The sequence below is a fragment of the Artemia sp. Qi Xiang Cuo genome, chromosome 20 (assembly GCF_049724085.1).
Source record: "Artemia sp. Qi Xiang Cuo chromosome 20, ASM4972408v1, whole genome shotgun sequence".
Classification (NCBI taxonomy): domain Eukaryota; kingdom Metazoa; phylum Arthropoda; class Branchiopoda; order Anostraca; family Artemiidae; genus Artemia; species Artemia sp. Qi Xiang Cuo.
This window is the reverse complement of record NC_142813.1, coordinates 49,474,721-49,546,809: the sequence shown is the minus strand read 5'-3', so window position 1 is coordinate 49,546,809 and position 72,089 is coordinate 49,474,721. Positions and strand designations below refer to the sequence as shown.

Below are 72,089 nucleotides of genomic sequence, written 5' to 3'. Positions count from 1 at the left end.
ACTTTAATTTAGCTCTAACAAAACTCAACACAACAAAACTTGAACAAAGTAAAATTCAATCCAGTAAAATTCAGTTCCAGCTAAATTAACTAAAATTCAACAAAGTGAAATTCAACCCAGTAAAATTCAGTTTCAGCTAAATTACGTAGAATTCAACAAAGTAAAATTCAACCAAGTAAAATTCAGTTCCAGCTAAATTAAGCAAAATTCAACAGAATGAAATTCAACCAAACAAAATTCAGTTCCAGCTAAATTAGGTAAAATTCAACGCAGTAAAATCCAGTTCCAGCTAAATTAAGCAAAATTCAACAAATTAAAATTCAACCCAGTAAAATTCAGTTCCGGCTAAATTATGCAAAATTCAACAAAGTAAAATTCAACCAAGTAAAATTCAGTTCCAGCTAAATTAAGTAAAATTCAACAAAATGAAATTCAACCCATTAAAATTCAGTTCCAGCTAAATTAGGTAAAATTCAACCCAGTAAAATTCAGTTCCAGCTAAATTAAGTAAAATTCAATAAAGTAAAATTCAACCCTGTAAAATTCAGTTCCAACTAAATTAAGCAAAATTCAACAAAGTAAAATTCAGTTCCAGCTAAATTAAGTAAAATTCAATTACTAAAACTAAATTCAATTGCTAGACATCCTACCATGGGGATGACACACTATGTGACAACTTACTATGGGAACAACTCATCATGACAGATAGAAGAAGTGACAAAACAGGAGTAAAATTATCAAAGCTTTCAATGTGATATAGAATGATGACAAATCTTGGGTCAAGGGACACCCTAATTCAGAAACTTATCCTTGGTTGGGGATATAGGTTCCCAAAAAATTGGCTCAAAAACGATTTTCCAATCAGCTCAAAACTTTTCGGGATTATTTTTTGTCAAGAGGACCTAGAGGACGGATAGAAAAGGTATCAAAGGGCCCATAATACAGGCTGAATAGATTTGCAATGTCTAATGGTTTGAAACTTGCACCTGTTAGCCCATGGGACAAGAAAACCTTAATGTAGAACACACATTTATAGCCCCCCTCCCCCCTCATCAAAACGAGGCTTTAAAAAGGCGCCACCAATTCCATCCCTTTAAAACTATATCATTAAGCCTTGGACTACAAGACTTCAAAGTGTAAAAAAGATAAATAATAACAGCAGTTTGTCCACAAATGAGTAAAAGCCATTGCTTGGGGCCATCATTCCTCAACTGTACCAAACCCAAGGACGAGACTTAAACAATAGGGGGAAATATATTGTCAATACATATTCTTGGATGATGAATCACATTCCTGGGCATGGCTGTATTATTAAGTATTCTAACCCAAAACCTAACGAACTGTACTTCTGATGTTTAAGGAGGACCAGCATGTAGATTGTACTTAACTCTTACATGTCCATTTAGTTAGTAAAAATAAGTAAGAAAGATAATATAAGTAACTGAACATATTCTTTCAAGGCATACAAGTAGAGAAGAGGGAGGGGTAGGAACTTTAAAATAAAATGGACCCAAAAACGGCCAACAGGCTTTTTTTCCAAAGGGCATAATGTTCAAAAAATACAATTCTTGGCCATCTATCAGCCTTCATTTGCAGAATGTGCCCTAGCCATATCAACTATTTTCTCATTATAGCCCCAGAAAGCAGGATTGAACCACATCTTTTGTAGCCTACATCATACTGCTTAAAATACACTCAATCAATTGGGTACCCAAAGCAATCCTAAAAGGACTAAATTGAAATTCTATATGGCAAAAATATTTGAACTAATGATATAAGTTACATAAAGAAAATGTAGGCCAATCTAATAGCCTAACAGTGATGAAATCGAGTTTATAGTTGGTATGAAAAAACATCTTGGAAAGTTCCAGGTAAGAAGCTTCTTAGTATCATGGAAAAAGTTGAGTTAGGTTATGCTGGATATAAAAATATTTTAACTTAATTCTGGAGTCTCTTTTTTCACCGGTTCTATTCTCTGAAAATACATTAGGGCCGTTTTTTCCCTCATCAAAGTGCTAAAAACTTACATCTTTTGTCAGAAAACCCATAAAAGTGAAATCTTTGAAAAAAGATATTACATCTTTGGTCGTTTTTGTACAAAAGTCTTTAATCATTATGCTCTGATCAGCGGTCTGAGAACAATGATGAGTAGATCATCAAAGTTCTCTCATCATTGTTCTATATGGCAAAACAGTGGCGGTCTTCACACTTTTTACTAACATCAGTGAGCTGTAAGATCTTAGAACAAAGATGAGTTAAAAAACGATAATCTTTGCAGAAAGATGTAAGATCTTAGTTGTAAGATCTTAGTGCTAAAAAACGGCCCTATTATCTATTACTTCAGCAGGATTTTAAGTCATTTGAAGGCAGTTTTCCAAAATTTAAGAAATGAATTTACAAATCATTAAAACCTTACAAATTTGAATTGAGCAGAGGTATTAGGTTTAAGGCACTTTGACATCATTAAAGGGGGGAGGGCTAAGATGCTGTCGTCATGGTAATGAAAATTATATTTGGAAAAGGTATAGAAAAAGGAATAAAAACTGTTCTTGGTAATTTAGAAGTTTTTTTCTTTTACTTAGCAAGATATAATGTGAATACACTGTTCAATGTGTATTTCAAAACATATTAATTGGTACCTTCAAAGAATTTGTTTTGAGCCCTTAAATGAACCAATAAAGTAGTACCATGTTCCTTATTTTTGACAGTAGAAAATGGTATCAACCTTACCCCTCCCCCCAAACAAAAGAAAAAAAATGTCTAACTTCTAAAAAAAGGAATGGTAACACAAATGCATTTTTTTTATACAGACCCCCCCCCCCCAACAAAATTTCCCGAATACTAAAAATACACCATAAAATACTAAAACCTACAAAATCAAAAATAAAATACTCAAAAACAACCATAAAAAGTTACCCATACAGAAAACTAGCTTAACCGCTGTGTGTTGCTGCAATCTCAAAAGAAATAAATTTCAAGGAAAATCCCATCAGAGAAAAAAAAACCTCCTGGGAGAATTCTTCTTTTGTGTTTATAACAATTATATTTCAAAGTTTATATGTATCATAGGCAGCAAAATCGCGCTGTCTAAGTAAAGAACACTGTTGGCACAATGAATTATTTTTTTTTCCATACGAGGACACTTCGTATCAAAGGAGTTGTCATATAAACATGCAAAAGGACTCGTTTGATTGGAAATGAGAGTGGCTAGTGCCCTTTTTAATAGTCGAAAGTGATTGGAAGGCACTTAACACTTCTTCCACGCCCACCATTTACCCAAACACATCCAATCAAAATTTTGAGATAACCAATTTGTTCTACATAGTTGATTTCCAAGTAGAAATTAAGTTTTGAGGAGTACACTCCCCCAGAGCCCTCAGGGCAAGGGTTGTAAGTTATGCCCTGGGGGCATATAAGATTTTTATAGAAAGCATTGTTGTAGAAACTTCAAAAAAGGCTCATTTTGATTGGAAATTCGAAGGGCTAGTGCCCTTTTTAATATTCAAAAGTGATTGGAGGGCAACTAACCCCTTCTCACACCCAACATTTCTCCAAACACTTGAAAATCTAAATTTTGAGATAGCCATTTTGTTCAACATAGTTGAAAATTCTGGAAATTTGGTCTTTGAGGATGACCACCCCATCACAGCCCTCAGGGCAAAGGTTGTAAGTTATGCCCCAGGGGCATATAAGGTTTTTACAGAAATCATTTCTGTAGGAACTTCAAAAAGGGCTAATTCGATTAGAAAATGGAAGGGCTAGTGCCGTTTTTAAAAATCGAAAGTGATTGGAGGGCAACTAACCCCCTCTCACGCCCACCTTTTCCCCAAACACATCCAATCAAAATTTTGAAATAGCCATTTTGATCAACGTAGTTGAAAGTTCTGGAAATTAGGTCTTTGAGGATGACAACCCAACCACAGCCCTCATGGCAAGGGTTGTGAGTTATGTCCTGGGGGCATAGCCTATAAGGTTTAAATTGAAAGATTTATCGTAGAAACTTGAAAAAGGGCTCATTTGATTGGAAATTCAAAGGGCTAGTGCCCTTTTTAATAGCCTAGTTGAAAGAGATTGGAGGGCAACTAACCCCCCTCTCACACCAACCTTTTGGTCTTTTACAGAAGCGGTCTTTTACAGAAAGCGTTGTCATAGAAACTTCAAAAAGGGCTCATTTGATTAGAAATTGAAATGTCAAGTGCCCTTTTTAATAGTCGAAAGTGATTAGAAGGCAACGAAGTCCACATTTTATCCAGACACATCCAATCAAAATTATGAGATAGCCATTTTGTTCAAAGTAGTTGAAAGGTCTGGAAATTATATCTTTAAGGATGACACTCCCCCCAGAACCCTAAGGGTAAGTGTTGTAAGTTATGCTCTGGGGGCATATAAGGTTTAAATTGAAAGATTTATTGTAGAAACTTGAAAAGGGCTCATTTGATTGGAAATTCAAAGGGCTAGTGCCCTTTTTAATAGCCTAGTTGAAAGAGATTGGAGGGCAACTAACCCCCCTCTCACACCAACCTTTTCCCCAAACATATCCAATCAAAATTTTTAGATTGCCATTTTGTTCAACGTAAATAAAGGTTTTAAAAATTGGGTCTTAGAGAATGATAACCTCTTCAGGGCCCTCAGGGCAAGGGTTGTAACTTATACCCTAGGGGCATGTAAGGTTTTAATAGATAGCAATGTTGTAAAAACTTCAAAAAGGGTTCATTCAATTGGAAATTAGAAGGGTTTTTAATAGTCGAAAGTGATTGGAGGGCAAGTAACCCCCCTCTCACGCCCACCATTTCCTCAAACACATCCAATCAAAATTTTGAGATAGCCATATTGTTCAAATTAGTTGAAATGTCTGGAAATTATGTCTTTGAGGCAAGGGTTGCCCTCGTGGCAAGGGTTGTAAGTTTTGCCCTGGGGGCATATAAGGTTTTTCAGAAAGTTTTTCAACTTCAAAAAGGACTCATTCAGTTGGAAATTGAAAGGGCTAGTGCCCTATTTATAATCGAAATTGAATGGAAGGCAACTAACCCCCCCTCTCATGCCCACCATTTCCCCAAACACATAAAAATCAAAATTTTGAGATAGCCATTTTGTTCAACGTAGTTGTAAGTTCTTGAAATTAGGTCTTTGAGGATGACAACTCCCTCAGAGCCCTCAGGGCAAGGTTTGTAAGTTATGCCCTAGGGGCATATAAGGTTTTTATAGAAAGCGTTGTTGTAGAAACTTCAAAAAGGACTAACTCAATTGGTAATTGAAAGGGCTAGTGCCCTTTTTAATAGTCGAAAATGATTGGAGGGCAAGTAACCCCCTTCTCATGCCCACCATTTCCCCAAACACATCCGATCAAAATTTTGAAATAGCAATTTTGTTCAACATAGTTGAAAGTTCTGAAAATTAGTTCTTTGAGGATGGTAACCCCTCCCCCCAGCTCTCATGGCAAGGGTTGTAAATTATGCCCTGGGAGCATATAAGGTTTTTATAGAAAGTGTTGTTGTACAAACTTCAAAAGGGCTCATCCAATTGGAAATTGAAAGGGGTAGGGCCTTTTTTAATAGTTGAAAGCAATAGGAGAGCAACTAATGCCCCTCTCATACTCACCATTTCCCCAAACACATCCAATCAAAATTTTGAGATAGCCATTTTGTTCAACGTAGTTGAAAGTTCTGGACATTAGGTCTTTGGGGATGCCAACCCCATCACAGCTCTCAGGGCAAGGGTCGTAATTTATGCCCTGGGGGCATGTAAGGTGTTTATAGAAAGCATTGTCGTAGAAACTCAAAAAGGGCTAATTCAATTGGAAATTGAAAGGGCTAGCGCCCTTTTTAATAGTCAAAAGTGATTGGAAGGTTTGAAATTTTTAAAGTAAAGAGCAATGTGGGTACAATTTATTTTTTTTTTTTTACCAAGGCACTTTGTAACAAAGGAGTTGTCAAAGAAACTTCGAAAAGGGCTCATTCGAAAATAGAAAGGGCTAGTGCTCTTTTTAATAGTTGAAAAAGATTGGAGGGCAACTAATCCCCCTACCCCGCCCACCCTCCCATTTGCTCATTATGTTTTAAAACTAAATGTTGCCTTAAGATTAAAACAAAATGCACTGTGTTAATGCTAATTCTCAATAAGGTATCTCAGCAGTAACCCAAGAACGACTGAGGGCATTATGTTCAATCTTATGGGGCTACTTCTGTTCTTTAAAATTTAACCAACCCAAAATAGTGTAAGTAAATCCAAACTATGAAAGAAAGTAAACAGATTTTTTTTTGTGAATGGTATCAAGTTTTTTATTTCAGGTCAACAAGAGAAAGTATAAAACTGAATTAAGCACTCGTATTTGTGTCCAGGTTATTACAACGTTGAATGTTGTAAAAAATTGCTGAAAATTTTCTTCCAGTACAAACATGGCAGGCCAAACTAAAAAGTCTATAAAAAACGAAAAGATTTAAACTATTATTTTCTTTTTCCCTGAAAAGACTATGTCAATATAAAATAAACAAAAAATAATTATAAAAACTTTTTCCACAAAATAAGTTTTTCAAAGAAAAGTGAAGAACTCCATTAAACCAAAAAATGAGCAAAAATAAAATCAAATAATCTACCAAGCGTGAAACTAACTACAAACCAGCATCGATAAATAAATGAAACCCAAAACGGACAGAAATTACAATAAATGACCAAGTCAAACTCAAAAGGAGCAAAAATTAACATGAGTAGGGCTTAAAACCCCTATGCTTTCCCAAGGCCAGAACATAATTTGCACTTTACTCAAAAAAATATAAATGAATGTGCATTGTCAGTTTAATATACATTTACTGATACTTATTAATCAAAATGTTAATATCATTTGATTCATTAAAGTTATAAATGTAATGTGCAAATATATACCCTGAATTGGTATATACAGGGGAGGCTGTAAAATTTATTTCCAACAAAAATTATTATTATATTTGGATAGAGCATAAAAAAAGGCATCAAGTGGTATGCTTACTTTATTTGTAAGTCAATAATACAAACTGCAAAATATTTACTACCCAGTGTAAAAACAAATGCTAAGACATAAGCTAAATTAAACTAAAAACATAAGGGTAAAAACATAAGGGTAAAATAGATAAGCTACTTTTATACTATATTTGTAAGTAGTAGGTTAGGAAAATGAAACTTCCAGGGATGGATTTAAGAACTAAAGTATTTCCTGGGAATTCTTCTTCTATTTAACAGCAGGCGGACTTTTCAGTAAAAGTATTTAGCCCTTTTCCTTTTGCTTCACTCTGAGGGCTACAGGGCTACTGGCTTGATTGCCTCATCATTATTAGATATATTCAAATATCTTTCAACAGATCTTGCGACTCTAAGAGTTCAAATATAAGATGATAGATGTCGATTTCTATGCTCTTTGTGCAGGTATAGTTGGCTAGGCTCTTGGCTGATAGTGGGATTTTGTGGTGTTTGAAGTATTTTAACAGTTTACAAAGCAAGGTATGTTGTGCAGACGTCAGCATATTACATTCAAATAGGCAATGGTCAATTGTTTCATTATTCATATTACAATGCCTGCAAAGAGGGGACAGGGGAATTGAGCCACTTGAATTAGAAAGCTTATATGAGAATGCAAGGAAATTTAGTCCATTTGTTCCAGAACGAATTCTATGATATATTTTAGAAAGATACTTATTGGGAAAGGGGAAAAGGATAGGATTAATCTTATTAAAATTAATATCTGATAGCCTCCATCGGAAAATATCTCTAATTGGGATTGGTCTCCCACTTGGCTGGTCAATATTTATAGCATTTTTTGCTATTTCATCAACCTGATGATTACCACTTATGCCAGAGTGGCTAGGAATGTACTGAAAGTAAGTTTTTATGCCACTTGAAGCAAGATTATCAATAATACTGACACAATGATAAGTGTCAATGTCCAACTTATATTGAGGAGCTGAGGCCAGCAACTCAAGGCTTGATAAAGAGTCGGAATAGGTGATAATATTATTCAAATTTTCAATCAAAGGTTGGTTTTGCTTAAGGTGTTCTAATGCCATGATTATGGCATTTAACTCAGCAGACATTATAGATAAATTATTAAATAATCTCTCGCCCATTGCAATTTTGAGGTGAGGAAGGAAAACACCACTTGCAACCTTCTCATCCATTTTTGACCCATCAACAAATATTTGGAACTGATTTTTATAGGTAATTGTATTAAGTTCTGCAAATTTTTTCTGGACAAAAGCAATGGGGGTTAAATCTTTATTCCATTTTGAAAATTCAGTATTTATTATGGGAAACGACCAATTCTATGGAGGGGATTGGGGGAAAGTAGGTGCAATAGACTTTGCTGGTACAGGGAACTTCTTTTGAATATTGGCATACTCATCTGCAATACCTCTATACATGGCTAGATTTCTTAACCAATTATGTAATGTGTGTGAGCTATTTGATTCAATTTTTGTAAGATGTCTTATCAAGAGAAAGCTACGTCTCTCCCTTATTGTTGTTAATCCACTCTCCATAAGCAGAAACTTGGTGCTTGTGGGTTTCCTAAGACCAAATATGAGACGTATTATATCATTTTGTGTTGTTTCAATTTTTTGCATCTGGGTCTTTGCACATGCACCATAGACAATGAGCCCATAGTCAATATGGGGTCTTATATGTGATTTATAAAACTGGAGTAAGGTTTTCTCCTTACAACCCCAGGGTGTGGAAAGAAGTCTTTTTAGTATATTTGCTTTTCTATAACATTTTTTTATTGTGTTTGAAATGTGGAGGTGGAAATTAAGTTTTTGGTCAAGCATGAGACCTAGGTAATTAATATTATTATCTTCTGGAATAGTTGTTTTATTTAGAGTTAGTTTTCCATTAACATGGTTTCGCTTCCTGTGAAATTGGATTATTTTTGACTTGGTGTGTGCAATGGGTAAATCTGAATGTTGAGAGAATTTTTCAAACTGGAGAAGTGACTTTTGCAGATTTGACTGTGCTATCTGAAAGGTGTTGCAAGATGACCATAGCACCAGATCATCAGTATATTGTAGATTCGTGTGGGGTAGGTTCATGTCCCAGAGATATAGGGCAAAAAGGAGGCAACTGAGGACTGCTCCCTGAGGTAGGCCTTTGGATATTGTGTTTTGGGGTGAAGAGGCTGAACCAACACAAACAATGAAACTTCGCACTTCTATGAAGGATTTAATAAAGGTTACTAGCTTAGGAGGTACTCCGAGATTTGCAAGTTTATTTAAAAGGATTTGGTGGTTCACATTGTCATAAGCTCCTTCAAAATCTAGGAAAGCTGCCACTAGGATATTATTTTTTTAGAAAGATTCATTTATTGCATTTGTTAGCAAAATGAAAGCATCTGTTGAGGAGTGGTATTTCCTGAATCCAGTTTGAGTGTGTGGGATCATGTTATTTTTCTCAACAAACCAGAGGAGTCTGTGATAAATCATTTTCTCCATTATTTTCCCCATAACATGTGTAATCATTATGGGCCTATAAGACTCAGGGTTATCTTTTGGTTTATTGTTCTTTAGGATTAGTAGGAGGGACGAACATTTCCGTATATTGGGGAACTTAGAAGATGCCCAAGCGTGATTACAACAATTTAGCAGTTCTTGTTTGTATGAAGGTGTGAGATTCTTTATCCATGTAGGGTGTATATTGTCACAGCTACTGCTAGTTTTGGACCTAATATGATGTATTGCATTATTCAATTCCTGGATTGAAAATGGATTAGTTATGTACTCAGATCCTGGGCGTGGTTGGTAACTTGGGTTCATAGGAATTGTGGACAGCTTGCTTTGATTTTTTGATGTTAGCTTATTAACAAAAAGAGTTGCAAATAGGTTAGCTTTTTCATTATCATTGTCATAATGGGTATTATTATGTATAAGCTCATACAGGAATGGGTTGGGAGATGTCTTTTTCCCACATATGTGGCTTATGACTTTATGTATAATTGGCTCATTTGTTTCTCTGGAGAGATTATTTGCAAAATTATTCCAGTATTTATATTTAGCATCTATTATAGTCCTTTTTAGATTAGATTCTGCTTGTAATTTTTTTAAATATGTAGCAGGTGTTGGTTTTCTTATGAATTCTGTCCTAGCTGCCTTTTTTATCCTCCATTTATTTAGGCACTCATTTGTCCACCATGGTTTAGGAATTTGTTTAGGGAATGTTTTCTTAGGTGTAGTCCTGGGGATAGCATGATTAGATGTATTTATTAGTAAATATGTCAATGCTTCAGCATGTGTGTCAACTGTTGTCTTAGAAATGCATGAACTTTGGGTGAAACTTGTAATTTCATCATTTAGCTTATTTTGGAAAATAGACCAATTTGCTTTAGTGTTGATATATTTGGATGTATGAGATAAAGTTTCAGCAGGTTCATTTAGGGAGCAAACTATAGCAAAGTGGTCTGTACATAGACTATCAATTTTATTTATGTAAATTTTGTTCAAAAAATTTAAAGACACAATTTGTAGGTCAATTGTGGAGAAATTGCCACTTTTGGGGCTGAAATAAGTATTCAGGTTTGGAGGGGTAGCAACAACTAATTCATTATTATTTGAAGCCATATGCTCAATAAATTTACCAGCTTTATTTGCTGGTTTATTCCCCCACAAAAGGCTGTGGGCATTGAAATCTGGGAAAGTATTTTGAAGTCCCTACCTCCACTCCTTCTTCCTTTAGGGGGCACTGACGTATGATGACTTTAAGAAATTTGTGTGTTTTAAAAGGGAAACCTTAAAAATAGATCTTCTGCTTAAATGAAGTTATTTTCAGCTTTACAACTTTGCTCAATTCCAATTTATGTGGTTTCAAAGATCTGCAAATACATTTACTAAATTTTGAAAAAAAAACATTTATATTACTTAAAATTATACTCAAATAACAGGAATTGCATGCTCAAAACCAAAACCAGAGAAAAAGAAACTTTCCAGAGAATTATGGTATAACGTTGTTTTGTCAAAATTCCAATAAATATAGACCTGTTAAGTAGGCAAATTTCTAAGACGTAGAGATCAGAAGAGGGTTAGTATAGTAGCTTGGGAATATCTTCTGAGTATGTCTTTGGAACTTCTGAGTATGTAAAGTATAGTAAAATTTAGTCGAAATGTGTTAACTATAATTATTTTGCATATTATAAGGCTAGAATTGTTTTCTTAGCATGTTTCCTTCCCAGCAGTCTTAATTATAGGCCTTTCCCTGAGAATGACCAGCATATTAGGCTATCATTTTCACTTCCATTGTCATTCAAGTTTTTAAATGAATAAAAATAATATTACACACCTCTGGATGTGTTGTTTTATGCTCTTTTAAAATAATCCAAATTTATTCTTTTGTAACTTTTTGTTTGAGTGGTAAAAGTAACACCTTCTTCTTTATAAAAAAAATAGCTATCAGAAGTTCTGAAAACTGCTTTAAAACAATCATAAATTCTTAATTATCTCATTCCTATAAATGCGTTGCTTAAATCACCCCTCCCGGCCCCCTTGATGGTTAAACATTTGGTCCAGTTTGTATATTCAAACTATATTTTTCAATTACACAACACTCCTTCTTTATCATTTAACAGCATATACTAATCAACTGGCAAAAAGAGAATAGTTGCACTATTCTAAAAATAGTTTATAATAGGATGTACATTTATCTGCCAAGAGGAGCTGGGGTTAAGTGAAGCAATGCACTTTTATCCATGTGAATAAAAATGAATATATATCTTTGTATCCTTTATGCATTACTACACTGGGTAATTTTTTACCAAATCATATTATAATATTATTTATTGACTTATGAATATTATTAATTAAAAAAAACTTCTCCGAAAAATAAGTTTTTCAAAGAAAGGTAAAGGCCATTTTAAACTTAACCTCAGCACATACAAATACCTGTTAAAATTCAAACTTAAAACAACCAGAAATTACTATTAAAGAATAAATGAAACCCAAAACAAACAGAAATTAAATAAACAATCATAGCAAAAAACATACAACAAGTAATAATATAAATGAATAAATAGATCTTAAAGCGAGTAATGCTTTGATTGAATATGAAAATCAAGCTTAAAACGAAAAAAAATATTTTGCTATTCAAGTATAAGTGAAACTTAAAACGACCAGAAATTAAATAAACAATCAATGCAAACAAACAAACAATACATACTAATGTAAATGAATAAATAAATCTTAAAACAAGTGAAACTTAAATTGAATATGCAAATAAAGTTTGAATCGAATAGAAATAACTACAAACAAGAGTTTGGGTATCGTCTCACTGCAGAAGCCTTAAAACCTACTGCGTCATTGGCGCTTTACTGAAAACAATTCTTTGAAATATTTTCACTTTTGTAACTTTAAGAAATCAAAAATTAATTAAGATTTTAGGGAATAAATATCAGCACATGTATATTAAATTGACAATGCACATTTTTTTTCAGTAAACTCATTAGAATTTTTTTTCAGTAAAGTAGAAATTATATTCTGGCTTTTAGAAAGCATAGGGGTTTTGAACCTTACTCACAACAATTTATACTCGTTACTCTAATATTTCTTTTAATTTTTTTTCGTTTTGGGTTTCTTTTATTTATTGATACTGATTTTGGGTAGTTGTATGCGTGGTAGATTATATGATAGTCCGGACGCCAGGTGTTGAAAATGTGAACCATACCACAACAGAATGGGGCTGCTACGAGAATTAGCCTACCCTCCACCCCCTAAATTGACCATGCCGATTCAAAAATACCAATGGCACTTGCTTGAGAGTGGTGGAACACTCCAAAACTTGACATTTTATTATATTTTGGTGTTTCATGAAAGAAAATACATGTTCCACAAAGTTTGAGTGCAGTTTTCCACTCAAATAGAAATGCCTAGAAGCCATAGAATGTTTTCTTTCGGTAAACTCATTTGAATTTTTTTTTCAGTAAAGTACAAATTATATTCTGGCTTTTAGAAAGCATAGGGGTTTTGAACCCTACTCACATTAATTTATGCTCGTTACTCTAATATTTATTTAAATTTTTGTTCGTTTTGGGTTTCATTTATTTATTGATACTGATTTGGGGTAGTTGTATGCTTGGCTGATTATATGATAGTCCGGACACCAGGTGTTGAAAATTTGAACCATACCACGACGGAATGGGGCTGCTACAAGAATTATTCTACCCTCTAACCCCTAAATTGACTATGTAGATTCAAAAATACCAGTGGCACTTGCTTGCGAGTGGTGGAAAACTCCGAAACTTGACATTTTATCATATTTTGGTGTTTCATGCAATAAAATACTCGTTCCAAAAATTTTGAGTGCAGTTTTCCGCTCAAATAGAAATGCCTAGAAGCCATAGAATGTTTTCATAACAAACTAACACGATTAGTTAAAAAAAATGGCACAGTTAAAAAAAAATGGCAAAGCTTTATGAGTCTTGAACAGTCTTCGAAAGTATAAATATAATCGCATTGAATAATATATATATAATGATGTTAATTATTGAAATATCAATCAGTTCTATTTTTTTTTTCACTGTAATTTGTATTTTCATTTTCAATGCTGTAAAAAATCGAAAATAAAAAATTTGTAATATGCGAGTAATTCATTTTCAATGAAGCACCAATGACGCAGAAGGCTTTAGGTTTTTATGGTTAAAGAAGGGGGCAGTATCCAAAATTTTGCTTGTAGTGAAACTATATTTGTCTTGACAAATCTTGAAAAGAACTAATAAATTAAACTCAATATTTGATGCGTAATGATATAAGTTGCTAAAAGCTCATCAGTTCAAAATTTTACTGTAATTTTAATATTTATTTTCAATATTAAGTACAAAAGAAAACATTTGTAACATAATTCGTTTTCAGTAAAGCGCCAATGACGAAGTAGGTTTTAGGCTTCTGCAGTGAGGCGATACCCAAACTCTTGTTTGTAGTTATTTTTATTCTATTCAAACTTTATTTGTCCATTCAATTTAAGTTTCACTCGTTTTAATATTTATTTATTCATTTACATTAATATATATTGTATGTTTGTGCGCATTGATTGTTTATTTAATTTCTGTTCGTTTTAAGTTTCATTTATACTTTAATAGCAAAATATTTGTTTTCGTTTTAACCTCGATTTTCATATTCAATCGAAGCATTACTTGCTTTAAGATCTATTTATTCATTTATATTATTACTTGTTGTATGTTTTTTGCTATGATTGTTTATTTAATTTCTGTTCGTTTTTGGTTTCATTTATTCTTTAATAGTAATTTCTGGTCGTTTTAACTTTGAATTTTAAAAGGTATTTGTATCTCCTGAGGTTAAGTTTAAAGTGGCCTTTACTTTTCTTTGAAAAACTTATTTTTCGGAAAGTTTTTTTAATTAATTTTTGTTCGTTTTCGATTGCAAAAAGTTTCAAGTTTTTTTTCGCATGGAGGGGGTGCTTACTGTCTGATTATTCTTGACTTTAAAAAACGGATCTAGAACTTTCAATTTAAATCAAATGAGGCTTTTATCAAAGTCTATACGATTACCTCTTTGATAAAAACCTTATATATGAACAATAGACGGCATGCATAACACAGCATGCCTTTTCTGAAGTTTCTACGACACCGCCTTCTATAAAAACCTTATATGCCCCCAGGGCATAACTTACAACCCTTGCCCTGAGGATTGTGGGGGATTGTCCTCCTCAAAAAAATATTTTCTATCTGGAAATCAACTATGCTGAACAAAATGGCTATCTCAAAATTTTGATTGGATGTGTTTGGGGGAATGATGGGCGTGGGGGGGGGGCTAGTTGCCCTACAATCACTTTCAACAATTAAAAAGGGCACTAGCCCTTTGAATTTCCAATTGAATGTGCCTGTTTTGAAGTTTCTATGACAACGCCTCCTATAAAAACCTTATATGCCCCCAGGGCATAACTTAAAACTCTTGCCGAGGGTTGTTGGGGAGTGTCTTCCCCAAAAACATATTTTTTATCTAGAAATCAGCTACGCTGAACAGAATGGCTATCACAAAAGATTGAGTGGATGTGATTGGGGAAATGATGGGCGTAGGGGGGGGGGGGGGAACTAGCTGCCCACCAATCACTTTCAACTATTAAAAAGGGCACTAGCCCTTTAATTTCCAATCGAATGAGCCTGTTTTGAAGTTTCTACGACAACGCCTTTTATAAAAAACCTTAAATGCCCCCAGGGAATAACTTAAAACCTTTGCCCTGAAGGTTGTGGGGGAGTGTCCTCCTCAAAAATATATTTTCAATCTGGAAATCAACTACGCTGAACAAAAATGGCTATCGCAAAATTTTGATTGCATGTGTTTAGGGGAATGATGGGCATAGGGGGGGCTAGTTGCCCTCCAATTACTTTTGACTATTAAAAAGGGCACTATCCATTTGAATTTCCAATTGAATGAGCCTTTTTTGAAGTTTCTACGACAACACCTTCTATAAAACCTTATATGCCCCCGGGCATATCTTAAAAGCCTTGCCCTGAAGGTTCTGGGGGAGTGTCCTCCTCAAAAACATTTTTTCTATCTGTAAATCAACCACGCCGAACAAAATGGCTATCTCACAATTTTGATTGGATGTGTTTGGGGAAATGATGGGCGTGGGGGGGGGGTAGTTGCACTCCAATCACAGTCGACTATTAAACAGGGCATTAACCCTTTAATTTCCAATCAAATGAGCCTGTTTTGAAGTTTCTACGACAACGCCTTCTATAAAAACCTTATATGCCCCCAGGGCATAACTTAAAACCCTTGCCCTGAGGGGTGTGGGGAGTTTCCTCCTCAAAAATATATTTTCTATTTGGAAATCAACTACGCTGAACAAAATGGCTATCTGAAAATTTTGATTGGGTGTTTGGGGAAATGATGGGTGTGGGGGGGGAAGGGGGCTAGTTCCACTCCAATCACTTTCGACTATTAAAAAGGGCACTAGCCCTTTAATTTCCAATCGAATGAGCCTGTTTTGGAGTTTTTATGACAATACCTTCTATAAAAACCTTATATGTCCTCATGGCATAGCTTAAAACGTTTGGTCCGAGGGTTGTGGGGTAGCGTCCTCCTCGAATTTACTTTTTTTATCTGGAAATCGACTGCGCTCCAAAAAATGTCCATCTCAAAATCTTGATTGGATTTGTTCGGAGGACTGGTGGGCGTGGGGGGGCTAGTTGCCCTCCAATCATTTTCGACTATTAAAAAGGGCACTAGCCCTTTAATTTCCAATTGAATCAGCCTGTTTTGAAGTTTCTACGACAACGCCTTCTATAAAAACCTTATATGCCCCCAGGGCATAACTTAAAACCCTTGCCCTGAGGGCTGTAGGGGAGTGTCCTCCTCAAAAACATATTTTCTATCCAGAAATCAACTACACTGAACAAAATGGCTACCTGTAAAGTTTGATTCGTTTTGTGGGGGGAAATGTGGGGGATGGGGGGGGAGGGGGGCTAGGGATACTCCAATCACTTTTAACTATTAACAAGGGCACTATCTATTTAATTTCAGATTGAATGCACCTGTTTTGAAGTTTCTACGGCAACACCTTCTATAAAAACCTTATATACCCCCAGGGCATAACTCAAAACCCTTTCCCTGAGGGTTGTGGGGGAGTATCCTCCTTAAAAATATATTTTCTAGCTGGAAATCAACTACGCTGAACAAAATGGCTATCTCAAAATTTTGATTGGATGTGTTTGGGGGAATGATGGGCGTGGGGGGGGGGGCTAGTTGCCCTCCAATCATTTTCAACTATTAAAAAGAGCGCTAGAACTCTCGATTTCCAATCAAATGAGCCCCCTTTGAAGCTTCTATGACGACCCCTTCCATATGAAGTGCCTCTGGGAAAACAAAAAATAAATAAATAATAATAAAATATTGGAGCCGTATGGCCTTTACTCAATCTAAGCATTACTCGCTTTAAGATCTATTTATTTATTTATATTATTACTTGTTTTATGTTTTTTGCTATGATTGTTTATTTAATTTCTGTTGGTTTTGAGCTTCATTTATTCTTTAAAAGTAAATTTTGGTCGTTTTGAGTTCGAATTTTAGTATTTATTTGTATCTGCTGAGTTTATGTTTAAAATGGTCTTTACATTTCTTTGAAAAACTTATTCTTAGGAAAGTTTTTTTAAATTAATTTTTGTTCGTTTTGGATTGTAAAAAGCTTCAAATTTTTCTTTGGCATGGGGGGGGGGGTGCTTACGTTACAGTTATTCTATAATTTAAAAAATAGATATGAAACTTTAAATTTATATCAAATTATGCTATTTTAAAATTAAGTAAGATATCATATTTTATCAAAACCTAATATATTAAAAATAGACGGCTTACATAACTTGATGAAAACGATTAACAACATAGAATGGATTGAAAAATAGCTCCAATAAGGGGGTTTAGACCATTTCACTTGCTGACACAAAGGGATCATGACTGTTTGGAATTGACCTTAATAGGAATTTGTGTGCCAAAGCAATTTTTCATCTATCACAGAGTATGTATTTTAACCTTATAATTGGATAATTATAATAGATTTCCTCTGTGTTCTTCCCATACAAAACCCCTTCCCATAAGTTATAAACCCCCCCTTAATAAGTTATGCCCCAGGGCATAACTTACAACGCCTACCCCTGGGCCCTGGTGGGCTGTGTCGACACCAGAGTTTTTGTTATAAGAACTTTGAACTATTTTAACAAAATGTCTATGAATGTTTTGAAGTTTCTATGACAATGCCTTCTATAAAAACCTTATATGCCCCCAGGGAATAACTTAAAACTCTTGCTGAGGGTTGTGGGGGAGTTTCCTCCTCAAAAACATATTTTCTATCTGGAATTCAGCTACACTGAATAACATGGCTGTCTCCAACGGTGCATTGGATGGGTGTGGGGAAATGAGTGGTGGAGGGGGGGGGGACAGCTGCCCTCCAATCACTTTCGACTATTAAAAAGGGCACTAGCCCTTTAATTTCCAATCAAATGAGCCTGTTTTGAAGTTTCTACGACAACGCCTTTTATAAAAATCCTTACATGCCCCCAGGGAATAGCTTAAAACCCTTGCCCTGAAGGTTGTGGGGGAGTGTCCTCCTCAAAAATATATTTTCAATCTGGAAATCAACTATGCTGAACAAAAAAGGCTATCTCAAAATTTTTATTGGATGTGTTTAGAGTAATGATGGGCGTAGGGGGGGGGGCTAGTTGCCCTCCAATCACTTTTGAATATTAAAAAGGGCACTATCCATTTGAATTTCCAATCGAATGAGCCTTTTTTGAAGTTTATACGACAACGCGTTCTATAAAAACCTTATACTCCCCCTGGGCATAACTTAAAACCCTTGCCCTGAGGGTTTTGGGGGAGTGTCCTCCTCAAAAACATATTTTCTATCTGGAAATCAACTACGCTGAACAAAATGGCTCTCTCAGAATTTTGATTGGATGTGTTTGGGGAAATGATGGGCGTGAAGGGGGGCTAGTTGTACTCCAATCACTTTCAACTATTAAAAAGAGCACTAGCCCTTTAATTTCCAATCGAATGAGCCTGTTTTTTAAGTTTCTATGACAATGCCTTCTATAAAAACCTTATATGCCCCCAGGGCATAACTTAAAACCCTTGCCCTGAGGGTTGTGGGGGAGTTCCCTCCTCAAAAATATATTTTCTATCTGGAAATCAACTACGCTGAACAAAATTGCTATCTGAAAATTTTGGTTTGATATGTTTGGGGAAATGATGGGCGTAAGGGGGGAAGGGGTCTAGTTACACTCCAATCACTTTCGACTATTAAAAAGGGCACTAGCTCTTTAATTTCCAATCAAATGAGCCTGTTTTGAAGTTTCTACGACGATGCCTTCTATAAAAACATTATATACCCCCAGGGCATAACTTAAAACCCTTGCCCTGAGGGTTGTGGGGGAGTATCCTCCTCAAAAATATAATTTCTATCTGGAAATCAACTATGCTGAAAAAATGGCTATCTCAAAATTTTGATTGGATGTGTTTGGGGGAATGATAGGCGTGGGGGGGCTAGTTCCCCTCCAATCATTTTTGACTATTACAAGGGCACTAGAACTCTTGATTTCCAATCAAATGAGCCCCCTTTGAAGCTTCTACAATGACCCCTTCCATATGAAGTGCCTCTGGGAAAAAAAAATAAATAATAATAAAACATTGGAGCTGTATGGCCTTTACTATAGGCAATGCTACAGCATTGCCTCTGATTGACTTATAATACTATTGTTGTAAATATTAAAATTAAATATTATTGACTAATATTATTGGTAAATATTATTGGTATATATTGGTATATTATATATATATATTATATTATAATTTATAATTATAAATATTATAAATTATAATATTCGTAAATAATATATAATATTATATTGGTAAACATTATATAAATATTGGTAATATTATAATATTATTGGTAAATATTATTGACTTATGAATAAGTTTAGACTTATGAATAAAGTTTAAAGTTACCTCTCATTTACATCAGAAATACAATTTGCCCCCACCCCCCTAATGTGCAAATATATACCCTGAATTTGTATATATAAGGGTGAGGGTAAAATTCATTTCCAACAAAAATGGAAAGAGCATAAAAAAAGGCATTGAGTGGTATATTCACTTTATTTGTAAATCAAACAAATAAACTTTCAAATGGGGATAGATCCATTTATTTAGACAGTGAAAAAACAGGTACAAAAGTCCAGATATTTCAGTCTCATATACAGTGACCGTCTTCAGTAGAAATACTGTATTTCTACTGAAGATGTTTGCTGTATATGTGACCAAAATATCTGATCTTTTGTACCTGTTTTTTCACTGTCAAAATAAATAGATTTATCTCCATTTGAAACTTTATTTGCTTGTCTTAGAATGGCAGTGTGGTCAAAGAAAACAACACCTAATTTAAAGGTTTTATGTTGAAAATACATTTGTAAGTCAATAATATGATTTGGTAAAAGTTTACCCTACACTCTTTGTCTGATTGCTAAAAAACTTTCAGAAGTTATTTAAGACTAATTTATAGCTCATTAATTTAAGACTACAATCTTGAAAATTATTTGGGTATAAATTTTTTGACCTCTCCCCAAGGCCCTCTTAATTTTTCAAATACTTTTATGCTGACTGATGTTTAAGACTCCTGAACACAGATACCTGGAATAGATGACATTAATGTGGTAAAGCAGAAATTATGACTCTTCTATACTTTTTGGGCCAGATGATGAAGTAATTGGATGGGATCATCAAAAAGTACATCATTGATGATAATGTAGTCAGATGCCATAATTTGCTTCATGTAAGAAGAAGAACAAAACAATTACTTAATGAATCATAAATAGACTGATCTAATCTACTACACAAAACAAAGTATTTAAAATTCAATGACGTTTTTTAGAGACATTTTTTTCCTACTCTTTGCATATGTTATCAAATAAACTAACTATTTTGGATTGAAGTCATAGGGGTAAAGTTTAAACTTACCTCTCATTTACATCAGAAATAAAATTATCCCCCCTAATGTACAAATATACAGCCTACCCTGAATTGGTATAGCCTATAGGGGTGGGGGTAAAATTCATTTCAGACAAAAATGATTATTATATTTGGACAGAGCATAAAAAAAACATCAAGTGGTATGTTTACTTTATTCTTAAGTCAATAATATGAAGTGCAAAAAATTTACCCACTGGGCAATTTTATTGGCAAATTCTTTATACCCCCCCCCCAAACTCAAAACCCCAGCTGCACCTCTGACAAACTATCATCCAGCCAATCTTCCAAGCCCTAGAACTAAGGGATGGTAGAGATAGAAGCTCGTCAGTATCTTCCCAGGGTTTATATTAGGCCTAGGCTATAGAATCATTTCTGAAAGTTTCACTTAGCCTAACTTAATAGGCTAATTTCCTAGATAGGCCTAGCAAAAAGACAATGGGTTAGAATTTTATCCTCTCTTCTTGGATACTTGCTCAGTTAATTTGGGTGAGTGCATGCACAGTATGTTGTGCTTCTGTTATGGATTAATGTCAAATATCTAAAATTTAAGTGACTGCACATACTGTGTTTCAAATTTTGAATCCTTTCCTTTCTAATAGATGATTCTTTCCTTAGCCTCGTTTTCAGGCTCAGTGGGTTCGAACACGGGTTGTTCTCGTCTAGCGCATCATGCGTTTTTACAAAGCGGGTTCTCAAGGAAAACACGGGGTTGAAACTTCACAGATGAAAACGCTTGATGCTGAAGAATAGAATTACCCTCTCAGTTACTCGGACTATCTGTCTTAGTTTTTTCTACAATTAGCCATGTATTCATGCCTACTGCAATATACTTGATTTTCAATTCAAAATCAACTGTTTGGGATCCCAATGAGCAAATTTCATGGGCTGTGAATTCAGGGTGGCTAGCCATTTTTGAATTTACCGCCAAAAAACGCAGAACTCGGGTTTGAACCTGAGCCTCGTTTTCAGGGACTGGGTTCAAACATGGGTTGCTATCGAGTTCTACATTAAGCGTTTTTAGGGTTGCGGGTTCAACAGGAATCCGCTTCTAAGCGTTTTCAGCTGCCGGGTTCTCCCCGTGTTTGAACCCGGGTTCCTTGAATCTGGAACCCGTAGAAATACCAGGTTCAAACCCGAATTCTGCGTTTATTGGCGGTAAATTCAAAAATGGCTAACCACCTTGAATTTACAGCCCATGAAGTTTGCTCATTGGGATCTCATACACTTGATTTTGAATTGAAAATCAAGTATTTTGCAGTAGGCATGAATACATGGCTAATTGTAGAAAAAACTAACACAGATAGTCCGAGTAATTGAGAGGGTAATTTTATTCTTCAGCATCAAGCGTTTACAGCTGCGAAATTTCAACCCCGTATTTTCCTTGAGAAACTGCTTTGTGAAAACGCTTGATACACTAGACGAGAACAACCAGTGTTCGAAGCAGCTGAGCCTGAAAACGAGGCTCTGGTATTTCTACGGGTTCCAGATTCAAGGAACCCGGGTTCAAACACGCTGAGAACCCAGCAGCTGAAATCGCTAAGAAGCGGATTCCTGTTGAACCTGTAACCCTAAAAACGCTTGATGTAGAATTTGTCAGCAACACGTGTTTGAACCAGGTGCCTGAAAACAAGGCTAATTAATTAACTTCTGGTCAATCAACTTCTGGCCGCTAGCAAAATATAATCCCAAATTAGGCCTGTTCTTTTACTCATCTTTGTGCTAAGATCTTACATCTTTTGACAAAGAACGCTTAAAAGTGACATCGTAGCACTAACATCTGACATCTTATGGCGTTCTTTTGCAGACATCTTTCATCATTCTGATCAGCGGTCTCAGAACATTGTTCAACTTTCATGCATAAATTTCTTGACTGACCAATCACAGTCAAGGTTCAAAGCATACTTTATAAAATTAGAAAAGATGGAAACTTAAAACAGTGGTTCTTCTGTGTGCGAAAGGAATCTGATAAAAGTTAATAAGACGTAGTATTAAAAGAGAACAGTGGGACACAAATTAGTTTTGGTGCAAACTGTTTAAGCAGATTTCTCACAATTTTCCGCTTTTCAAATACAAGTGTGACGCTAAAATAAAAAAAAAATACCATGTCATTCATGAAATTTGGCTTTTTTACTAAAAGATGTGGCTTGTGCATAACAGAGACCAAAGCACAACCTGGGAGAACTGGATAGTCCATTTTCTTGGTATCCTGCTTGATGAAAACCTTTCGTTTAGACAATATATAGTCATAATTAGGGTTAAGCTCTATGGGCGTAGGCAGCATATTGTCTAGAGGGGAGCAGTCGATAGTGTGATGGAGGGCCTTTTATCAACTGCTTTTCCAACCATCTGCTTTTTCAGCCATATCTAATGTAAATTTGAAGCTCTAGGGGGGGCAGCGGCCCCCCTCCCAACGCCCATGTTAAGCTCTTCTGGTGTTTGGGTATTATTAGAAAACTCAGACACACCTTTCCTGGACTATTCTGAAGCTGATTTTTTCTGCCTTTTCCAGTCATATGTTTTTATTGTCCCATTGTATGGACTTTTCCTTCTACACTGCAGTCACTTTCTGTGATGCATAATAAAGCCCGGCTTCTGGTTATGGACACCAACTGTTCCTCACCGAAACCGCTCCTAAACTTACAGTCCATTTAAATTCTTTCTTGCTTTTTTTTTCCTTTCAGTGGCTCCATGGCAATCATCCAAAATCTTTTTAATTAACTCCTGAGTTTATTTCTCATTCATTTCCATATAACCTTCGTTCTTCACACAATATCTGCATTCCTCTTGCTCCTGCTATAGGGTCAGATTTCAATCCCCTCATTGCTTGTCAATAGGTCTGAAATTCCCATCTTTCTTCAGTACAGAGACGTCACTCGTTTGGGACTTTTAAAGGAATTCTTAAGGACCGTTTAGTTCAGAATCAAACAGAATATTTTTTTTCCCTCTGTCGAGTTGATACCCCCTGAATGTTTTTTTTTTCATGGTGCATGATAGTCTTTTCTGCGCTTTGACTCCCAGACCTCTTTTAGTCTCTTTTTGATCTTACATGTTCTTTGGTGATTGATCTTTTTTTTGTTGTTACTTATTTTAATTTTTTTTTTATCCCCCTTGTATCCCTAGTCATGTTGGCTTTTGAAGGGCAATAAGAGTGTTGTGATTCCAAAATACATTTTTTTGTGAATAATACTTTTAGTTGGATATTATGAATTTAACGCATTAATATAAAACTAACTGCTTATTTTAAACTAAAATTTTGTGTTTAAGGTAAAATTAACAGTTTCTAGTGTTAACACTAGTGTCTAGTGTTAAAATTTTGTGTTAAAACTAAAATTAACAGTTTCTAGCATTCATAAATGAATGCTACAAACTGTTGAAATTGAAATATTTCTCGATTAAATGTAGCAGAATGTTCTTTTTAATGTTCAAGAAAACCCTTAAAATTTTCTAGCATACCTCCCACCAAAATGCTAAGAATTAGCTCAAGGACAACATCATTTGACTAGTTTTGCAGCTTTGGGGGTCCCCTGAGGTGCTAGCCGATTTTATTGACAAGCTTGCCGACAAAACGAGAGATTTTTCTTTATATTTTCAATCACATTGCATAGTCAAACCAATGATTTTATATAACCCTCGGTGACGAATAATCCCGTGGGAGAATTTGCTAATGGGCGCTTTGTCAGGGTGCCGTTCAGTCGATACTGAAGCTTGAAATTTTTTTGTAAAGTCAACGCATGGCCTTAACGTTGTTACTTGTAGGAAATTTCATTAACGCTCTTCCTGAAGCAAGGACGGATAAGAGAAAAAACCACAAACAGATGTACAATATCAGAGTTCAGTCACTTCTTTTTTTCTCTTTATCTTTCGCTCTTTTCTCTTTAACTTTTCTTCGTTTTCTTCTTTTCTTTACTTTGTTCCTTTACTTCATGAATTATAAACTGAAAAAGAAGCCCTAACAAATCCACTTTTTTGCCGTGCTAAAATAAATAAAAAGGCACTTTGTGTCAGTATCCATGTTTACTCTACAATTATTAAGTATTTTTCAACATTTTTCACGAAATTATTGGCAATTTATACATTGTTTTAGCTTTCATTCACTTGATATTCCCTCTCTTTAATTTTCAACTTAGGTTGTTTTTTTTTTCAAGAATTGAACTAACAAAAATAAGGATCTAGATTTGGACCTCTTCAGAAAGAGACATACTAGAACAAGAATATATACAGATTTAGATTGCTAATTTTCATGGTTTGGTCCCCCCCCCCCCCCTTTGTAACGCGCATGAAAGGAATTAAGTAGAATTTCAAGTTCAATTTTGAATTTGTCTGGCCCTGCTGAGTGGCACTTAGCTGTAGGTCTTCTGGAAAGGGGCGTTCCGGGGGGGGAGGGGGGGGCGCGCCGCCCCTTCAACATTTTTGGCATTCGGTAAAATTTCCGCCGAAGGCGAAAATTTCAGCAGAAATTTTGCAAAATTGACCGAAATTTAGCCAAATTCTTGATTCCTGTATAAAATTTGGCATAAATCAGGTAGCGATTCGGTAACATTTACGAAGATCACTCCCCCCCTCTCCCCGACCAATGAAATAAGTCTCGGGACGCCCCTGGTTCTGGATAACATTGTCATGAAAACCAATTTTGTTAATATCTAGGTCACATCAAGGTCAAAGAAGACTCATAAATTGGAGGTTGAAGGGATCCTACCCTCTTTACAGTTGCCGAACTTGAAACCTTGTACAGAAGAAGACTATGAAAAACCTTCTGAAGTGAAGTACCTTCGTTTTCATCGTGCAATTTAATGTATCAACTATGTAATCAACAGGTCCTTATCATATCCCTACCAGACATCAGTCTAGGGAGCTACTAATAGCATTTATTTGTCTCTAGTTTCACAATGTGCACTGCAAAATGTTATCGAGTTATTTTTAAATGTATTTTCAGCGAGTGATTGTTCAATTATTTAGATTATAATTTATAACTGTACATAAATAAGAATTTCAAAAAGTTATTTTCAAATTTGTTTTCAACGACTAAATGTTTAATTGTTTAAAGTGTTATTTCAAAGTGTGCACAAAAAACATCTCAACGAGCTATTTTGACATTTATTTTCAAGGGATTTTGGATCCTTTTTAGAACTGATTTCAACATCGATTATATTTCAGTTTTTGACTCAACCTGACATAGAGTCTAGGGGCGGAATATACTGAAATAGAATATTTGAATCCCACGTGGCATTATTTTCTTTTTATTAAGAGGTCAGGTCTTAGCCAATTTTATAGAGAAGTGATTTTTTACTTGCAACATTTTAGCAGCTGAATTTAGTAAAAAAAAGAAGAGAAAGAAAAAAACAATGACGGTTCTAAAAAATTTTGATTTTCTTTTCGTATTTTGTTGAATCTAAGTTTTTTTTTTATCTATATACTTTTTGTATATTAATCAATCACTTTTGTTATTCTTAGAAGATCATGCCGTAAATGTGACCAGTACATAATTTCAATGAGTAGAGATGAATAATATTAAGGGCAAGTGCCTTTGATGGCTGAGTGTATTGATCACTGCTGGGCACAATGCGACCCAGGGTTCAATCCAAGTTGCCGCAAGGACCTTTATAGTCAGGAAGTGCGTTAATATATAGGCTACACCATATTCAGGGGACCGTACGATACTTGTTAATTAAACAAAACACACCCAAGAAGTGAAGTCTAATGAAATATAACCTTCATATAACATTTAGTTTATATACAATTTGGGCTATATATTTAAACATTAGGGGGGAGGGTGAGGGATTTAGACAGCACCCCTTAAATAACCTAGCCCCCGTCCCACACTCCCTAATGTGCAAATATATAGCCCAAATTATACAAGTCCAATGCATTCTGTTACCCGTCATTCGTATTTGTGGCTATGAAACCAGTCTTCTCAAATTTTACAACCAGCAAACTTCTTGATAGGGTTTCGTATAATTAACAAGTACCGACTATACTCAAGGCCCATAGACCACACTCAGAGGGAAAGAGGCGGGATATTGAATTTGCCTCCTATGCCCACCTTGAAATCATGAAAATTACTAAGTGAGGCAATGTGAAGAGAACAAAATACCAATGTGACTCCACCAACCGAAATCAACTTCACATTCTTGCAGACCTTAAGTGGGACGTTGTGAAGAGAACGAAAAACCAATGTGACTCCACCAATCGAAATCGACTTCACATTCTTACAGACCTTAAGTGGGACAATGTGAAGAGAACACAATACCAATGTGACTCTACCAACCGGAATCAACTTTAACTTCTTGCAGACCTTAAGTGAGGCGATGTGAAGAGAACAAAAAACCAATGTGACTCCACCAATCGGAATCTACTTCACATTCTTACAGACCTTAAGTGGGGCAATGTGAAGAGAACACAATACCAATGTGACTCTACCAATCGGAATCAACTTTACGTTCTTGCGGACCTTAAGTGAGGCAATGTGAAGAGAACAAAAACCAATGTGACTCCACCAATTAGAATCGACTTCACATTTTTGCAGACCTTAAGCGAGGCAATGTGAACAGAACGAAAAACAATGTGAATCCGGGCGTAGGGCTAGAAATCTCAAGCTGGCAAAAAATATTGCATAGCACCATTTGAATCGCTGCAGACAAGTTCTCAGTCTTATACCAGGCAAAGTAGCGGTTCTTACTGGCCGGAAAACCCCATTTTCAGTGTTAGGACTTGTCATAAAAACACTTCAAGCTAAGTTTCAAAACACAAGGTTCAACCAATAACCAGATGCCTTGAGAATCAAAGAATATACTGAAAAAAATTGAACTAACTGTTAGATCGAGTGAAACTACAAAAATCAGGTGAAAAATATCAGTTTGTAAAAAAACGAAAAACTGTCGCAAACTGGTAAAGCAATTGTTCTTACAGTCTGGATATTCCGTTTTAAAATATAAAGGACAGTGAACATGAAATCTGATTGTTTGAATTTTTTAAAGTGGATATTTACACCCTCAAATACATCTAAAGAAATTATATTTTGAATGACACAACACTAGATGCAGTTACGCAGTTTCGGTAGTAACGGGTAGCAAAGTAAAAAAAAAACACGGACGACAAATAAGGAAAAGATTTGCTAAAAAGAAATATAGTGCCAAACAGCTTAAGGTGTAGTTTTCCTTTGTGGTTCTCTTTTGAAATGCAAAGACTATTAACGCCTGAACTTTTAAAAATGAAAGCGCAAAAAAAATTAAGTAATTAGTTTTGCTTGTTTATTCTCGGTTCAATGTGACAACACTGACAGAAATGTCATACCACCGTAAAGACTTCATAGTTTTGAAACAACCAAAATATTTTTTAAAGAAAATAACCGTTTTCAGGTATAAACAGGCGTAAGAAAGATTCAGGATAAAAACAAATTTTCATTTTGATATCCTTAGCAGGTCTATTCAATGTGTGTTTGAACCACAGTTCATATAATTATCCAGTATGATCATTCTCTATCTCACCCATTATAAAAACCCGGACCGGGGTGCGAGTGCTCCGGAGAACGTTTTTGCAGATATAAACATAAGCGAAGTCAGATTAGCGGGAATGCGGGTTAGTCTGTTTCCGATTGTTTCCAACAAAGTGCATGGAAACAATCGGAAACAGACTAACCCGCATTCCCGCTAATGCAGAAATAAGTGGGAGGAGCTTTTTGTTCGCACCGAGAACGAAGACCAGAAATGATCTGCGATAAGCTTACTGGTATATTCTGTCTACTGTGGTTTGAACCTACCATAAGATATGAACCAAATATATAAACTTACCATAACCATATAACCTACCATAACATACGTACTATAGGCTACCATAGATCTAACTTACCACAAAGACAGTAGATTGCTTCAAACGAGAATCCAAAAAATGAGCATACTAAGCCGAAAACCTAGCAAAAGCCTATCGTCATAAAAGTCTCGAATTTATTATAAGACTTTATTTCTGCTGGTCTTAAGTTTGATATGGCTCTTTAATTTTCTTTAAAATAATTTTTTTTTAAGTTTCGTTCATGATTAACTTAAAAACAGATTGATATAAACAAAAACAATTCCTGGAAATTTAGACAGGAATTGACTTTTTATTGTTTAATTACGATAAAGAAAAATATATTAAATATATTATGTTTTCAGTACAATTCCCGGCAACGCCCTCTTTATTTTTGGTAATTCATGCCGGTCTTAAGCTCGTCTGTTCATTGTATTTTCAATCCCCTCAGGTTTCATTTCTTCCTTCTTAAAACGGAACTTATTTAAATTTTACGTTGGATAATATTGAAAAGCAAGTTCATAAAATATAAGCTATGAGTGACGCAAAAAAGACTTATTAGGATCAAAGTTAACCAGCGATGCTGCCACCACATAAAGAGGGCTATTGCCCAGCTGAACAAGCCTTGTTTAACACAGTTTGACTTATGCCTTCTTGTGAGTATTTTACAATACAGGACATGTAGCTATATGGTAGTTCCAACTCTTAGCAGCCATGTGTTTCTTAGCAGCCATGGGTTCTTTATCAGCCATGGGTTTCTTAGTAGCAATACGTTTCTTAGCAGCAATATGTTTCTTAGCAGCCATGTGTTTCTTAGCAGAAAGGGGTGTCTTAGCATAAATGTGTTTCTTAGAAGCCATGTGTTTCTTAGAAGCCATGTTTTCTTAGCAGCCATGCCTTTCTTAGCAGCCATGTGTTTCTTAGCAGTCATGTATTCTTAGAAGCAATGCGGTTCTGATCAGCAGTGTGTTTCTGAGCTGCAATGGGTTTCTTATAAGCAGCACATTTCTTAGAAGCAAAACGTGGATTAGAAGCAATATGTTTCTTAGCTGCCTGGGGTGTCTTAGAAACCGTGTGTTTCTTAGCAGCCATGTGTTTCTTATAATTCATGTGTTTCTTAGAAGCCGTGTGTTTCTTATAAGCAGCATGTTTCTTAGAAGTAACGTGTGTCTTAGCAGCAATGCATTTCGTCTAAGCAGTGCGTTTCGTAGCAGCAATGCGTTCCTTAGCAGCAGTGCGGTTCTTAGCAGCAGTGCGTTTATTATAAGCCGTATGTTTCTTAGCAGAAGCATGTTTCTTAGCAGCAATACATTTCTTAGCAGCCATGTGTTCTTAGCAGTCATGTGTTTCTTAGAAGCCATATGGGTAGTTCCAACTGTTAAATTTACAGATTTTATTTGAAAAGATTTTGACACTATCGTTTGGCAAATTGCCCAAGAACCTGGCAAAAGTCTATTGACATAATGGCTACGTTTGAGATACCTGAGTCTGTAATATATGTTCTAAAAAGTACAGTTTAAAAACTAATAGTTAAATATGAGAAAACCTAATTAATAATTAGAATAATCCAATACACACACTTGAATTATTTGAAAAAATTTAATCATTGTCATTGTTTACATAGATTTTTCAACTCCAATGAAATAAATGAACAAAATGACTATCACAGGGTCAAAAGTAACGAAAAAAATATCTCGCAGCGTTGAGTAAAAACTTTCTAAATCACTTGTATCAAATGTAATCATCAGACATCACTAAAATCGTAGAAAAAAAAAACAAAAAACAAAACAAAACAGAAGATAAATGCAGATCTTCAGACTTATTGTGAACTGAAAAGTCTCAATAGCCATCACATTATACAAATTCTGAATAGAATGAATGCACCCACTTCGCACCTATGTGCGCTCAACGAATCTATAATGAGCCTTTGTATACAGAATGGGCTGTGGAATTCTGATCAATTCTGTATACATGAACCTTTAATTATTGAATCAAGAAAAAAGTATTATCCACTGACCCTATAAAACCCTATCACGTTGGGACCTCTTTCAAGCACTGCTTTGTGAATGATTTTCAGAGTAACGTCAGAAATGAGAACCAGAAAAGCATGTTGTCAAATTTTTGTCAGCCAATAATGCCAAACATTTACTTCAGAGTTTATCAAATTGTAAAAAATGGGGCAATTTTCACAACCAACCCCATGAGTTTTGATGAATTTCATAAAATTTGATTTTGTAACTTTGATTTTCAGGAAAATTGATGTAGCCCCGATTCTGATCCACAGGAAATTTAGGTGCATGGTATTGGGAACGGTTCCTTTATCCCGTTTATTAATAATACAAATAGTCGTAGACTAAAAATACAAAGTTCTCTTTAAATCAAAGACTCCAAAGATCTCTTATCATGTGATAATTCTAATAAACCTTGAAATGTAAATTACCTTCTTTGCTTCCAAATCGTCAGACTTCAGGAACCCCAAAGGGTCCTGATAGATTCGTTGGGCGCTTGGGCACACATAGGCGCGAAATGGGTACATAGCCAAGATGAAGAAAAAGATCAGCTTATTTATCTATCGTAATCTTAACGGATGAAACTGATGAAATATTTACTTCGAATTAACCATTTGGATTCTTGAACCCTTTCCTTAGAAATTATTTTTGAAACAAACATTAGCGCATTTGGCTTAAATTTATCTTTAAGAATGCAAATATAAGCTACCAAATATTTTACTTCTAAGACTTTATTCTAAGACCACGCCAACCTATCTGTTAAATAACCAATATCATGAAGACTATACCAGAAAGCAGGTTTTTTATTTTTAGAGAATTCGATCTAAAACGGTCTAAAAATTAGGTATAAAACCTTAAACTACGACCACGCTTACCTATCCTTCAAAGAAGAAAAATTCATGGATAGCATGAATACTATACCAGAAAACAGTTGTTTCATCTTCTCAAGATTTGGTTTAAAACGGTATAAAAATTCGGAGTAAAACTTTATATTAGAGCCAAGCCTAACTATCCGTCAAATAACCAATAGTAATGACTATCATGAATGCTGTTACAAGAAAACGGATTTTTCACTTTTGAATGATACAGTCAAAAACGACATAAAAATTAGGAGCAAAACTTTATTTTACGACCATGCCTACCTATCCATCCAATAACTAATAGTTACAGATAGCATGAATACTATACCAGAAAACAGTTCTTTCCTCTTCTCAAGGTTTGGTTTAAAACGGTATAAAAATTCGGAGTAAAACTTTATATTAAAGCCAAGCCTAACTAACCGTCAAATAACCAATAGTAATGCCTATCATGAATGCTGTACAAGAAAACGTATTTTTCACTTTTGAATGGTACAGTCCAAAACGGTATAAAAATTAGGTGCAAAACTTTATACTACGATCACGCCTACCTACCCATCCAATAGCTTAGAGTTATGGTTATCCTGAATATCCTACCAGCAAATACGTTTTTTATTTTCTGAAGATTCGGCATAAACGCTCTAAAAATTTGGTGTAAAACCCTTACACTAAGACCACGGCTACTTATCCGCCACCTAAAAACCGCCACGACTATCATAAATACCATAACAGAAAACGGTCTTTTCATTTTCTGAAGATACCTCTGAAATACCTCTTTGGTACCTCTGAACAGATGGAGATAAAATCAATTAAAAATATTCTTTGTTCGTTGTTTATTGGACTTCCGTTTATTTCAAGTGATTCTATAGCAGCAATAAATGGCCCCTCCTCTGATAACCAAATGTTATACCTTCGCCTCAGCTTGTTTCTGCTTTTATTATGTTCTCCTTTAATATTCTCCTTTATTCCGTCTTTCTTTATTCTCCTTTATCCTTTCTTGTGAATCTAGAAAGCTGGACTCTAAATTATATTTAGAAATACCCCACCTGGGTGCTAATTTAGGAAAAGCCGTTCAACTTAATATTCTGAAACATGAACCAAGAGCCCCCCCCCCCCTACGCAAAAAAAGATTATTAATGATTCTAGAAATACAGATTTATACACTGAATATGATATTATTTCGTGCTTGACACTAGAGTCGTTTTTAATGTGGTCTTTCAAAACTACATAATGAGATTAGTAAATAACTAATTAGTTAATTAATAAAAATAATTTATAAAGAATTCACAACTTTACAAGAATTTATAAAATCGAGTTAGTTATCAAGTAGGATTCAGTATAAAGTTTTATAAGCAATATTTCTGGTAACCTTTATTTGCATTCTTAAAAATAAAAATTTAAGCTCCATACACTAAATTTTATATATATATATATATATATATATTGTGAAAGAGTAATCAAAAGAGTGCATTGATTTGCATTCTTAAAAATAAAATTTAAGCTCCATGCACTAAATTTTATCCATATATATATATATATATATATATATATATATATATATATATATATATATATATATATATATATATATATATATATATATATATATATATATATATATATATATATATATATATATATATATATATATATATATATATATATATATATATATATATATATATATATATATATATATATATATATATATATATATATATATATATATATATATATATATATATATATTGAGAAAGAGTAATCAAAAGAGTGCATTGAGATCAAGAATATTGGCAATAAATCCCATTTTTTAGAGAATTACATGCTACGTCTTTTGAATTGTCGTATATAGAATATATTCACCGAAAATAATCTCAACTACGTAGCCCCGCTTACTCCAAAAAGAAAAATGTATAAAAATATAATTTTGCTTACATACAACTCTCGTCTGACATTAAAAAAACAAACTGATTTCCCTGAATTAACAAAAACACTAAAAACACAGCAAATTAGACGTATTCCGATCTGGTTTTGGGGCAAAGTATTAAAGCTTTTGTATACAATTTTTCCACTTTTAAATAGGCAAGTACGGAGAAAAAATTCACTTACACTGGGCTGGAGGAATTTCAGTGAGGGATCAATCTTATCAAAAAACCAGTAACCATTCAAGTTACAGGATCGAATCTAAATATTGATAGTTCTGAGGAGTTGTCAGGACTAGAGCCCCGCACTCTTTTACGTATATATCCCCCATCTAGGAACAGAAATAGTTTTAAGAAAGGTGTAACTGCTAAAACCAAACAAAAGCACATAAAAAACATCCAAGGCCGTATCCAAGAGGGGGGAGGGGGTAGGGGTTTTCAGCCCCCCCCCACAAATGTTTGTCTGACTAGTTGAAACGTAACAAAATAGAATACAAACCAATTTTTGATGCGTTATTTTGTGACCCCCACCCCCTTCCCCGAACAATCCTTTTTCCGGAAAAATATCCTAGATACGATGGCAAAAAAATGATCCGAAATATCGATATCGATGTGTCGAAAGTGAAAATATCGATATATCGATTGATAAAAATATTACCCAACACTACCACCAACCCTAGGAGTGGCTCTGGTGTTAGTGTACCCCCCCCCTTCCGGAAAAAATCCTGGATACGTCCCTGAAAACATCCCTACACTATTTTACTGAAATTGACTGGAATCCAGTTATCTGGTGCAAAGTGCCTCACAAGCTCCTCATACACTAAATAATGTTTTATGGCTAAAGGTATGTTCAGCGCATTCACTTTATCAAAGACTCTGGTGTAACCAATCCTGTTTCGAATAATGTTTCGACACATTCCTTGTAATGATTTGTTAGCTTCTCGAAATAATACATTTTCATCATTTCTTTCATCAAATGGACAACCATAGGCAACGAGCAGTCTTCTGAGGCCCTCAAATTCTGGTTTGCCATTAAGGAGCTCCAACACCGTTTGACGCTAAAAATAAATACGGACTAGTTAAAATTCCCAAAAATCTAGACTCTTGACGATAGAACAATCTCGGAGAAATTGATTCAAAATTATTCTACTAATACTTACTAACAATCTGAAATAAGATTTTAACCTCAATGGCAACAGTACAGATCCTTGCTTAATTGCATTACCCAGCTTTATCAACAACCTCATTACTAAGCGCACTTGTTCTTACCTTTTCTCTCTCTCTATCTCTATCTCTCACTCACTCACTGTCTCTCTCTCTCTCTCTCTCTCTCTCTATCTTTTCGTTTTTAATAGACATTGACACTTCAGAAAGTTGTTTGACTGCCGATTTTGATTTTCCACTGCGATTATATAGAATAAAATATAGAATTATATCTATAATTTCTTTATAGAGCAATATATAATATCTAAACTCTAATTATATGTAATACATAATCTCTAAATTATATCCATAGAAATTATTATATAATTTCAATATTAAAAATACAGAAATTATATCTAAAATATAGAAAGTTGTAAAATCATGAACCCATTTATGCAAACAAGCATTATTGAGAATAAATACCATTAGACCCTTTTATGACCTAATACCACTTTGATTATACATAAAAAAAAAAACTTGGAAAAAAGAAAAACTGTAAATAAGGCGTCTTCTCAACATTAGGGCACAAAAATTAGTAGGCTAAGTTTTTTTTTCCCTGCATAACCGAAAAATGTATAATCTATATGATAACCCCCTCCCTTGGGAGAGGGTGGTCATATTTCTTTGATGATTTTAAGTTTAGTAAGCGGACAGAGCCACTGATAGAATTATGGAACTGGATAGAATTATGGAATAGTAGCATTTGGGAATAAGGGAAGGATACGAGATGATAATTTTGTTGTAAATTCCTTTTTCTTTTTCCCTCTTCGTTTGTCAAACTTTTCATATATTGACATTCTTTTTAATAAGATTTCACATCAAGGGCGTACCCAGGATTTTTTTTCGGAGGGGGTTTTACTCAACAAAAATATTTGAGGGGGGTTTTACACAACCTAAAAAAAGCATACAAAATTTGTCAATATCCATTTTTGTTACGTTTTTACGAGTCCGACGAACATTTCAGGGGGGGGTCAAATCCCCCAAACCTCCCTCAGGGTACGGCCTTGTTTCACATGTCAGTGCTTACTACAAAGATTTTACATTGCCAATATCTACTACTAAGAATTTAGTTGTTATTAATATTTCACATTGTCATCATTTTGTCAATAGTTGCAATGACAATTTTTTTTTACTAAGGTCAGAAGCCAATTTTAAGTATTGTATTCTAAATGTTTACTTCGCCGAAATTCATCAAAGCGTAAAACAGACAATTTTTTAATGTAGAAAAACAAATTGATATATTGAGGCAAAAAATGTCTTTTGAAAAACCATAAAAAAAAGGCTCAAAGTCTATCATTTTAGTGCTAAGAACACCAGTTGGCTACTTCAGAAATTTAGCATAGCCCTCAATAAAATATTTACTACAATGAGTGAACCCCCGACTAAGTGTGGAGGATTCTATTACTGGCATGTTGCCTTTCCTCCATCACTACCTTATTTCTTAGCATTTTCTCCTCATAAAACACACACACAATATTACATTTTACTATTCCTTCAAAGGCTCATTGACCTGTAAAGAAGAGGAAAGACAAACGAGTCACTCACTCAGAGAAGAAAAAAAAAATTAAATTAATCACTTACTCACAGAGAGAAGAGCAAAACGGAGAAGAAAAGAAAATATTAATAAAATAAAAACTATAGAAAATAAACCTAAATAGATTGAATAGACTAAATTAATTAAGTAGATTAAATAGACGCTAATAAAATAACAACAAACATGTATGAAAAAAAAAAAAAATAAATAGATATAAATATCTTCTAAGAAGCCAAAGAATTTTTAATATTCCATACAATATGACTCGCCATTAAAAGATTAAAATCTGACATTACACAAGGAGTAAACTTGAACATACTTTTTTGTATAGCGAAGATTATACTTATTCTGATAAGAGGTAAACGATGGCGGAACACTTAGGGGCCGGGGGAGGTCACCATGAAGCTGAGAAAAAGTAAAACATACACACGAAAGAATATACAGTGATTCGAGATCAATTTAAAAGATAACTCAAGAACGATTAGTTTCCTGAATAAGGTTTCTAGCTTTATTGTAAACCTTAGAAAGTGGTTTTAACAGTGAAGGAAAGGTTGAAATCCATAGTATTGTATAGTAAGAAACGTAAGATTGAATCAAGCAGTGAAAAAGGATAAATTTCAGATACCTGGGGATGAACCTGAGAAACACGTAAAAAAAACATGACTTATACAAATTTTGAGTAAGATAATTAGCATCAAGCCAAAAAATTACCCTCTCAAATAAATTTCCAGATTTGATTGAAGCTCTGATTCGTAATTACCTAAAGTTCCAAGCGTGCTGTCATCAGTAAAACAAACACGGACATCAAAAGAATGCGAACTATAATTGCCACTATGGACAAGGGAAGCCTTAGGATGACAAAATCTAAAGCAATTAACAAGTTTCTGCTTTTTAACTAATTAAAAAGGATCATTTACATAAATTAAAAATAGCATAGGCCCTAAAACTGGTCCCGGGGAGACGTCAAAATTCACTTGTGAGGGTGAATGGGAAAGTGGATCAACAGAAATTAATCTATCATTCAAATAAGACTGTACCAAGAAAATACATTTCCCCTTATACCAAAATGAGACATCTTCGATAGAAGAATTTCATGGGTTAAGGAATCGAATGCCCTACGAATACCAAGGAATATAGTAACCAGAATTAATTCCGAATCTAACGCAGAATGTATTAAATTCAAAAGGATCATACTGGCATGTTCAGTGGGAGTACCTTATTCGGAAACCAAATTGAAAATCATGAAGGAAGTGTTTAGATTTTAGAAAAGCAAGGAGACGAGAAAGCACAGCCTTTTCAAAAATTTTACTAAATACTGATAAAATTGATATTGAAGACAATCTTAACGGTGAAAGCAGCTCAACTTTGACCAAAATAATAAACAAACGTGATCCTATCAATGGCTCAGCCTCAGCTTGGCTCATATTTATGATGGCCTCTTTCAACAAAGAGACTTGATTTTCCCTTAGACTAAGGGGAGAAATTTTGGAACAGAATCATCAGAATTTTCAGACATCTTTGAAAAACATTTAGATTTGTGTTTTCACAGGTTTTCTAACACCCCTGTCCCCACAGGGAATTTTAGAGAAGACGGGTTCAGGGAGCACTCACCCCAGGCACAAAAATTTTAGCGGCGTAAATTTGAAAACAATAATCTAATATTTATAATCATCTTGTAGATTTTGAAGTTTATTTTTATTAAAATAAAGTAGAGGTCGTAGTTGGCAGTAGTAGTATTGGAATTTTGACAAAAACAACATTATACCTTAATTTTCAGTTTTCAGTTTTTTTTTTCTCTATTTTTAGGTTTGAAAATGCAATTCCTGTTATTTGAGTAGAATTTTAAGCCATCTCAATGCGTTCTTTTCTAAATTTAAGAAATGTATTTGTAGATTTTGAAACCTCTTAAATTGGGATTGAGCAAAGTTGTGAAGCTGAAAATACTTTTCTTGCACTTCATTTCTGCAGAAGATCTATTTTGCAAGGTTTCACTTTTCTAATACAGATTTACAAAGGTAAATCTTCCTTTAGAAGGAGAAAGAGTGGAGGAAGGTACTGAAAAATACCTCCGCCGGACATACATTAGTAAGTAGATTCATCCCTGAAAGTTTCATTTTCCTAACCTAATCCCTTTGCAAGATCGCAAAAAGTAGCTTGTCTAGAATTTTACCACATCTAATTTTAAACATAGAATTTTACCAAATCTAATTTTAAACATATCCCCAAAAAAATTCTATACACAAAATTGTATTATATTTGCGTCAGGAAAAGAAGATATGATTGACCATAAAGCGTACCGAAACAGTACACTATTACTCTGCGGCTACCAGACGACATCCCTGCGGCTGCACCTACGAGAAGTAATTCTCCAATGACGGCAGATCATGGCGTAATGCGAAAAAACAAACCAAAAAAAAAACAAAACAAAAAGGCAAAACCAAACTAGGGTGATTTTCTTAATTGTTTTGTTTCTTCATTATTTTATTAATTAATTTTATTAACTGTTTCTTTTTGTCGTAAGTCACATACAGGAGATGCAAACAAGCTATCCCAAATTAGGGTCAATTGGCTGGAGGGAAATTTTGATAAGCTACTTCTTGGCATTCTTAAATCAATACCTCCACACACGATTGTTATGGTAAGAAATTTTGTGTTGAAAGCGTTGAAGGTGAGGTGCAAACAGCGCAATTAGAAGTACTTTCGAATTAGTGCTTGGTTCCGATTTAATGCGTCCGTAGTTCAATGTATATAATAACAACTTTATGATATATAATATATATGTATATAATAATATATATAAAATATATGTAATATAAAATGTAAACACATAGACTTAGATCCTCCTACGCCTGGGGGCACATTGGGCTGCGACGGTTGGCCTCCAGCTTGGCCGATCTTGTGCCAAAGACCAAAGTTTATTCAGAGTGGTTCGGACACTCGTCGCCTCTTTATCGAGGGATCGACCAAGTGTGCTGCGTTTTCTTCCACTCCTTCGAGTGCCGGGTGGGGTTCAACACCAGACGTCGTTTGGGAGGCGTCCTTCGCTCATGCGGGTCATATACCCCCAGTATTTCCATCTTCTCATTCTGATCTCGTCCGTTACAAGTGGTTGTTCGGTATCAGCCCTTATTTGGTCATTCGTTATTCTGCCAATCCAATGTACCGCAAGGATTCTACGCAGGTAATTATTCTCGAAGCCAAGTGGTCTTTTCTCAGCATTCTTTAAAAGGCTCCAGGACTCACATCCATATAAAAGTATAGAGAGCACATTACTCCTAAACAATCGCACTTTCAACTTCTGAGGGTATTTTCTAGGTATCCAAATATTCTTCAGCTGAGAAAATGCTCCACATGCATTTGCTATGCGTAGCATGATTTCTCTATTACAAGTCCCAACTTGGGTCACCGTACTACCGAGGTACTTAATTTCTTTGACCTCTTCTATATCAGTGCCTTCGTATCAAACGCCAGCTGCAAAAGTTGTCGCTACTCCGTTTGAAATGCTTTTCATTTTATCAACATTAACCTTCAGGCCCATAGGGGCAGTTTTTGCTGCTATTTCATTCAGATTATATTGAATGTCCTCTTGGCAGTGAGCCGAGAGAACGGTATCGTTAGAAAAATCACAGTTGTGTATTCGACGCTCGGGGCTTAGCTGTATGCCTTCTCGAAAATGCACGCTAGAAGCACAAAATCTATAAGTATTACGAATAATATTGGACATAGTAAACGTCCTTGACGTACACCGGACTCGACAGGGAACCACTCTGACAGCCCATTCTCCGTCTGGACTGCACAAACCTATGCAGCATACAGGGCTTTAATCATACTCACAATTTTCAGAGTCATTCCATACGCTAGGAGAATTTTGCCACATTGCCTCTTGGTGCACAGAGTCAAATGCTTTCAAGAAGTCTATTAACACAAAAATAATCTGCACTTGCCATTCGTTTGATTTCTCCAGTAGAACACGTAAGCAGAACATCATGTCGCAGCAAGAACGATTTGGGTGGAAACCATGTTGCTCATCCCTTAAAATCAAGTCCACTTGAGTCTGAATTTTACTCATAATCTGACATAGAACTTTACTTCCGACCGTCTGGAGTGTGATACCTCTCCAGCTATCGCATGATGTCTTTCAACCTTTCTTGAAGAGTTTCACGATAATGCCTTTATTCCAGTCGGGAAGGACAGCCTCGTCGTCCCAGGCTTTACTAAGCAGCTTAAATAGTAGGCCAGCGATAGCTGTTCTCTCATATTTCTACAGCTCTGGAGGGACTCCTTCACATCGAGCTGCTTTCTCAATTTTTAGTGACTTCAGAGCTATCACAACTTCCTGAAAGAGGACGGGGCTCGAATAGACATCCAAGTTAAATAGGGGTATGCCGGGGACCAACAGTGGCTCATGGGGTATCGGCTGGTTCAGAAATCCAAGAAATATTTACTCCAACGGTTCTGGGCATCTACCTGATTGGTAAGTAGCTGTCCACTTGTATCCTCTATGAAAGGGCAAGGGTTTGTTTGCGCGCCGAAAAGGTTCTTAGGAAGCATAAAGACGGTTTTACTACCACCCCTACTGGCTGCTCTTTCTGCCTCAGGTGCTATGTTTTCAACATATGTTCTCTTGTCATTCCTAGCAGACGTTTCACTCATATGGGCACATTTATACTGCCTTTTTAAACTATCACAGTATGGTCTATCCCCAAGCTTATTAGATGAATGATTTGGTGAGTATTTATCAACGAGAGCTTTCAGATTTGTTATTTCCTTAATCAGCTGCCAAGTTTCTTCATTAATCCACTCTTACTTATTTCGTTTTACTTATATCTAAAAACTTTTTAGGCAGTCCGATAGTCATTTCCAAAAAAAATCTGAACTTGCTTCGTCGGACTCATCGAGGCTGAAAGCTGCGAACTTTTTTTTTAGTTCAATATTATATTTTTAACGAATAGTCTTATCATTGAACTTATGGATATCAGATTTCTTAACTGTAACTGACACTTTCTTCACCACCTTCAACTTAAATTTGCACTTGGCTATAACTATTTTATGGTCAGAGAAGCAGTCGGCTCCGCGGTAAGCTCTGGGACCCTCTTCTGCGCTTGCTGACGAGTATATGGTCGATCTGGTTTCGAGTGGTACCATCGGGTGAATTACACGTGTATTTGTGGAGTCTTATAGGGGTACCATGTACCTCCTACAATCATGACATTAGTGACACAATAATCAATCAGTCGCACGCCATTTTCACTGATTTTACCAACTCCAAGCGAACTGATCAACGTTGGCACAAAGTCCTGGTCGCAGCCCACTTTCGTGTTAAAATCACTACACACAACCAATATATCCTGGCTATGAACCTTATTTGTGACATCACTAAGCGACTGATAGAGAGTGTCTTTATCAGAGTCACTTTACCATTTAAACATTTTTGCCTCTCAATTACCGGGACTATCTGTTTTGGCGTTTTTCCTACAATTAGCCATGCCTTGATGCCTACTGCAAAATACTTGACTTTCAATGCAAAGTCAAATTTGTTGGAGCATACAAACGTCATTTATAACGTCATATATAATATAAACGTCATTTTTGCCTGGGTAGGCGCAAAACGCGCTCTCAGTGAGCGCTCTCAGTGAGCGCTCATATAATCATCAATGAGCGCTCTCGCGTTCATTGATTGGTTCTTTGCTGCACCACTTAAAGCCAGTGCCACTCCGGCCGCTTTAATAGGCTCTTTCCCAGAATAAAGCAAATGATAATTCTCGCACTCAAGGTTCCCAAACTGTGGAATTCGTGTCTCAGATAGGGCAGCCACATCTATCCGACAATAATCAAGATTTCTCGTTACATTATTTATCCGACCCGGCTGAGTATCTGGGTTAATCTCTGTAACATTCCAAAATCCAATTCGGAAAGCATCTTTGGTAGTCAAAAATGGTGTCCAGGGGCGTTCAGGGTTCAGTATCTCAAGATCAGTCAAAATTCCGAGGCCATTGGTCGTTGATTCGGTAATAATTTTTTTTTTTTTTTTTTTTTTTAGGGTGACAGGTTATTAGCCTGTCGACCAGCCCTCCCCACTTTGCGGACTTAGGACCGTCAGTTATGGCCTGAGAGAGCCAACAGGGCAACCCTGTTAACCTCTCTGGCACACACCAGGTGGTGTATGTAATAAAGAAATTAATATATATATATATATATATATATATAAATATATATATATATATATATATATATATATATATATATATATATATATATATATATATATATATATATATATATATATATATATATATATATATATATATATATATATATATATATATATATATATATATATATATATATATATATATATATATAATAAATAAAGAATACATATAAATATGTGCTAAAATACATGCTAAATATATATAAATATTATAGATAAGATATATATAAAGAAATGTAAGATAAAATGTAAAATAATATAACGTAAAATATAAAATAATAAATATATATCATATACAAAGTATATATATAATAACAATAAATTGTACATAACAACATCGTTTTTTATATGGCCCTCGGGTTTTCCAATAAAAATTACATTATATTGTATATTATTATACTGTAGCCTACAGCCAGCGTGGTATCAGAATATTTTTAGCAGATTACGGCTTTAGTCGAGAAATATGTAGACAACCATGTACAAAATATTGGGGCGTTTTTAGTTACCTGATTCTATGCAACTGACTCTACTGGCCACCTGAAGCAAAAAAAATCACCGAGGACTCTCTGAGGCATAAGATAATTAACGGGAGATTAATCTTTCGCCATAGTAATCTCCGAGATTACTAGTAGTCAGTAAACCGGGATTACTGATTACACAGTAATCAGTAATCCCAACAATATCTTCCGCAAATATTTTTAAGAATATGTTCGATTCATCCCCTGAAACATTTCGGCTAACTTAACGTCTTCTTTAGCAAAACTTCAGCAGACATTATAACGAGCGTGCAAAGTCACTTCCTGAAGCGTTATGCTTAACATCTTATATGCTTATAGCGTCTATATGTTTAACTACTACTACCACTACTAACAACTCACCTCAGCACCAAGCCACCTGAGGCCAACACAGCTACGCACGCTCCTCCTCCACCCCAATCTACTCAAAGCCTCCCTTTTTACACCCGCCCACGAAGCTCTCCTTTCCTTTAAATTTTTCTTTATGACGTCCTCCCACCCCAGTCGAGGACGACCTGCTTTCCGTTTAACCCTAGACGATTGGCCGAAAAGAACAATCCTCGGCAATCTGTCATCCTCCATCCGCACATCATGCCCTAGCCACCCCAACCTTTCTTTCATTATAGCCCTAGAGAGCGGTATTGAACCACATTTTTCATACAGCCTATTTTTTTAAATACGGTCAGTCAGCCGGGTACCCAGAACAATCCTTAAGCAATTTCTCTGGAAAAAATCTAGCAAATCTTCATCCGCTTTTCGGAGCGCCCATGCTTCGGAGCCCTATTTGACCATTGACATCACTGCAGCTTCTGATATTCTAATCTTGGTTTGGAGACTTATCTTTCTATTCTTCCAGACATTTTTTAATTGTGAAAATACACCCTGAGTCTTGGCTATTCTACTTTTAACACCTTGATTGCTCCCATCGTCTTTACTAATAATACTACCAAGGTAAGTGAAGCTGCCCAACTGCTCAACTTTTCGTTACCCAACGTCACCTTTTCATCTTCACTTATTCTTAGTCATAGTGACTTAGTCGTCTTAACATTAATTTTTAAACCTATTCTAGCACCCTGAACTCGCGAAACCTTTAAAAGTTTATTCATTTTACTCACACTTTCATCTAAGATGCTTAAATCATCAGCATAATCTAAGTCCAGGAGACTTTTTCCTACCCATTTGATTCCGTGGTCTCCCAATGCCTTTCCTGTGCTCCATATAATGTGGAATAGAACACAACCCTGCTTAACTCCTGAGTTAATACAAAACCAGCTGCTAACCTCATTTCCTACCTTAACCGCAGCAGTTTTATTCTCGAAATAGCACTAATCACTTTAATGTATTTGTCTGGTATACCATACAAGGTATACTATAGCTCTTCTATCAACTGAATCGAACGCTTGCTCATAATCTATAACACTGAAGACCAATGGTGTTTGAAAACTCGGGCAATTCTCCGTTATTAGCCTAAGAGTGAAAATTTAGCCGAAACATCCTCTACCTTTTCTAAAACAGCACTATTTTTCTCTTACAACTTTTTCTACGGTATCTCTCTGTCTAAAAAGTATCATATTACTGTGTAGTATGCTACATACACTGACAAGACTGATTCTTCAATAATTACCACATTCACTTTTATCTCCTTTCTCATAAAGAAGCTCAATTAAGGTTTTCCTAAAATCGTTAGGTACTTCCCCTGTTTCAAAATTCATATTCATAATCTTCAGTAACTTATTTCTAAACTCAGAGCCACCATATTTAAGAAACTCATTTACCACCCTATCAGCACCTAGAGGCTTATTATTTTTTAATCCTTTTAGAACTGTCGCTAATTCCTCCTCACAAAGCAAATCTTCTTTCACATCCAAGGTATCACAAACTTTTCCATTTTCCTCTATATCTTTTCCTGCAACTCTATCTCGGTTAAGCAAATTCTCAAAATGTTCGGCCCATCTCTCTTTAGTTTTTTCCTTATCGCTATTTGTGGCCCTAGCCCTATCTTTAACTGGGCCAAGTCCGGATTGACTACTCCCTCTCAACAGCATTTTACTTTTATGCCTTCTAGCTGCATCTTCCAGATCCTCGGCAATTTTGTCCATGGCCTCCACTTCACACCTTCTTAGTTCATATTTTAATGCTTTCTCTACTTTCTTACTGTTATGATTTAACGTCTTAAATTATGCAACGTCTTCAGAAAGTGCTTTTGTGGGGATATGCAGCTACTTCCTGCCAGTGCTAATTAATTAATTAATTCATACTTTAAATTATGTTTTTATGCTAATGTTTTATCTTCAATAAGCCATTCTATGGGTTTGTACAGCCACTTTCTGAAACGAATTGTATAAATTAACAAGGGTAAATAGGCCTGTTTCCAGTTCCGAAACAGATTGACTTGTAACCAAGAATCGTACAGCAAGTTATAAACAGGGGTTAAATACTTGTGCTAGGTGTATAATACTGGTTTCTGACAGCATTTGAGGCCAAGTACATATCCATGAGGGGAGAATAGGGGGATTTGAACCCCTCCCCCCCCCCCCGAAATATTTGTCCGACTCGTAAAAACGTAACAAAAATGAATATAAACAAAATTTTGTATGCGTTTTTTGAATTTTTTGCCCCCCCCCCCCCCGAAAAAATCCTTTTCGTAGCAAAAAAAAATCCTTGATACGAAACAAAGTGACACAGGATTGGCTCTCATGGAGCATTTACGACAGTATCAAAGTTTATTGAATTTCAGTTGGTTACTAAAGTTGGTTTCACGGGAAAGCCGACCCTTTTATACCGTGTAAGGAACGCTTCATCAAGTTTCGATGGGTTAACAACTACATCGTTTACTCGATGGCGAAGAAACAAAATCAAAACATTACTTCAGAAGCACGGTTATGTCGAGGAAGCCCATCGAAGTTACTCCCCCTGGCAGTAACTTGCACCAAAATAACAATATGCTTATATAACTAGATATTTTAGATTCAAACCTATCCATTCACCAAACAAAAATTACAATATTACTTAGGTGTTTTTTTCAACTTGTTGAACTTTTATTTGTTATTACTTTTATATATTTTTGTTATATATATATATTTGTTATTACTTTTATATATATATATATATATATATATATATATATATATATATATATATATATATATATATATATATATATATATATATATATATATATATATATATATATATATATATATATATATATATATATATATATATATATATATATATATATATATATCTGAACTTTTATATATTTGCTATTACATGACATTACTTAGACTTCTACTGAGTTCGACTCGGATTCAGACTCCACTAGTAATTCTGATTAGTAACTAACCTCCGCTCCTTCAGCTCTTGAATGCCAAGAATGACATCGAGTAGAGAAGTTGAAGTCATATTCATAGAGTAGCTGCAGCACGTCGATAAACAGCGGAGGAACTGGAGGAGATAACATCATAACATCAGCTGGAGGTGGAATAACATTATACTGCCGATCATCAATAATTTTTTCTAACACTAAATGAAGAACACTCTCATTGGTAAATGGATGGGTTTCTTGGACACTCGAGCCTAGAAATATTAACGAAAAACTAGCATATGCTTTAAGCGAAAGTTATAAGCAAAGCCTAGAAAATAAGGTTCAAAGTAAAAAAAAAAAAGAAGAAGAAAAAGTTAAAAAACAAAAAATCGAAAAGTCTTCTAGTTCAAGAAAATGTTCCATTTTAAATCTGATTTGGCCACAATACCCTAACGCTGATGACAAAAAAAAAAAAAAAAAAAAAAAAAAAAAAAAAAAAAAGCCTTTAAACTTCAAAGTTCAAAAGCCCAAACGGTAATTTAACCACTTATTTTCACTAGATTCATTACTTAAAAAACATGACTTTTTTGTTTTAATTTTTTTATTATTTCTGTTTTTTACGTGTTACTCTGCAAATATATTCTATTGCCTTTTATTCCAAATTGGCATTGAATTTCTATCTGTTACTCTATGTATTATACTACTGTAACTTAAAGTCTACTTTAAGAAGTAGCGGGGATTAGGAGGCACAGTTGGGGGGCTGCCGCCCCAAACCCCGCTTTCGCAGCCTTAAAATAAAAAAAAAGTTTTTAAACTGAAAGTAAGGAGCGACATTAAATCTTAAAACGAACAGAAATTATTCCGTATATGAAAGAGGCTGTGCCCTCCTCAACGCCTCGCTCTTTACGCTAAAGTTTGACTTTCTCACAACTCTTTTTTTTAAACAATAAAAACTTTAGCGTAAAGAGCGAGGCGTTGAGGAGGGCACAGCCTCTTTCATATACGGAATAATTTCTGTTCGTTTTAAGATTTAATGTCGCTCCTTACTTTCAGTTTAAAAAACTTTTTTTTTATTTAAAGGCTGCGAAAGCGGGGGTTTGGGGGCGGCAGCCCCCTAACTGTGCCTCTAATCCCTGTACGTTTTAAGGTTTGAACTTGTGACTCAGCCTCTTTAACTCTTTAGAAAACGTAGTTTTTTTTCGAATAATTTCTGCACGTTTTTGTACGGTTTATTACTTATTATTGCTTGACTAACTGTTAGCTGATCGTGTCAGGGGTTAAAGTGGTGGGGCTGGCGCCCCCCAACTTTAAAAGCTTATCCTCTAAATTTCAGCCCGATCAGACAACGTTAAAGGGGGTTGTGGTGGGAAAAATTAACAGGGGCTATTAAAGGAAAACGAGGTTTTTCGTAAATGTAAATTCGGAGGATAATTTTTTCGGTCTGAAAATATCAAAAGGCCCTAACAGGTCGAATTCTGCTTCGAATGAGTCCTCATTCACCCGGATCAGTTGCCAACTGTGGCCTGTAGGCGTGGATAAGAAAAAAAAAAAGAAATGATGATGATGAATTTTAAGTGGCTATATTTGGTTTTTTGAAAACAGGGAAGGAGTGATCGGATTGAGCTGAAATTTCGAAGATAAGCTCCCGGGCCCTAGGAAAGCTTAACCTCTAAATTTCAGCCCAATCGGACAACGTTAAAGGGGGGCTGTGGTGGGAGGGTCGAAACTTCCGGCCCAGTTTACCCCATGAAGATAAAGTCGGAGGAGGATGAAAATTTTGCAAGTTTCTTAGTTTGAGCTTGGGCTACAAAATGCGATTACCGCCGTCTCTCTGCGACCTCTAGGACCTGAAATCGCTTAACATTGTGGTGGGTCGCCTCTTTATAGAGGCACAAGTGTGCCTCCTTGACTACTGTAACTTAAAGGCTACTTTAAAAAGTAGCGGGGAGGGGGTTTGACCCCCCCCCCCAAAAAAAAAAAATTTGTCCGATTCGTAAAAATATAACAATAATGAATATAAACAATTTTTTTATGCGTTTTTAAAAGTTTTTTATTTGTAAACCCTCCCACCCCCCAAAAAATCTTTTTATACACCCCCCCCCCGGAAAAAATCCTGGATACGGCCTTAAGTAGGTTTACGTTGTTGAAGTCAAATATTCAGGATTCAACTAGTTAAGAGTCGTATTAGGAGACTAATCGAGGTAAAAAAAAAGTACTTTTTTTTTTCTTTTGAATAAATAATGTGTAAATTTAAGAGATGAAAAGTGTAAATTTAAATGCGATTACCCACATAATAAGCACATCTTAATTGAACCTAGGGCCAGATTAAAATCTTTGGACGACAAACCTTCAGGACCCCCCCCCCTCCTAAAACAAACAATATTATCAAAATATTGAAGAAAACCTATAGGAAGTTTGAGCCTCATACCTTTAATTGAGGATATTCAAAAATTTATTAAAATAGAGGCTATTTTCTCTTAATGAGCTATCATTTTCCTGCATTCCTTTACTTAAACTGTTTCGTATTTGCTAACTGCAGTATTCGATTGTTCAAATTTTAAAACATTAAAATAATTTATATTCACTTCATAAAAAAAAAAAAAATCAAAAACTAAGATTGGCGCCTCAAGATTCAGCCTTTGCCACCTATTCAGCAATACGGCTGGCATTAGTAATTCACTTTTATTTATTTTCAATTTATATATATATATATATATATATATATATATATATATATATATATATATATATATATATATATATATATATATATATATATATATATATATATAGCCTTAGCACCTTAGCGTTTCACTTCAGCCTTAGCAGAACATATTTTTTTTAATTCGGACCTTTTTGTGCAGTTCAAGGAGACAACAACCATTTCCAATGATAAAGGTTTCACGCAATGGGCTGTTGAAGCATTAGAAATAATAAGCATATTTTTGCAAGTTTATCAATTAATAGAGATACTGGTAATATAAATATTGAACCTATTTATGATACTATTTTAAAAAATGAACCCATATTTGGAAATAAAAATAAAGTATTGTAAAATGTCCCAGGGGTTAGTTTAAATAATAAACCTAAGCGAATAGCAGATAAAATTATGTCGCAATAATTTATTCCTTGTTCATTTTTTATTTTAAAATGTTTAATCCAGTTATTTTTGTGAGGTGGTTTCAAGAAGTTAGCGTCAAATTGTAAATGTTAAGTAATTGTATATTATATTTTTAGGTGAGTCTATTTTAGTTTGATGTATATTTTTTAGTTATTTTTTTCTCTACGCTGAAGAAGCCTTGTTAGATACTGGCGAAATATTCGTTTTTGTTTTTTTCTTCGTTTTCATTTACCCTCCATAGACCCGTTTGTAATATTATATTTTTTTGCGTTTTCTATATATATATATATATATATATATATATATATATATATATATATATATATATATATATATATATATATATATATATATATATATATATATATATATATATATATATATATATATATATATATATATATATATATATATATATATATATATATATATATATATATATATATATATATATATATATATATATACTCATTTATTTATTTAGTAAATAATTTGAAGCATATGAAAACACTAACTCAGTCATCTGAAGGAAGTACCTTGCGATACTGAGCTTAAAATCATTCAAGTCATAAGTAAAAGGGATCGATACATAAGCAAAAGGGATCAATGCATAAGCAAAAGGGATCAATACATAAGTGAAAGGGATCAATCCATAAGTAAAAGGGATCAAGGCATAAGCAAAAGTCAAACCCTCGGTTTTCATCAAATCTACAAGGCACTAAAATCCCACAATATCAAGAGTTATTCAAGAATACGTCTGGAACAATTTCACATATTTGTCTCTAGAAAGATAAATCTCACTTATCAGTTTTTTTCTAAACGGAAACGGGGAGTTTTTTTAAAATTAATTTTTTTTTTCTAAACAGAAAAATGAAGTAGTAGGGAGTCTACAAGGGGAAAGTTTAATAAAAAACGAAACTATATTCATTCTCCAGAAGTGGTGGGGTAGAGAACTACCCCTAGATCAGTGGCAAAATTTCGTCAAAATCCTGGGGGAGGGGGGCAAATTAGGAACCAGTTTTCACACATCAAGTTAAAGTGACTGTGAAAAGTGAAAAATGAGCCATTTTACATGAAAGTACTATAAAGATACTTTATGGTACTATGAAAGTAAATATATACTAAAGAAAACAGGTTTGTATCCAGGGGGGGAGGTTACCCGGTTTGACCCCCCCCCCCCCCCAAAAAATGTTTGTCTGACTCGTAAAAAACGTAACAAAAACGGATATAAACAAATTTTGTACGCGTTTTTTGAGGTTTTCTTGTGTAAAAACCCCCCGATTTTCATTTTTTTTTCTTAGTAAAACCCCCTCTGAAAAAAAAAAAAATCCTGGGTACGGCCTTGAAAGAAAACTTATCTGTTTCTGTTAATGGTTGAATTATGCAGGCTTACATTAGTTTTGACAAGGTCTTTGAAGAAACTAAATTTCAGCTGGGGGGGGGGACAAACTCAGGTCTAGGAGGGACAGTTGTCTTCCTGCCCCATATCAAATTACGCCCCTGCCCTGGAGGGGTATTAAACTACTCCAGAAGTGTACCAGAGGGGTAGAGGCTATTTAAGAGACTAAAACTCACCATTATGTAAAAGGAACTTCGCTATGTCAAGATTAAGATTATACAAGGAAAAAGCAAATGGAGCCACTTCTGGAGCCACTTCTTTTGTTTTCTTTAAATCTACAAAAGACACCAGAAAAGTAACTATGTCAAATGAGTTCTTCATAATTGCATATTGAAGCAGTTCAAATACTTTGTGTTGACTAGGTATAGGTGCTCCACGCTCTACCAGGATCTTTAGGGTAGCTACGTCAACCCTTGTTACGGCCTCAGTAAAAAGAGTCTCGCCTAAAAGCAACAGAGGAAAATATTATCAATAATAATACTTGGTAATTATAATCAATTCCACACACGCTAATTACAACCAGCACGATTAATAATTTTTTGCAATCAGTTAATAATCAGTATTATCAGTCAGCAAGGCTCTATCCGGGGGTGGGGCTACCGGGGTAGAACACTTCCCTCCAATTTTTTTCCGAATCGTAAAAACGTAAAAAAATATTATAAAACAAAATTTTTTATGCGTTTTGAATTTTTTTTGTACAACGCTCCTCAAGAAAATACTCCACCCCCAAAACAAAATCCTGAATACGCCATCGTCAGTCAACTATCAACTGTTTCAGTAAATAATAGGTTCTAACAATAACGATTTAGCTCATTTCTGCAAAGAAAGGATAGTGAAGTGGATTTACTTATTCATGATCAAACAGTTCGTGGTAACGAACTGTAAGTAAGGAGCGACCCGGCTCAATGGTAACCGAAACTCTAGAAAACAGTATTTTGATACAAATAGATACATCAAAAGAATCACATTTTAATGCTGATTTCAAATATATAAGTTTCATCAAGTTTAATCATACCCATCAAAAGTTAGGCGCCTGAGAAAATTTGGCTGATTTTCGAAAAAGGGGGAAAGACCCCCTAAAAGTTATAATAGAACCTTAATGAAAATCACACCATCATATTCTGCGTATCAGAGAACCCTACTGTAGAAGTTTCAAGCTCCTATCTACAAAAGTGTGGAATTTTGCATTTTTTGCCAGAAGAAAGATCACGGGTGCGTGTTTATTTGTTTTTTTTCCCCAGGGGTGATCGTATCGAACCAGTTGTCCTAGAATATCATGGAAGGGCTCATTGGAATGGAAATTGAAAGTTCGAGTGGCTTTTTTAATTGACCAAAAAAAAGGAGTGCAATTAGGCCCCCTCCCACGCTCATTTTTTTTCCCAAAGTCACCTGATCAAAATTTTGAGATAGCCATTTTGTTCAACCTGTTCGAAAACATTATAAGTATGTCTTTTAGGATGACTTTAATCCCCCGAACTTCCCGAGGGGAGGGCTGAAAGTTATGAACTTTACCCAATGTTAACATATAGTATTGGTTATTTGGAAGTATACAGACGTTTTCAGGGGAGATTTTTGTTTTTTTTTATTCATACACGGAATATGATGGTGTGATTTTCATTAAGGTTCTATAACTTTTAGGGGGTCTTTCCCCCCTTTTTTGAAAATCGGCCAAATTTTCTCTGGCGCCTAACTTTTGATGGGTAGGATTAAACTTGATGAAACTTATATATTTGAAATCAGCATTAAAATGTGATTCTTTTGATGTATCTATTTCTATCAAAATACCGTTTTCTAGAGTTTCGGTTACCATTGAGCCGGGTCGCTCCTTACTTACAGTTCGTTACCACGAACTGTTTGATTATTTTTTTTTTCCCCAGAGGCACTTCATATGGAAGGGGTCGTCGTAGAAACTTCAAAGGGGGATCATTCGATTGGAAATCGAGAGTTCTAGTGCCCTTTTTAATAGTCGAAAATGATTGGAGGGCAACTAGCCCCCTCCCCCCACGCCCACCATTCCCCCAAACCCATCAAATCAAAATTTTGAGATAGCCATTTTGTTCAGCGTAGTTGATTTCCAGATATAAAATATATTTTTGAGGAGGACACTCCCCCACAACCCTCAGGGCAAGGAGTACGGAGCGACCCGGCTCAATGGTAACCGAAACTCTAGAAAATAGTATTTTGATACAAATAGATGTATCAAAAGAATTAAATTATAATGTTGATTTCAAATATATAAGTTTCAACAAGTTTAATCTTACCCGTCAGACGTTAGGTGCCTGAGAAAATGTTCCTGAGTTTCGAAAAAAGAAGGAAACACCCCCTAAGAACTAAAGAAACTTATTGAAAATCACACAATCATATTCCGCGTATCAGAGAACCCTACTGTAGAGGTTTCAAGCTCCCATCTACAACCTGCATTTATTCAAAAACGTTCAAAAATTAAATAAAAAAAACAAGTTTTTTAAACTGAAAGTAAGGAGCGACATTAAAACTTAAAACGAACAGAAATTATTCTGTATATGAAAGAGGCTGTCCCCTCCTCAACGCCTCGCTCTTTACGCTAAAGTTTTTTATTGTTTTAAAAAATAAAGTTGTAAGACAGAGTCAAACTTTAGCGTAAAGAGCGAGGCGCTGAGGAGGGGACAGTCTCTTTCATATACAGAATAATTTCTGTTCGTTTTAAGTTTTAATGTCGCTCCTTACTTTCAGTTTAAAAAACTTGTTTTTTTTATTTAATTGGCGTAAATGACTGCTCGTCACAATATAATGGCGATCTAAAGACGCATTTTAATGCTGTTTTTTTTTTATACCTCGAAGAAAAATTTCCTGATGCCCCTCCCCCACCCACAAAGCTTAGACTTATGTAAATCAATGATTATAAGAAAGTCTAGGAATAATAATAGTAAGTTAAGAAGTACATGAAGTATACTTTGAATCAGAAAGATAAATATTAATTTATTTATTTCCCTCAAAATGGGGGAGTATATAAAATTCAAAAATGAAATACATCAACAAACGAAACAAAACAACTGGTTTTAGACCATCAAAATCAAACATCGAAACAAACATCAACAAACCAAACAGGACAACTGATTTTAACTGAGATTGATAATATAACTGAACAAATACGTAAAAAAAAACAGCATGAAATCAAACATTATTTATATTCTGGGAGAAAAAAAGGGAAGAAGTTATGCATAAAGATACATTTTCGGGCCAAAGCTGAACAGAAAGATTACAATGGGTCATGATATAATATCTGCTCAACTTTCAGTTGTTTTTTTCTGAGCCAGAGGGTTCAACTTGTAAGTTCTGGATAAATTATCATCGAAATTACTTCAACACCCTGTAGATAATTTCGGAGACCATACTGCCATTCCATGACGATAAAATAAAAGTTCAAAATAGGGAAAAAATACTCTCTAATAGACAGTATATAGAAACTCACAAAAAATACCAGATATTTCTGTCACATATACAGTGACCGTCATCAGTAGTAAAACTAAACTAAACAATTTTAAAAGATATTTTACATACAGGATCATATAAAACTATATATTATTTAATTAACTAATTTTCAAAGCAAAGGCGGAAGCTAACTTCATTCACCTTTTTGGATTTAGTTCATTAGCTTTCAATGATATAACATTTGTACAGAGGTCAACTACATCGGGTGAATTGAAATTTACTCTGTCAGATTTTAATAGATTATCGTAGATAGAGTTCAGTCCAAATTCACATGTATCACGATTCAAAGCAATATTCTTTAATAAGTTTGTCTTTATTTCAAGAGTTTCACGAAAATTTTGTTTTAAACCCCGATCCCTAGAAATCAAAGCGACATTCTCGAACAAAATAAAAAGGTCTAGAAAATTGAAAATAATTATGTTCTGAAAGGGCTGAAGTAAAATCTTCAGACTTAGACTTCAGACTTAGAATTTTGCTTTAAAGCCAAAGAAATAGAATCTTTATGTTGTAATAATCTCATTTCCAAACTCTGGTTAGTACATCCCACATATGAGCTTCCGCAAGTACATGGGATCTGATAAACCCCACTTTGTTGCCCCGATGAAGTTAGATCTTTCCCAGAATTTAGAAAACCACCCAAAGTATTATTACTCTTTAAAGCTACTCTTAGACCATTATTCTGTAAAATTCTTTTATGTTTTTCACTTAGCCCTGGTACATATGGTAAGGAACAAAAAACAGCCTTGTCCCGAGTTGTCTCCAAGACTTCCTTAGAAATCTCTAGAAACCTTTTTCTTCTTTTTGAAAAAGTCTGGTTAATTAACCACTCTGGATACATGTTGCTTATTAGTATTTTTCTTAGAAAAAACAACTTATCCTCAAAAGTTTTTGGAGAGCAAATACTAAAGATCCGGTCAGTTAAAGAAATGATCAAACCAAATTTTACTTGCCAAGTATGACCGGAACTAAGACAAAAATCTATTGTTATTGATCGGTTATCTGTGAATTTCAAAATCCAGTCCGCTTTTATTTTTCAAAAGAAGAATATTAAGAAAAGGACGTTTCCTATTCTCTTCTAATTCAATAGTAAACTTTAAATCCCTCCCCAAACAATTAAGATGTTCCAAAAATCCTTTTAATTCCTCTTCCCCATAATCCCATACTGAAATAATGTCATCCATATACCGGCCCCAAAAAACATGTTTTAAAAAATAGGAATCTAACGCAATTGTTTCAATATTCTCCACAAAAAATATTAGCTAATAAAGGGGATAAAGGGGCCCCCATAGATAAACCAAGCTTCGACATTATGTCAATGTACACAAATGATGATGTAAAAGCAGCCAAAACTCTTCTAGAAATAAATCTGTTAAGAAATTTGGATTTGATTAATGACAAAACAGATTTTGAAACTTGTGTAATAATGCATTTAGCAAGGTTTCGCAATGTTTTTTCTTATTTTTTTTTCAATTCAGAAGGGAGTATTTAAAGCAAATAAATGGTTTACCTATGGGGGTCCCTATATTAGCTACTATTTTTGTGGAGAGCGTTGAGACAATTGCGTTAGATTCATATTTTTTTTAAACATAAATTTTGGGACCGGTATATGGATGACATAATTTATTATATATATATATATATATATATATATATATATATATATATATATATATATATATATATATATATATATATATATATATATATATATATATATATATATATATATAATAAATATATATATATATGACTTACAAGGTATAAATTATTTGCTTCAATGCTGCCTCAAATGAATAATTTGTGTAGTATTTTTAAATCAGTTTGACAGTGTCTAAGTAGATTGTGAACAGGCCAAAATTAGGTTAAAAAATGAAAGGAAAAAGGATAGAAGGCACTTGTATGATATACCCACTACCCCTCAAGAAGTGAAGTTAGGTTAATCCAAATAAAATATCCAGAAGTATGATAAAAATATAATACTTTAGAAACAAATTTCGGCAATGTATTTGCACATTAGGGGGGGGTTAAAGGATAGGGGGTCTAAATGCAAAATGTGTTAACTACAATTACTCTGCATATTACAAAGTAAGATTTTTTTTATGACTTCAAGCTGTCCAAAACTTTACCACCACCCCCCCCCCTAATGTGTAAATATATAACCCAAACGATATATTTCCCATCTATTCTCTCACTTCTCTTTGCCTTTTCTCACGAAGGTGAAAGAAACCAGCAAAAGAAACCGGTTTACAGCACATCAATGCATGAACAACTTACGCGATAGTGGGTATATCATACAAGTACTGGATAGAATACCATCCCAATTGTTAGTCCCTTTTCATTCACTCCTAAAAGTTCTAAGTTAACGCTCGACATGAAAAAAAAGTACCATTATTTGTCTTAGAATTTGGGTCTGCATTTCTTTCAAGTAGAAATGTGACTACATCGATTTGTCGTTTTGACACCGCCATGAATAACGGTGTTCTAAGATGTCGGTCCAAAGCATCAATTTCTGCACCATGACGAAGTAATAGCTAAAATAAAAATAAAAATTTCAATATATTTGAACAGAAAAATTAATAACAAACATTTTTAAAACCGATGCCCCTGGCTTAAATCTTTACACCAGATCATTCATCTGGAAATAATATACAAAGACATAAATGTTCATAGGTTAAAATCTTAAGGTGGATGAAAGGGGAACTTTAATGCAAGTTGTTTGAAATAGGGATAGACAAATTTTTTGCAGGGGAGGAAGCTAGCAAGCGTTTCAGACAGTTGCGACTTTGTAGGTATAATAATCTAGTTATAACCAAATCGATATTTGGTATATATGTTATATATCAAATTTTGGTATATATCAAAGACTGGCAGGATCAATTCAAGATACGAGGGTAGTGGTTTTCAAACTTAATTAGACACTGTACCCCTTTCTACCCACAAGACATTTTAGGTACCCCTTCTTAGTACCACAGTTTGAGAACTACTGTACTAGGGTATACAGGAGAGCTGTTATTGGTGCTAATTTTATCATTTGGATCCTGTTAGATCACTATAATAGCCATACCTATGCATTAATATATCAATTATAGGAGTAAGCCTGCAGTTTGTTCTTAGCTGGAACCAAGTAAAGAACAAATTGCACTGGCAATCCTGCCCGTGCTACCAACAGGTGTGGTTTCTCCGAAAATTACACCTTATTTTAGTACTATCACATTCGACTCTTAAAACGGGCACCAAACATTTAATATCCAATCAAATGAACCATCTCTTACTTTATTTATAATCATAAATCATTCATTACGCATTAGCAAGCATGCAAAATATTGCAAAAGGAGTAGGAAAAAAGAACAAAACAACAACAACAACAAATTGCAAAAACATAACTTTACCATATAGTCAAAACTACAGAATCAATAAATACAACAGAAATAACAGTAAAATAGCAATATTGATGAAAGAAAAAAAAACAATTTAAGGTATTGGAGCATCAAATACCTTTGCAAACTGAACATAGGGGTTTACAACAGCAATGGACAGGTCGGTTATACCACATTTATGAGACATTTTTGTTTATCTCACTCAAATTGGACAGGTATAAGCCCATCCTTACACGACTGGATGACACATTGGACTTGCAATCCTATGTCCATCGGGACGCGGGTTCAAGCCCTGACGATGCTAAAAACTTGCTAAGTTCTTGCTTGGGGCAAAGGTCACTCCCCCTCCCACTTCAAAACTGGTTTTGAAGTCAGTAATCTCAATAGTCTCTCCATCTCACTAGTATCTCTCAAAACTTGGCCCAGAGTAGTGAGTTTGAGCCTTACGACAAACCTTCCTACAATACCCCGGTTGATAATATTTCACTTTTAGGTGATGTTTTCCCAACTCCCAGCATTAGCTTTATTACTTACACTCCGCCAAAGTTGCCCCAGAATAAAGCTTTTTTTGAAGAAACCTGTTGTTAAAGAGTTTGATAAAAACGCCTCCTTTTGAACAAATTGTTCTCAAGTGCTTAAATAAAGAAATGTTTATTCTGGTCTCCTTCCTATCTTTTGTGGAGTCCCCCATAGAATCCCAATGGGTCCCATTTCTTTCCTTATAATGATTAATAGCTTCATGACTGACCACACAGAGCAATGGAAGTATATGGACTGGAAGACCTGTCTGCACCAGAGGTTTTGTCAACAAAATACTAAAAGCTCAATCATGACATTACTTGATGATGTCAAACAGGAAGCTTGTTTGTCAAAAATGAAAGTTAATGCTAATAAATCATTAGTTATGACAGTTATTTTTTTTTTTAAATCACCCCCTTCTTTCACAAACCTCATTCCTCCCAAAATCTCTATCACATACATTAAACTACTTGGGGTGACAATTACTGCTGACATGAAGTGGGATACCAATGTTCGCACCATCCTCAAACAAGCTTCCCCTTTGATTTTCCTTCTAAAACTTTTGATAAAATTTTCTTGTCCCCAAAGAATCTTCTCCAACTTTAATGTTCTTTTATTTGGCCAATACTGGAGTATGCTTGTCCAGTGTGGCATCTTGGTCTTCCTTCAGAGCTTGTTTCTAAGATTGAAAATGTCCAAAAACGAGCACTTAGAATCATAAACGGTGAAGGGAAGGTTCCATATCATTATCTTCTAGGTAGGTTTAAGCTCACCACATTGGCCTTGAGAAGCAACCTCATGTGCCTTCGTTTCGGTACCAAGACCCTGTCTGTTCCCCAATTATGCTCCATCATCTCCAAACCTTACCTTCCCACCCGTAACAGACGATCCCCTATAAAATCTCAAAAACTCCCCAAATTGACCATACCCACTAAACCCTGCTAAACATGAAAGAAATCACAAGAGTTTTGTTGAATTGTATAATATAAAATGCATAATAGCCAGGAAAACTAGTCCGTAATTTTATTGTTTTTTCTTTCTGACTTTTTAAATAATTTTTGACTCATCTTATCTAAGTGTTTTGTACAATGAATTATCTGGTCAAATTCTTTCAATTTGATATATATAAATATATATAATATATATATATATATATATATATATATATATATATATATATATATATATATATATATATATATATATATATATATATATATATATATATATATATATATATATATATATATATATATATATATATATATATATATATATATATATATATATATATATATATATATATATATATATATATATATATATATATATATATATATATATATATATATATATATATATATATATATATATAGGGTAAAGGTACCAATGATTCGACAGTACAATTTTGGAACCACTGTCAAAATTTTCCTTCAAAACAGGATAACTAAGCTTAGTTGTGACTTGGAACCTCATCTCCTGAACCGTCGTTATATTTTGACAATGCAAAACGTAGACACTATATCCAATACCCTGAGATAAGAAAAGAATATTCCATTTAATCAGTTTCCTGTTTTCAACACAAAATGAGCTCCTGACAATTTTTTAGCTATGTAATGTTCAAACTGTCATTACTTGGTTATTTTTTGGCAAAAAAAAGTTGGGATCAGCACCAATGCATCAAGATACAACTGATCTTCTCTAAAAAGTAGCCACATTGGAATTTTCTTTATAAAATCAAATTAAAATGACAGCTAATATTATATTGACAAAACTATGTTCCAAGTGTCGAAAAATTCTTGTCTGATGTAGTGGAATACAAGGTCGACAAAAATTTTCCTTCAGCCAAATTCAAACGTAGATATTGGCTTCTATCGTGAGATTAATTAAAAAAACTTTTTTCCACAAAATAAGTTTTTCAAATAAAAGTAAAGAACTCCATTAAACAAAAATGAGCAAAAAAAAATCAAATAATCTACCAAGCGTGAAACTACCACAATTCAGCATTGATAAATAAATGAAGCCCAAAACGAACAGAGATTAAAATAATTAACCGAGTCAAACCCAAAACGAGCAGAAACTAACATAAGTTCGGCTCAAAACCCCTATGCCTTCTCAAGGCCAGAACATAATTTGCACTTTACTGAAAAAGATATAAATGTTTTTACTTTTATAACTTAGATAAATCAAATAATATTAACATTTTGATTACTAAATATCAGTATATGTATATTAAACTGACAATGCATATTCATTTGTATTTTTTTCAGTAGAGTTCAATTATGTTATTTTCAGGGGAAAAGAAAATAATACTTTATATCTTTTCGTTTTTTTTAAGAATTTATAGTTTGGCCTGCAATTTGTATGCTGGAGAAAAATTTTCAGCAATTTTTAGCAACATACACCCTTTTAAAAATCTGGACACAAATAGTAATGTTTAATTTAGTTTCATACCTCCTCTAGTTGACCTAAAATGGAAAACTTGATACCATTCGCAAAAAAAATCTGTTTACTTTCTTTGATAGCTTGGATACACTTACGCTATTTTGATTTGGTCAAATTTTAAGAGCAGAAGTAGCCCCGAAAGTTAGAACATAATACCCTCAGTCGTACTTGGGATACTGCTGAGATGTTTTATTGGGAATTAGCATTAACACAGTGCATTTTGATTAATCTTATGGCAACATTTAGTTTTTAAACATAAAGGCAAATGGAAGGGTGGGTGTGGGAATAGTTTCCCTCCAATCACTTTCGACTATTAAAAAGGGCATCAGCCCTATCTATTTTCAATCGAATGAGCCCTTTTCAAATTTCCTACCACAACTCCTTCGATACAAAGTGCCCTGGTATAAACAACAACAACAACAACAACAAAATAATACATTATACCCATATCGATCTTTACTATATATATGTCAAGCCTTTTAATCACTTTCGACTATTAAAAATGGCACCAGGCTTTTCGACTTCCAATCGAATAAGCCCTTTTTGAGTTTCGACGTCAACACTTTCCATAAGCACTTTATATGCGCCCAGGGCATAAATTACAACTCTTACCCTGAGGGCTGTGAGGGTGGTTGTCATCCTCTAAGACCAAATTTCCATAACTTTCAACTATGTTAAACAAAATGACTATCTCGAAATTTTTTATTCTATGCGGTTGGGGAAATTGTAGACGTCATAGGGGCATTAGTCGCCCTCTAATTAATTTCGACTACTAAAGAAGGCAATATCCTGTTCAATTTCTAAACGAATTAGCTCTTTTTAAGTTTATACGACACCGCTCTCTCCATATACGTCACATGTCCAGGGAATAACTTACAACCCTTGACCTAAGGGCTGGGGGGGGGGTTCTCATCCTTAAAGACCTAATTTCCAGAACTTTCTGCAACGTTGAACAAAATGGCTATCTGAAAATTTTGATTGGATGTGTTTGGGGGAATGGTGGGCATGAGAGGGGGGTTAGTTATCCTCAAACCATTTTCAACTATTAAAAAGGGCGCTAGCCCTCTCAATTTCCAATTGAATGAGCCCCTTTTGAAGTTTTACGCCAACTCTATCTATAAGAACCTTATATGACTCAGGGCATTACTTACAACTTTTGCTCTCAGGGTTTTGGAGCGTTTGTCATCCTTAAATACATAATTTACAAAATTTTCAACAACTTTGAACAAAATTACTGCCTCTAAACTTTAATTGGATATGTTCGGGGGAATAGTGGGCGTGAGAGGGGGTTAATTACTCTCCACTCACTTTCGACTATTAAAAAGGGCAATTTCAATTTCCAATCAAATGAGCCCTTTTTGAAATTTCTACAACAACTTTCTACATAAATCTTATATGCGTCCAGGGCATAACTTACAACCATTGCACTGAGGGCTCTAATGGAGTTATCCTCCTCAAAGACCTCATTTGCAGAACTTTCGCCAACGTTGTACAAATACGATAGCTCAAAATTTAGATCGCATGTGGTTGGGGAGACTGTGGGCATGAGAGGGGGGTTAGTTACCCTTCAATCACTTCCGACTATTAAAAGAGCACTAGATCTTTCAATTTCCAATTGAATGAGCCCTTTTTGAAGTTTCTACAACATCGCTTTCTATAAAAACCTTATATGTCCCCAGGGTATAACTTAAGGCCCTTGCCCCGAGGGCTGTGGGGGTGGAGGAGTTGTCATCCTGAAAGAGATAATCTCCAAAACTTTCAACTAAGTTGAATAAAAAGGCTATCTAAAAATTTTGATTGGATGTGTTTGGGGAAAAGGTGGGCGTGAGAGACGGGTTAGTTGCCCTCAAGTCCCTTTCGAGATTATTAAAAAGGGCACTAGCCCTTTCGATTTCCAATCAAATGAGGCCTTCTTCAAGTTTCAGCGAAAAAGATTTAAATGAAAACTAACTTGTCCTCAAGGCATAACTTATAAACCTTGCCCTCAAGACTGTCGGGGGAGTGTTCTAATCAAAGGTATAATTTCCTGAACTTTAAACGGCGTGGAACAAAATGGCTATCTCAAAATATTGATTGGATGTTTTTGGGGAAATGGTGGGCGTGGAAGGGGTTTTAGTTGCCTTCCAATCGTTTTCGACTATTAAAAAGGGCACTAGCCGTTTCAATTTCCAATCGAATGAGCCATTTTTGAAGTTTCTGCGACAACGCGTTCTATAAAAACCTTATATGCCCCCAGGGCATAACTTACAACCCTTGCCCTGAGGGCTGTCAGGGGGGTTGTCATCCTCAAAGACCTAATTTCCAAACTTTCAACTCCGTTGAACAAAACGGCTATCTCAAGATTTCAATTGGATGTGTTTGGGGGACAGGTGGGCGTGAGCGGGGGGTTAGTTGCCCTCAAATTACCTTTAACTATTAAAAAGGGCACTAGACCTTTGAATTTCCAATCGAATGAGCCCCTTTTCAAGTTTCTACAACAAAGATTTCATTAAAAACTTATATGCCCCCAGGGCATAAATTAAAACCGGTGCCATAACGACTGTGGGGGGGAGTGCCCTGGTCAAAAGTATATTTTCCCGAACTTTAAACTGCGCGGAACTAAAAGGCTATCTGAAAATTTTGATTGGATGAGTTTGGGGAAATGGTGGGCATGGAAGGGGTGTTAGTTGCCTTCAAATCACTTTCGACTATTAAAAAGGGCACTAGCCATTTCAATTTCCAATAGAATGAGCCCTTATTGAAGTTTCTACAGCAATAGGTTCTATAAAAACCTTATATGCCCCCAGGGAATAACTTACAACCCTTGCCCTGAGGACTGTGGAGGAGTGTCCTCCTCAAAAATGTAATTTCTATCTGGAAATCAACTACGCTGAATAAAATGGCTATCTCAAAACTTTGATTGGATGTGCTTGGGGGAATGATGGGCGTGGAAGGGGTGTTAGTTGCCTTCCATTCACCTTTGACTATTAAAAAGGGCACAAGCCACTCCGATTTCCAATTGAATGAGCCCTTTTCGAAGTTTCTATGACAACTTCTTTGATACACAGTGCCCTGGTCTAAAGTAAAAAAAAAAATAAATAATACACTGTGCCAACATCGTTCTTATATGCCCCCAGGGCATAACTTAAAACCCTTGCCCTGAGGAATGTAGGGGAGTGACCTCCTCAAAAATATATTTTCTATCTGGAAATCAACTGCGCTGAACAAAATGGCTATCTCAAAATTTTGATTGGATGTGTTTCGAGAAATGGTGGGCGTGAAAGGGGTGTTAGTTACCTTCCAATCACTTCCGACTATTAAAAAGGGCACAAGCCACTCCAATTTTCAATTGAATGAGCCCTTTTTGAAGTTTCTACGACAACTTCTTCGATATGAAGTGCCCTGGTCTAAAGAAAAAATAATAAAAAATAATACAGTGTGCCGACATTGTTCTTATTTGCCCCAAGGGCATAGCTTAAAATCCTTGCCCTGAGGGTTGTGGGGGAGTGTCCTCCTCAAAAACACAATTTCTATCTGGAACAAAAGGGCTGTCTCCAAATGTGGATTGGATGTGTTTGGGGGAATGATGGGCTTGGGGGGAGGGCTAGTTATCTACCAATCCATGTTTACTCTTGAACAAGACACAAACCATATCAATATGAAATCAAGAGATTTCTTTTTGAACTCTCTATAACGATTCCTTTGATCCGAAGTGCCCTGGTCTAAGACCAACAAAAAAAAAAATACATTTGGCCAACATCGCTCTTTACTTAGGCAGCGCTATTGCGGTGCCTATGATTCATTTCTATTAGAGAATATCTTGTAGTAACCTTGTCAAAATTTTGACAGAAATAGGCCCTGTCATAATATAAGTGTCTCTGTGAAACTTCACTGAACATGTAAAACCGATGAGAAACAATTGGTGTCGAAATCCGAGGGTCCTCTGGCGAAAACAGTTGTCAAATTTACGTGTACTTTCTCAACAATGAGAGATTTGATGATTATTATTTCTAATTATATTTCACATGAAAAAAAATATAAAAAAAGATTTTTATTAATTCATAGTTTTACTGATTTGATGCCTAGATTTTTCCATCATCTGAGGAACTGCCACTTGGCCTCATATCATGTTCATATTTTTAAGAATTTGACTTGGTTGATCACACATCCGAATTCATTTATCACTAAATAACTTTGAAGAAGACCCTCTCTTAGTACATTTTGTATATTTTTCTTTCAAATAGATCCCAAGTTGTAAAATACAAAAATGTTCTCTCTGATTCCCTCCCTACTTGGTGTGAAACAAAGTTGAAGAGAAACAAAGAAATAAAGCAAAAAGAATAAGCATGTTGAATGCACAAGAATCTACCCACAAGCATTCCCCTAGTATTTCAACACGTGTCGAATTGGGTTCCAACTAACGTCAAAAACATGTAACTTTTTGTTCTGTCAAATTTGTAGGTGAAAACAGTCCAACCTCCTAAAATCGGAATTTTGTATCCTTTTCTGATAAAACTTCAAACTTCTGATCAAACAGTAAGAATCTTAGATGTTTTTCCTACATATTGAAACCCTTTTCAAACCAAAAGTCTTTAAGTTAGGCCTTCTAGAGTAGAAAAGTGTTTTTTTTACAAAAACTGTTGAATAATCAGTGCCTTTACCCTATATATAATGCAGCAACCATGCTGTGAAAGACATTTCAAAATTAAATTCTATTCTATAGTCTTACATGTATTCAGGATTGTGGCTTGGGGAAAAAATCACCAGATTTTAGTGATTTTGTCCTGATTTAGCAATTGTTTTGTTTAAGCAACACAAAAAATCATTGAAAATAGTGATAAATCACTAGGAGTGGCAACCCTGCATGTATTACTTACTTCTATTCTTTATATTTGCTACTGTATTCTGTTAAGACTAGATAACAATTTATCTATATTTAAAATTAACAATATTTTAAAAACAGCTATTAAAAACCGTTTATATATCTTTCTTAATTTAATTGTAGCTCATACCTTTGTTTTAAATTAAATCAGGTCTAATTCAACTTTGAGTTAACCAGGACTTCTTATGATACTTACTTTACAAATGTCAATACTGCCATTAGCTGCAGCAATATGCAATGGTGTGATTCCATCTTCCCCTTTTACTCTTGCTGAACTTCCTGATAGCAGAAGGGAATTCACCAACTGGCTGTATACCATACCATGGTCTTTTCTATGAACTGCATACCATAAGTCAACAGTATCTGAATTATTACAAAATCTTATTTCTTTCCTAATCACTGACATTTCATGAGAAACTGTTGTAGCAGGTATTGAAAGTTCTTTGATTCAGAGTAGCCTTGTGGACTGGAAACCTTATTTTCATTTATAGAGCCTAAAAAAAGGTAGTTAAATATTTCTTATATAAAATATTTGACTTTTTTTTAATATTAAAAAAATTAATTAATATTGTGAAAAAAAAAATTATGACAGGCTAATATTTGTGAAACTATCAATTACTATACAACAAACTCCTTTATTAGTCACTGTGTAGCTACCAGCAGTATGGGCATTTAGCCCTAAATGAGTGAATAATTCTCCATAAGAAAATTTCTTTGCTAATATTCATGTATTCATCAGATCTATAAGGTCTTGTGCTTAAACAAGCTTGATTTAAAATAAGAAAAACATCTTTATTTCTATGTCCTTTTTTTATTTCTCTGTAATTTTGTGTGTTTCTATGTATTTGTTTTTGTTTCTATGAGTTTTATTTGTTTTTTTTGTGTCTATGAATTCTATGTCATTTCCACATTCACAAAATAAAAGAAATTACAGAGCCCTCAGATCTATAAGGTCTTGTGCTAAAGAAGCTTTATTTAAAATAATACAAATATGATACAGTTCTCTGCTTTGCCTTCTATTTCACTAGAAAGATTCTTGGTCATTTGTTTACCTTCTAAATGAGAACATTGTTAGTCATTAAATTTTGGGTGAGTTGCTGATCTTTTTTTGATTTGGGTTTATTGTTTTAATTCATTTATTTTATATTTTACCTGCTACTTTCTTCTGTTTTGTTAGCTTTTTAATTCTTCTAATTTGGGTTTTGTCTCATTTTGGCCTCCATGTTGTTTGCTTTTGTGTTTTAATTTCATTTTCTAGTCTAAATGTTTTGCATTTTAGCTCAGAAAATGTAAACTTAATTTTTTTTTTATACTTTCTCTAATATTACTGAAGAAGGGAAGTAAATATCCTCTCCATCTGAAATTTACAACTGTATGGCAATGTCAATGTTCCCCTAGTTAATATTGCAAACACCATTTTTAACATCAACAAATCAATATCAATAAAGCTAGGCTATAAAATAATAAAAACAACAACTTTCTTTCATGAGCACCCGTAATCTGAATTTTAGAAGAGGGAGGGGGGCTCACCTGGTCTAATTGGCACTTCCAATGCTGTATAATAGAAATTTTAGCACACCAATTCAGTCCACGAATTCTGACTGAGTTTTATTTCCCCCTCATTTATAAAAATGAAAATAAAAGTTTTCATACTTTTTATAATTTAGTTTTTATCCTTTTAAAGTTTTCATACTATTTATATACAATTATAATTTATAGAGAATTAGGTAGCCATTTCATAATTAGATTTGAAGAGGTAAAACAAAGATGCTAGATATCCAGCATGTATTAATTAGAGTAAAATGTAAGGAGTGGAGGTAGGTACTTCAAAATACAGTAAAATTCTAGTTTAACTACTTTTCACTATCTAGGAAAGGGGTTAAGTTAGAAAAATAAAACTTTCAGTAATGAATTCAGGGCCAAAAATATACTCTGGATATGTATTGCCAAGCTTCTATACTATCCTTCTTCTGATTTCTAAGTCATAGAAATGTGTCTACTTGACAGGTCTACACCTATTGAAACTTTGACTAGACACCATTTTACTTTTTCTCTGGGTTTAGTTCTGAAAAATTCAATTCCTGTTATTTGAGAAGAATTTTAAGCCATATCAATGTGTTTTTTCAAAATTTAGGAAATGAATTAGCATATCTTTAAAATCTTATAAAATGGGATTGAGCAAAGTTGTGAAGCTGAAAACAGTGTGTTGTACTTCATTTAAAAAGAAGATCTATTTTGCAAGGTTTCACTTTTATAAAACAAAGGTTTTTAAAGGTCATCAAAGGCCAGAGCCCTCTAAAAGCAGAAGGAGTGGAGGTAGGTACTTCAAAATGCTTTCCAGGGGCATAAGCTAGGCCTACTTTAGTCTGTAAACCCATCCCTAAAAGTTTCACTTTCCTAACCTAACACCTTTCCAAGATAGCAAAAAGTAGCTAAACTAGAATTTTATCCAAAATACCTTCTCATGTCATACTTTAGTCTGTAGATCCATCCCTGGAAGTTTCATTTTCCAAACATAACCAAGGGCACCCATAGAAAATTTTCCAGGGGGGAGGCAGATACCAGACTAGCAGAGATTGGAGGAGAAATAAATTTTGTGGTAAAAAAAAATACAAAGAAGTGTGTTGTTGATCAGTTAAGTATCATTTTTGAGTTTTAACCAGTTAGCTACTATGTCAAACTTGTTGACAAGCTATTGTCACTATAGAACCATTGAAAAAAGACAACTACTGATAATGCCCTGTTTGGCATGTTCACTACACTAAATACTGTTGATTAAGCAGGGGGGTAAAGTATAGCAGGACATTATATATGGAAAATATATAATAAAGTAATGCAATGTTTCATTTAAATGTTTTTTTTTCAATGTGTTAAATGGTTTTATTCAATGACCATTTTTCCAAGCATTAAGTAATATTATTAGGTTGATGTAGTGTTTCATTTAAGTGTTTTATGATGATCGCTGATTGAAGTTTATGTTATTTGTGCCTTTCATTTATGTTATTTTACTGTGTTCATGGCCATATATTTGGCTTTAAAATACACTTATCTATCTATCTATCTATCTAATATGCAGAATAATTGTGCCAAACACATTTTGCATCAGACCCGCTATACTTTACCCCCCCCCCCTAATGTGCAAATCTATAGCCCAAATTTATTTCTAAAGTAAAGAAGAAACTAACAAAAAAAAATAGTGTGTTTTCAAATTTTACACAGTGTAAACTTGAGTGAGTGGTGCATAATACACAAATACCAAAATTCCTTCCCCCCACAGAAATTAACAAAATAAAACTCAAATCTGGAAAGCCTTTTTTCCATGGGGGGTATTTTCCACTGGGGGGGGGGGTCCAAGGGGGTAAATTTCAGGGGGGGGGTTAAAGGCCGGCCACCAGACTGATCATGATACCTTTAGACTGATCATATTTCAAACAGTGAGTGGTACAAAATGTGATTCTATACCGGTATAGAAAGACCAAGAGTTTTACTATAAAAAAAAGAAAGGTTACTATTTTACTAATATTTTTACTAATTACTATTAATTTTACTATTCAGTTTAAGCCATTTATTTGCAATTTATTTAGAATTATTTGTTGATTAATTATTTGTTGATTTATTAAAAGATCAATATTTTTAATTCACAAATTCTGGTATCTTGACTAAATTCCCATTCAGGTTTAAGCTAAAAGTTAAGTTTCATTATTATGAAAGAAAAGCAAGCAAAATTCCTAATAGGATAAGACCTGGTAAAAATTTAGAATTGTGACTTCTGATAAGGAGACATGTTAAGAAAACAATTCTTACTTTAGGATATGCATAATGATCCTAGTTAACATATTATCCAAGGGGGAAACCTTTATCATCAAGTCTTTCCTCTTTTTTCCTTCTTTTTCCAACTTAAAAGAAAAAAATTACAATTTTTGTGATGCTCTGAATGCAATGTGTAAATCTTTTGAAATTGCTGCTATAAATTGTTCTTATAGATAGCATTCATCCCGGCTGTCTATCCAAGTGTTCATCCTGACTGAGTCCATTGGTTTTGAATTGAAGTTAGGATGTATTAATATTTTTGCCACTGCTCATTAAAAAAAAATGGAATTAACAATGACAGGGATGAATGCCATCTATAAGAACAATTTATAGAAGCAATTTAAAAAGATTCACACATTGCATTTTAGCATGGAAATAATTGTAATTTTTTTCTTTTAAGTTGGAAAAGAAGAAAAAAAGAGGAAAGACTTGATGATAAAGGTTCTCTCCTTGGATAATATGTTAACTAGGATCATTATACATATTTTAAAGTAAGAATTGTTTTCTTAACATGTCTCCTTATCAGAAGTCACAATTCTAAATTTATACCTAAAACCTTATAGGATACAACCAAAGAAATAGACACAGGATGATCATTATAGACTCAAGCAAAATTAGAATCTTACCCCTTAACTAGGATTATATTTTAAAAATTAAGAAAAAGAATAAAAAAATAGACTTGCATTTTTAGCTTGACAAAATATGAGCAAAAACCAAGACGAAACTGACTCCTGGTAGGGCAGGACACTATATATATATATATATATATATATATATATATATATATATATATATATATATATATATATATATATATATATATATATATATATATATATATATATATATATATATATATATATATATATATATATATATATATATATATATATATATATATATATTATATATATCACCATATATATATATATTATCACCAGGGCTGAAAAAGGGAATAAAATTGTTATCCTTGATAAAATCTTATATAACAAAAAAGTTACGGATATTTTGTCCGAGACTCACACTTATAAACCTATAGATTCAGACCCCACCGACAAGTTCACCTGTGAAGAACGAAAAAAGCTGGAAATTTTACAAAATGAAAGACTCGTTACTCCACAAATGTACAAAATGTTTTATCCTAACTAGTGCTCTGCTCCTAAATTCTATGCTCTCCCAAAAATTCACAAAGATGGAGTTCCTCTGCGTCCAATTGTGGCCGCTTATATTTCGCCACCTTCCAGACTGGGAAAATGGTTATCCACAATTTTTCGTCCTCTTCTGTCGACGCCAGCTTCTTACATTAGAAATTCAGTACAACAAGTGGAAAAATTATATATACATATATATATATATATATATATATATATATATATATATATATATATATATATATATATATATATATATATATATATATATATATATATATATATATATATATATATATATATATATATATATATATATATATATATATATAGTTACCCTTTCACCGTTACATGGAAAGGGTCGTCAAATTTTAGTTGTAAAGGGTCGTCAAATTTTGTCCGAGACTCACACTTATAAACCTATAGATTCAGACCCCACCGACAAGTTCACCTGTGAAGAACGAAAAAAGCTGGAAATTTTACAAAATGAAAGACTCGTTACTCCACAAATGTACAAAATGTTTTATCCTAACTAGTGCTCTGCTCCTAAATTCTATGCTCTCCCAAAAATTCACAAAGATGGAGTTCCTCTGCGTCCAATTGTGGCCGCTTATATTTCGCCACCTTCCAGACTGGGAAAATGGTTATCCACAATTTTTCGTCCTCTTATGTCGACGCCAGCTTCTCACATGAGAAATTCAGTACAACAAGTGGAAAAATATATATATATATATATATATATATATATATATATATATATATATATATATATATATATATATATATATATATTCACTGAGGACAGTCAAGCGGAGGTCTTGTCCGAAATATTTGCATTGTACTTCTTGTTTTTCACTGGCTTTATAATTCTCGTTTTTCTCTTTTTTACTATTTTTTCGTTTTATCATGATTAGCCAGTGTGGTCTCAGAAATTAGGTTATTTGTTTATTGTAACTCTTTAATTATCTTTGAAAAACTTCTTTTATGGGAGAAGTATTTTAAAAATAATTTTCATTTGTCTTTAATTGTCATTAAAGACAATTATTACAATTTATAAAAATTATTAATTGTCATTTCCTTTTTTTTTAATTTATCGTTTAAAAAGGAATATTTACAGTGCTTTTTTGAATTTTTCAGCCGAAGATACATGGTTTCAGGTTGACATTTTATTATAAAAAAAAGAAAAAAAAAATCAATATTAGTAATACTAAGATACGGGGAGCATCACTCAAATAAACATATGGATAATCTTAACAATTTTTTATGCTTCCAAACGGCTGATACCATTTTGAACGCCATCATATTTCAACCTTAGTATAGATAAATAATGAATGCACATAGGGTCTTTTTCGTTATTTTAACACCACCCCATAATAATACCCTAGAATTCTAAACTTAATACAAACTTCAGGTCTTGATCCTTGCAGTGGCAACTTTCTAACAGTGCATAAGGGATATTCTATTTCATTATGGCCAACAAATCCTGCAAGGATTTTAATTTGTATGATTTGAGTAACAAAGATGGACAGTTTCATCTTCTGTATCTTCACTACTCTCACCTCCAACATTTAATTGGAAAGTTAGGCATGCTGTGCCATCTATGAATAAAAAATTTATGAAGATTTTCAAGATAGTGAAGACGAAAAAGACAAATATTTCATTTCAATTTCAGGGAAGACAGAATAGTGTATCTGAAATGTCTTACGAGCGGCCAAGCAATGAAGTTCAAACTTCCAGAAAATGATTAAAGGAACTTAGAGCTAAATATGAAAATAGTTTGCGAATCCGAGTTGTCAAAAGAACATATCTGAAACCTTCCGACTTATCTGGATAGTTTTAATTTTGTTGATAATGATGCACATCCAGGTGCTGTCGCTCCACCTACTCATTATAACGCCAGGCGCCTCAGAATCTCAATCAAAAATAGTATCCTCCTGCGTTGATGCAGCAACAAACGTGACACTTATCTGTTATGCGGATGATATCCTTAATCTTAGCAGGACGATACAGCACATCGAGGAAAACTTCAACATACCTGTGAATGAATATTCGGTATGGCGTTTAACTTTGACAAACACGAGGTTCTTCTATAAAATTGAAAAAACTCGTCAGTCCACCTGG

The 72,089-nt window shown here is 34.4% G+C and overlaps 1 protein-coding gene across 1 annotated transcript; it reads right to left on the bottom strand.

Annotated features, from left to right (window-relative positions):
* Positions 1-33,793: 33,793 nt before the first annotated feature.
* On the bottom strand, positions 33,794-65,446 carry LOC148940313 (uncharacterized). The gene is made up of 5 exons (XM_089106130.1): positions 65,204-65,446; positions 56,192-56,336; positions 50,511-50,777; positions 45,854-46,086; positions 33,794-34,102 (listed from the first exon to the last, which is right to left on the bottom strand). Exons 1-5 carry the CDS (start codon positions 65,411-65,413, stop codon positions 33,794-33,796), a joined length of 1,164 nt encoding a protein of 387 aa, XP_088962256.1. The 5' UTR covers positions 65,414-65,446.
* Between the last annotated feature and the right edge of the window lie 6,643 nt (positions 65,447-72,089).

Coding starts and splice junctions, on each gene's coding strand:
- LOC148940313 (XM_089106130.1), bottom strand. CDS start 65,413: ATGTCAGTGATTAGGAAAGAAATAAGATTTTGTAATAATTCAGATACT. Junction 56,337..65,203: donor GCAGTATTGACATTTGTAAA/GTAAGTATCATA, acceptor TTTTTATTTTAG/CTATTACTTCGTCATGGTGC. Junction 34,103..45,853: donor CAAGAGCTGAAGGAGCGGAG/GTTAGTTACTAA, acceptor ATTTATTTTTAG/CGTCAAACGGTGTTGGAGCT.